Source organism: Coturnix japonica, chromosome 17, assembly GCF_054131305.1.
Source record: "Coturnix japonica strain WE chromosome 17, WE-NBRP24, whole genome shotgun sequence".
Taxonomy (NCBI): Eukaryota; Metazoa; Chordata; class Aves; order Galliformes; family Phasianidae; genus Coturnix; species Coturnix japonica.
Window position 1 is genome coordinate 2,552,393 of NC_140679.1, and position 70,397 is coordinate 2,622,789.

General features: G+C 48.4%; 3 protein-coding genes and 1 long non-coding RNA gene across 5 annotated transcripts in view; 2 read left to right on the forward strand and 2 right to left on the reverse strand.

The window, feature by feature from the left end:
* Positions 1 to 20,444: 20,444 nt before the first annotated feature.
* On the reverse strand, positions 20,445 to 21,822 carry LOC146758012 (uncharacterized). Its single transcript, XR_014935378.1, has 3 exons — positions 21,449 to 21,822; positions 21,256 to 21,357; positions 20,445 to 20,546 (listed from the first exon to the last, which is right to left on the reverse strand). It is a non-coding gene; the product is annotated as an uncharacterized LOC146758012 (long non-coding RNA).
* A 4,670-nt stretch (positions 21,823 to 26,492) lies between these two features.
* On the reverse strand, positions 26,493 to 27,223 carry LOC146758013 (uncharacterized). Of its 2 annotated transcripts, none has more exons than XM_085518676.1 (2): positions 27,177 to 27,223; positions 26,493 to 26,874 (listed from the first exon to the last, which is right to left on the reverse strand). In XM_085518676.1, exon 2 carries the CDS (start codon positions 26,869 to 26,871, stop codon positions 26,500 to 26,502), a length of 372 nt encoding a protein of 123 aa, XP_085374802.1. In that variant the 5' UTR covers positions 26,872 to 26,874; positions 27,177 to 27,223; the 3' UTR covers positions 26,493 to 26,499. The 2 variants fall into 2 exon arrangements, with proteins under 2 accessions (XP_085374802.1, XP_085374801.1); XM_085518675.1 differs by having other exon boundaries at positions 27,155 to 27,222.
* Positions 27,224 to 49,208: 21,985 nt separating this feature from the next.
* LOC146758014 (uncharacterized) lies at positions 49,209 to 51,705 on the forward strand. The gene is made up of 5 exons (XM_085518616.1): positions 49,209 to 49,357; positions 49,547 to 49,709; positions 49,801 to 49,936; positions 50,095 to 50,236; positions 50,388 to 51,705. Exons 1-5 carry the CDS (start codon positions 49,209 to 49,211, stop codon positions 51,469 to 51,471), a joined length of 1,674 nt encoding a protein of 557 aa, XP_085374742.1. The 3' UTR covers positions 51,472 to 51,705.
* An 18,156-nt stretch (positions 51,706 to 69,861) lies between these two features.
* Positions 69,862 to 70,397, forward strand: part of LOC146758015 (obscurin-like protein 1) — a 2,460-nt gene continuing 1,924 nt past the window's right edge. The window contains exon 1 of the mRNA XM_085518677.1: positions 69,862 to 70,397. This exon is cut by the window's right edge and continues 686 nt beyond it. The gene's annotated coding sequence lies outside the window, so the exon portion shown is untranslated.

Genomic DNA, 70,397 nt, shown 5'->3' on the forward strand with positions numbered 1-70,397 from the left:
TCCTTTCCCTCTTGCAGGGCTCCTTTCCCCCTTGCAGTGCTCCTTTTTCAATTCTGTAATGCTTGATTCTTTCTGGGCTGCTTTTCCTTGCTCTTTCCCCCTTGCAGGGCTCCTTTCCCCCTTACAGGGCTCCTTTTCCAATTCTGTAATGCTTGACTCTTTCAGGGCTGCTTTTCCTTGCTCTTTTCCCCCTTACAGGGCTCCTTTCCCCCTTGCAGGGCTCCTTTCCCCCTTGCAGGGCTCCTTGCCCCCTTGCAGGGCTCCTTTCCCCCTTGCAGGGCTCCTTTCCCCCTTGCAGGGCTCCTTTCCCCCTTGCAGGGCTCCTTTTCCAATTCTGTAATGCTTGACTCTTTCAGGGCTGCTTTTCCTTGCTCTTTTCCCCCTTGCAGGGCTCCTTTCCCCCTTGCAGGGCTCCTTTCTTTCTTGCAGGGCTCCTTTCTTCCTTGCAGGGCTCCTTTCCCCCTTGCAGGGCTCCTTTCCCCCTTGCAGGGCTCCTTTCCCCCTTGCAGGGCTCCTTGCCCCCTTGCAGGGCTCCTTTCCCCCTTGCAGGGCTCCTTTCCCCCTTGCAGGGCTCCTTTCCCCCTTGCACGGCTCCTTTCCCCCTTGCAGGGCTCCTTTCCCCCTTGCAGGGCTCCTTTCCCCCTTGCAGGGCTCCTTTCCCCCTTGCATGGCTCCTTTCCCCCTTGCAGGGCTCCGTTTCCAATTCTGTAATGCTTGACTCTTTCAGGGCTGCTTTTCCTTGCTCTTTTCCCCCTTGCAGGGCTCCTTTTTTCCCTTGCAGGGCTCCTTTCCCCCTTGCAGGGCTCCTTTCCCTCTTGCAGGGCTCCTTTCCCCCTTGCAGTGCTCCTTATCCAACTCTGTAATGTTTGACTCTTTCAAGGCTGCTTTTCCTTGCTCTTTCCCCCTTGCAGGGCTCCTTTTCCAATTCTGTAATGCTTGATTCTTTCAGGGCTGCTTTTCCTTGCCCTTTCCCCCTTGCAGGGCTCCTTGCCCCCTTGCAGGGCTCCTTGCCCCCTTGCAGGGCTCCTTGCCCCCTTGCAGGGCTCCTTGCCCCCTTGCAGGGCTCCTTTTCCAATTCTGTAATGCTTGATTCTTTCAGGGCTGCTTTTCCTTGCTCTTTCTCCCTTGCAGGGCTTCTTTCCCCCTTGCAGGGCTCCTTTCCCCATGCAGGGCTCCTTTTCCAATTCTGTAATGCTTGACTCTTTCAGGGCTGCTTTTCCTTGCTCCTTTCCCCCTTGCAGGGCTCCTTTCCCCCTTGCAGGGCTCCTTTCCCTCTTGCAGGGCTCCTTTCCCCCTTGCAGTGCTCCTTTTCCAATTCTGTAATGCTTGATTCTTTCAGGGCTGCTTTTCCTTGCTCTTTCCCCCTTGCAGGGCTCCTTTCCCCCTTACAGGGCTCCTTTTCCAATTCTGTAATGCTTGACTCTTTCAGAGCTGCTTTTCCTTGCTCTTTTCCCCCTTGCAGGGCTCCTTTCCCCCTTGCAGGGCTCCTTTTCCATTTCTGTAATGCTTGATTCTTTCAGGGCTGCTTTTCCTTGCTCTTTCCCCCTTGCAGGGCTTTTTTCCCCCTTGCAGGGCTCCTTTCCCCCTTGCAGGGCTCCTTTTTTAATTCTGTAATGCTTGACATTCAGGGCTGCTTTTCCTTGCTCCTTTCCCCCTTGCAGGGCTCCTTTCCCCCTTGCAGGGCTCCTTTCCCCCTTGCAGGGCTCCTTTTCCAATTCTGTAATGCTTGATTCTTTCAGGGCTGCTTTTCCTTGCTCTTTTCCCCCTTGCAGGGCTCCTTTTCCAATTCTGTAATGCTTGATTCTTTCAGGGCTGCTTTTCCTTGCTCTTTCCGCCTTGCAGGGCTCCTTTCCGCCTTGCAGGGCTCCTTTCCGCCTTGCAGGGCTCCTTTCCGCCTTGCAGGGCTCCTTGCCCCCTTGCAGGGCTCCTTTCCCCCTTGCAGGGCTCCTTGCCCCCTTGCAGGGCTCCTTTTCCAATTCTGTAATGCTTGATTCTTTCAGGGCTGCTTTTCCTTGCTCTTTCCCCCTTGCAGGGCTCCTTTCCCTCTTGCAGGGCTCCTTTCCCCCTTGCAGTGCTCCTTATCCAACTCTGTAATGTTTGACTCTTTCAAGGCTGCTTTTCCTTGCTCTTTCCCCCTTGCAGGGCTCCTTTTCCAATTCTGTAATGCTTGATTCTTTCAGGGCTGCTTTTCCTTGCCCTTTCCCCCTTGCAGGGCTCCTTGCCCCCTTGCAGGGCTCCTTGCCCCCTTGCAGGGCTCCTTGCCCCCTTGCAGGGCTCCTTGCCCCCTTGCAGGGCTCCTTTTCCAATTCTGTAATGCTTGATTCTTTCAGGGCTGCTTTTCCTTGCTCTTTCTCCCTTGCAGGGCTTCTTTCCCCCTTGCAGGGCTCCTTTCCCCCTTGCAGGGCTCCTTTTCCAATTCTGTAATGCTTGACTCTTTCAGGGCTGCTTTTCCTTGCTCCTTTCCCCCTTGCAGGGCTCCTTTCCCCCTTGCAGGGCTCCTTTCCCTCTTGCAGGGCTCCTTTCCCCCTTGCAGTGCTCCTTTTCCAATTCTGTAATGCTTGATTCTTTCAGGGCTGCTTTTCCTTGCTCTTTCCCCCTTGCAGGGCTCCTTTCCCCCTTACAGGGCTCCTTTTCCAATTCTGTAATGCTTGACTCTTTCAGGGCTGCTTTTCCTTGCTCTTTTCCCCCTTACAGGGCTCCTTTCCCCCTTGCAGGGCTCCTTTCCCCCTTGCAGGGCTCCTTTCCCCCTTGCAGGGCTCCTTTCCCCCTTGCAGGGCTCCTTTCCCCCTTGCAGGGCTCCTTTTCCAATTCTGTAATGCTTGACTCTTTCAGGGCTGCTTTTCCTTGCTCTTTTCCCCCTTGCAGGGCTCCTTTCCCCCTTGCAGGGCTCCTTTCTTTCTTGCAGGGCTCCTTTCTTCCTTGCAGGGCTCCTTTCCCCCTTGCAGGGCTCCTTTCCCCCTTGCAGGGCTCCTTTCCCCCTTGCAGGGCTCCTTGCCCCCTTGCAGGGCTCCTTGCCCCCTTGCAGGGCTCCTTTCCCCCTTGCAGGGCTCCTTTCCCCCTTGCACGGCTCCTTTCCCCCTTGCAGGGCTCCTTTCCCCCTTGCAGGGCTCCTTTCCCCCTTGCAGGGCTCCTTTCCCCCTTGCATGGCTCCTTTCCCCCTTGCAGGGCTCCGTTTCCAATTCTGTAATGCTTGACTCTTTCAGGGCTGCTTTTCCTTGCTCTTTTCCCCCTTGCAGGGCTCCTTTTTTCCCTTGCAGGGCTCCTTTCCCCCTTGCAGGGCTCCTTTCCCCCTTGCAGGGCTCCTTTCCCCCTTGCAGGGCTCCTTTCCCCCTTGCAGGGCTCCTTTTCCAATTCTGTAATGCTTGACTCTTTCAGGGCTGCTTTTCCTTGCTCTTTTCCCCCTTGCAGGGCTCCTTTCCCCCTTGCAGGGCTCCTTTCTTTCTTGCAGGGCTCCTTTCTTTCTTGCAGGGCTCCTTTCCCCCTTGCAGGGCTCCTTGCCCCCTTGCAGGGCTCCTTGCCCCCTTGCAGGGCTCCTTTACCAATTCTGTAATTCTTTTCTCTTTGTGGTCTGTTTTTCCTTGCTCTTTTCCCCATTCAAAGCCCCTTTCATATTCTGTAATGCTTTTCTCTTTCAGGGCTGCTTTTCCTTGTTCTTTTTTCCTTTCAGGGCTGCTTGTCCTTCTTGGAGCCCCTTTTTGCCCTTGCGGAGCCCCTTTTTGCCCTTGCGGAGCCCCTGTTGCATTTTCGTATTAAATATGTTTGTCCTATAAATGAATCTTGTTTAACTGTTTCCTCCTCAGTCGTTTTTCTTTGATTCTGCTCTTCTTCTAAACTGATGTGATTTCATGCTAAATGTAGGATGCAAGTCTGTCCTTGCTCAGACCCCTCAGCATTCTGGAGTAAGATCCTGCAATGTTGGTTTTTGCAGACCTACAATATTACGTAGCTCCTGGTGCAGGAAAAAAGCATTGGATGGTTCAAGCCTTGTGATACTTCACTGACAAGCTGTGCTGTTTTTTTAAGCCCTGTGCTATGCTTGTTCTTCATGCTAAATGGTGTTTTGATCATTTGTATTATAATAATTCATACTAATTAATTTGTAATTCCTAAATTAAGTGCACATGGGTTTCAAGCAGAGAGGTTACACTCAGGTTAACTATTGATTTTGGTCTTTGCTGTGAAGAAATTTAGATCTCGTGTCTTTCAGATTTAAGACAGCCATCTTGACATCTATTAAGAGAGAGATACAGTTAAGAATCAGATTTTGTGCCTGAAAATATGCTTGCCTGGTGACTTTTGGGATCTGTTCTGCACACAGTACTGCATTCCTTAAGGCACCAACTGCTATACGTGCTGCAGTGCCACTCAGCAGTAAATTGGTGCTCTTGCAGATGCTGATATTATTAATGTCTTCTCAAAGAAACTGTGATTTTAAGAAAATCCAAGTTGAGTAGAGTCTCTGTGAAATAAACAGCTGTTTTAAATACATATGATGCTTTTGCACCCTGCGGAGTAATGCTTTAAACAACCACTCCCAAACTGCAAAGGAAAATAAGGTGTTTGATTTGTTTTCGCTTCTTTCCAGCCCATTTTCTTTCAATGAATAGATAGAGATTTTAACAACTTAATCATTCTGGTGGACTTGGAAGGAATTTGGCTGGATGCTACTGGCAAACTCCTCAAACCTGAGGCTGGAGGTGCCACAGTCCGTGTGTTCTGGATCGAAGGGACAGAAGGCAGCTGCTCATAGTTATGGATAGCTGGACGTATAGAGTGCTCTGAGCATCAGAAACAGTTTCCAACCATGTAGAAAGAAGAGTTTCCTTGAACATGGTCACAATCTCATGTTGCTCTTGTGCCTATAGGAGTATGAATTCTGGAGTGGGGGGAAAGATAAGACTTTGCAGGGGAAGTAAATGTTTCCATTTGCAATAAGCACGATAGATTTTGCTTTTTTCCTTTTCCCTCTATTCGATGGAGAGGAGTTCGATTACTTTTGGATACGTTTTCTTTTGCATAACCTTTTCATGCACTGTGTTTTGAGCGATGTGACCACTAGAGAGCAGACTTAGCCTAGTAACAGGAGTTAATTAGTTCTTGGCCTCTTCATTTCCTCCTGTCCCCTTTCCCCTCCCCCTGAATACACAGGCAGAGGGGGTTTGGGTGGCTCTGAGCTTGCCTCCAACGCTGTGCAATCTTAGGCCTAATTAAAACGCCGCAGATGGCCTGAACCCCGCATTAAAATTTGATGAGGAATTGATCAGCCAAGCAAACAGGAAATTTAGCTGTGTGAGTGAAGGTAATGTTTGCTCAAATGTGTAATGAGGTCCATGGGGAATATTTATGGGGACCTCAGTGACAGTTTCAGCAGTTTCTTCTCCTTGAAGTCATCTTCCCTACTTGCCCTCTCTGTTATGAGGCTGTAGGCAGAAGGGAATCCAACACCGCGTCAGCCGGGCGGTGGAAAATGGTGTGTGTGTGGCTGCGATGGTGCCATGGAATGGTCTGCAAGAGGAGCTGTGAAACTGCAACCTGACTTCTTTAAAAACATCAGTGGCTCCATAATGTAAGGAGTTGTGTAGCACAATTGCTGGTGGAACTCCTTGCAGCGTGTTAGAAAGCAAACCTGCCCCCTAAAAGGGTCAGGTGTTGTGTTACAGCAGATGCTACCTTTATCTCCATGGACTGCAGGATAAGCTATACATGCTGTCAGCACAGGTATTTGGAGGCAAGGCGGTACGTTCACAGGGTAGGGAGCAATGCCCTCCTCAGCACATCTTATCTATTTCTAATAATCAGTAAAAGTGTAAATGCCTTCTACTTGCAGCAAACAGATAAATTTACATGCTTCTTATTTATCACTACTCTGTCAAACGTAAATCAGCATGAGAGAGTCTTAACCTAAGCTGTTACTGATGGGTAAGATCACCCTCACACCTGTATCTGCAAGTCACTGCTGTTGCCCTCAGCTCCTGGCAGAGGCTTTGCAAAGATGTAGGGCTCTGCATTCAGGGCTCACACAGGCCCCGAGCTGCAGATGTGCTAGTCCCAGCCGTAGGACTTCCTGTGGTTCCTTCTTGTACCACTCGTGGCTACTTTTGACTGGTTGCAATTAAAGTTGAAGCTGACTCTGTAAGGACTTGGAGCGAAAAGCAGAAGGATGGGCAGCCAACAGTCTGTGCCCAGTGGAACAAAGTAGGAAGGAGAGATGATGGGTGTCTTGGTGTGAGCCCTGCAGATGGGTGAGCATGGTGGTTGCAAGCCAGTGCTTTGCTTTCTAATGCAACCGAGCTGTTCAACCTTGTGGCTTATCTGGTCTGCACTGTGTGAAGATGAATTGTCTTGGGCCACATTGAAGAACAGAAAGGACCCCATAATAAATGAAAAGGGAGCACTTTGCTACTGAAAGGGAAAGGGGGCCTCATAGAAACCAAAGCAAAGGGTAGTTACAGGTAGTTTATGTTGAGGGGGCAGAGGGGGAACAAATCATCATATACAACATTATATATGGTTTATATGAGTAATACAATTTATTTAGTGTATTTTTTAAATAAAAACTGGGAAAGATATAAGATCATAAAACCGTTGGGATACCAGACCTTGTATTTCTGAAACAAATGCATCTGTCTGGTTTGGTGACAGTGGCTGCCATTCTCAGTAAGGCCATGTTTGGTTGTTGTGAGTGACGGGTGTGCACTGGGGCCAAACTGAGATTCACTGCCATGATGGCAGGGGATGGCTGCAGGATGGGGTGGGTTGTTTGTTTGCGGGTTGGGATAGGAAAGGGAAGCTGCTTACAGTGACGGTGGGAATGACTGTCACTGAATGCAGCATGAGAAGTTGGCAGAGCTGTAGGATTTCTTGTTGCCAATAAAATCCAGGAAGATTTGCTCAGTCCATAGCATGTGTAGGGTGGCACTTGCTATATACATCTTCCAGGTGTTGCATCAACAGCAGGGATGGGATTAATGCAAGAGATGGCGATTTTTTTTTTTAGATTCTGGTGGCAAAAATCGAGGGGAGCTTTATGTCCCATTTCAGGTGCACTCTAATTTCTTGACAGTGTCCCGCTCCCCGTGCACCCTGTGTGTCGCAGGAGGGCCATCCCAGCCCTATGGTCGTGGTGATGATGTTCTGTTCTTCCAGCTCTCAGCTGCAGCTCTGAGCTCTGGGTGTTGCTGTTCCCGGCTGAGGTTGGGCCGCCCGCTCACACCTGGGGCCCGTCGTGGCGCCGCGCGTGGTCTCCGGCGGCCATCCGCCGCTCCTGGGCCACCCGCCTCAGCCATTCCCCGTCCTCTTCTTCGCGGGGTGGCTCCTCGAAGCGGCTGCGCTGGTTGGGGTCCCCGTGCCAGGAGTTGCTGCGCACCAGCGGGCGGGGGGGCCTGGAGGGGCTGCGCTGCGTGCGCCGTGCTGGGACGCTGCGGGAGCGATGGGCAGATCTTGATCTCGTCTGCCGCCGCTCCCTGGTGCGCTGCAGCCTTCCCCGGGGCCGGCGGGTCGGGGGGCGACCCGAGGGGCGCCAGCTGAGGCGCAGCATGCCGGTGATTAACCCCCGGCACAGGGGGCAGTTGGGCGTGTTGGCCGTCCAGTGCTGGATGCACTCCCTGCAGAAGATGTGCCTGCAGGGCAGAGCGCGGACGGCGTCCTCCATGGGGCCCAGGCAGATGGGGCACGGCTCCTCGTGGGCCTCCGCCGGCCACGTCCATGTCTCCCTCCTCCTCCGGTTGGAAGCCGCCTCCCGGCTCATGGCTGCGGCTGCCCTGGCGCTGTGTGGCTCCAAGGATGGATTTGGATGAAGCTGCCTCTTGCAGAGCAGTCGGCAGCCCCCGGGCCTCAGCGCCTGTCAGGCGTCCTACCTGTGGCAGACACCTCGTGTGCCACCGGCAGAAGCTCTGAGCTCTGGGGATCCTCCAATGGGATCCTCAGTGACTCACAGTCCTCTCGCAGGACTCTGATGTCTCTCACACTGGCAAGGTCTCAGTGTCTCGTGCTCCCACAGGAGACGTTCACACCTCGAGAGTCGCCAGCAAGACTCAATGCGGGCTGGGCCCGCTGGCTATGGGTAGGCACCCGGCCCACTGTGAGGTCATGGGGCGACTGTGACCCTGCGCTGCCATCACAGACTGCACAGATAGGTGGAGGTTTGCTGTCCGGTGGTTGTGGCGTTGATATTTGTGGCGTTTTCCAGCCAGAGTCCACCCTAGGGCTTTAACTGGGACATTTTCACTAACAGTGAGAATAAATGATCTATTGAAGCTAGAAATGTAACAGATTTGTGGATGCTGTTGCTCAGTGCTGTGGCTGTGACTGTGCTGGTATTTGGTAGCAGTGCTAGCAAAGCAAATGCTATCATGGGTGTTTTTCAGCAGGAAGTGAAGGGGCAGTGCTTACCAAGAAGGGATCCCTGTCTTGGTTAGGAAAGCGCAGCCCAGCTTCTTGGTTTCTCTTGTCTCCTTAATCTCTCATCCCGCCCCTCCTCTGCACCCTCCTGTACTATCCCTCACATCCCAGCCTTCTCTCTTCCCTTTTTGGGTGATGTTTAACATGACTTGGATGGAGAGTTGTGAACATCAGCCTCATGTTTATAGCATGTTCTTATGGATTGTGTGATCCTACTCAGGGCTTTGCTCTTTAATATTACACTTCTGCCTCCTGCATGTCATTTGTTATCCATCAGTCCCCCTGTCTTGTTTGCTGGTGGGATGTGGGTTGAATATTTTCTGTCCTCTCCCTTTTCTGGCCAATGTACTTCGGTAGCCTCTGTTTGTCTCCGTGTCCCTTGCCAGCGTTGCTTCCCCGGGGCTTTTCTACAGGGTTGCTTTCCAGCTGGTCACTCCCCACATTCCCTGGTGCCTCACTTAGGTCCTCCCCAAGGGAGGAACTTTGCCCTTTCCCTTGGTGCAATCTTGAGATTTCCCTCAAGCTGTTTCTGGCTGCACGGCCTTCTGCTGCATCAGCCGCTGCTCCCAATTTGGGATCCTGCGTTGCCCTGTGAGGGTACGCTGTGTTCCATCACCCAGAGCATCCTTGGGGCTCTTCTATGGGTCTGGACCCACTTTTGTCCCCTGCAATGATCCTGCAGGGTGGCTGCAATTCTCCCACATTCAGGCAGAGCAGCAGAGGTGTAGAGTTATGAGGAGAAACAGGTGCCTCTGCTTTTCATTGTCTGCATGTTACCCTGAGTCATTTTCCAGGTGCAGGTGAAGTTGTTTCATGGCACAGTTACAATTGTCACCCTAACGCCTGCACTTGCTGATGGCACTGCTATCATGTAAACATCCCATACTGCCATCTGAGTGTGGTCGCTCAGCTTGCAGCCCTGTCTCTGAGCTTCGTTTCCCTTGGTCAGGATCCGGCCTCATGTCACAAACTCATGTTTCACTCCCATGGCCTGATCTTGTGAATTGCTACGTATTAACTGCTTGAGGCTTTAATATTTCCAATCCCAACAGACTTTCCTGGTAACAATTCTAAGCACAACTGCATCTCTCTGTATTCTTGGGCTCATGTCATGGCTTAGGTTGGAAAGGACCTTAAAGCCCACTCACTTCCAGCCCTTTGCCATGGCCAGGGTTTCCGTGCAGCTGCTCAGGCATCACGAGCTCCATCCAACTTGGCCTTGGAAGCCTTTGGGGTTGGGGCACCCACACTTCTCTGGGCAGCAGTGCCAGGGCCTCACCGCCCTCTGAGTAAAGAAATTTCCCTTTGTGTGGAACCTGATTGTCCCTTGTTTTGCTTAAAACTCTTTCCACTTGTCCTGACAGTGGTAAATGTTGCTCTCCCTCCTGTTAGGCTCCTTTTAAGTGCTGGTTGATTTAGAATCCAGAACCAAGAGGTGTGAGATTTGCTTGTAAGCGTATGGGCAGGTGAGCCTTACAAGCAGTAATGAGCCGCTTGTTGGGGCAGAGTCACTGCCATGATGGCAGGGGATGGCTGCAGGATGGGCTGGGCTGTGTGGCTGTGGGTTGCAATGCAAAAGGGAAGCTGTTTACAGCGATGGTGCGAATTACTGTCACTGAATTTTCCGTGTGCTGCTGCACAAAACCATGTGCACGCCAAACCCGCTCTGTCTTCAGCATGGTGCTACACTGTGCCATTTCAGTGTGTGTATTTAATTCAAGAGCAGCTGTATTTACTTCCTGTCTGCAGCAGATTAGAAAAGTTGAGGCCTGGCAAACCAATCCCACTGCAGCCTGCCTCTGCTGGGAGCTCCGGCCACCCGGCCTCATTTGGTTGCACAGGGGAAGTGTTGTAGAAACCAAAAAGTGTGCTTGAAGTTGAATCTGATCATTTGTGTTGTAGCTGGGTGTCACCTGTTGTCATCCAGCTTAATGTCCGTTACCAAACGTGCTGCTTCCAGCCTCGCTGACACTTTGGCTTATGAGATGTGGCATTGAACAAAACACTGGAATTGCTGGGAGCTGCCGACTGACTTGGGTTGGAAGGGACCCTGGGATGCCTGTTGTCTGTGGTGCCCCGTAGACTCGTGCACGTTCAGTCTTATCAGGTACCTGTGGCAGCCTCTGCTCTGGCCGTGCCAAGTTCACCTCCCTGGCAGCCCCACGCTGCCCTGCTTGCAGCAGCAGCCCCGACAGGCAACTGCAGGCAGAGAGCTGGCACCCAACACGGGGGCTCTGGGCATAGGGGAGAGATGGGCACCAGGGAAGGGTTCCTACTGGAGGAGTTGAGTCTGATGGTCTGATGGTGCTGAGAATAACTAACTCCACGCAGGCCATTTTACATAGAGTGCTGGCACCCAGTTCGGTGTTATCCATCTGAGGGCTTGGAGTCTCAGTGTTCTGGGAGTAAAGTGCTGAAAAGCTGTGGCACCTGGGTGTCTAAATCGTTTTCTTTTTGACAGTCTTAGGCTGTTCTGTTCCTAGCCGTCAAAGTCACGGTGGTGGATCTGACTGGATGGAGTTGCATCACAAAGCAGGCGTCAGCCTAAGCAGCATGAGAGACCTGTTCAATATGTTCGTTTATCATTTGCAATGAAATGTCTTTGTACCTCACAGCAGTGGCAAGTCGTCAAAGTAGGGAGGAGAGATGATGGGTGTCTTGGTGTGAGCCCTGCAGATGGGTGAACATGGTGGTTGCAAGCCAGTGCTTTGCTTTCTAGTGCAACAGAGCTGTTCAACCTTATGGCATATCTGGTTTGCACTGTGTGAAGATGAATTGTCATGGGCCACAATGAAGAGCCGAAAGGACCCCATAATAAATGTAAAGGGAGCACTTTGCTACTGAAAGGGAAAGGGAGCCTCATAGAAACCAAAGCAAAGGGTAGTTACAGGTAGTTTATGTTGAGGGGGCAGAGGGGGAACAAATCATCATATACAACATTATATATGGTTTATATGAGTAATACAATTTATTTAGTTGTTTTTTTAAATAAAAACTGGGAAAGATATAAGATCATAAAACTGTTGGGATACCAGACCTTGTATTTCTGAAAGAAATGCATTGGTCTGGTTTGGTGACAGTGGTTGCCATTCTCAGTAAGGCCATTTTTGGTTGTTGTGAGTGACAGGTGTGCACTGGGGCCAAACTGAGATTCACTGCCATAATGGCAGGGGATGGCTGCAAATTTCACTTCTGCTCCATCATCGTTCTTAGTGACGTTCTTTATGATTAGGCTGTGAGTACTTTGGGTTCTCTTGATGATGCAGGTCTCGCTTTCCTGTAAGACTTTACTATTGGGTAGTATTGGGTTTAATACTGGGTGATAAGGAGGTTATCAGGAGTACCCAGCATGGGTTCACCAAGGGGAGGTCGTGCTCGACCAACCTGGTGGCCTTTTATGAAGATGTCACTAGCTGGGTGGACAGGGGGAGGGCGGTAGATGTAGTCTACCTTGATTTCAGTAAGGCTTTGGATACTGTCCCCCATGACATCCTTATAACAAAGCTGAGGAAGTATGGGATAGATGAGCGGACAGTGAAGTGGGTTGAGAATTGGCTGACTGGCAGAGTGCAGAGGGTTGTTGTTGGCGGTGCGGTGTCTGGCTGGAGGCCTGTAACAAGCGGCGTCCCCCAGGGGTCTGTGCTGGGTCCAGTCTTGTTCAACATCTTCATCAATGACCACCCTCAGCAAGTTTGCTGATGACACGAAGTTGGGAGGATTGGCTGACACACCTGAAGGCTGTGCTGCCATTCAGCGAGACCTGGACAGGCTGGAGAGCTGGGCAGTAAGAAACCGGATGAGGTTTAACAAAAGCAAGTGTAGAGTCTTGCACCTGGGTAGAAATAATTGCATGCACCGGTACAGGCTGGGGGATGAGCTGCTGGAGAGGAGCTCTGCTGAGAGGGACCTGGGCGTCCTGGTGGACGACAGATTGACCATGAGCCAGCAGTGTGCCCTTGTAGCCAAAAAAGCCAATGGCATACTGGGGTGCATTAAAAAGAGTGTGTCCAGCAGGTCGAAGGAGGTGATCCTCCCCCTCTACTCTGCCCTGGTGAGGCCTCATCTGGAATATTGTGTCCAGTTCTGGGCTCCCCAGTACAAAAAAGACAGGGATCTCTTAGAAAGAGTCCAGCAGAGGGCCACTAAGATGGTGAAGGGCCTGGAGCATCTCCCCTATGAGGAGAGACTAAGCAAACTGGGTCTGTTTAGCCTTGAGAAAAGTAGGCTGAGAGGGGACCTGATCCAGGTCTATAAATATTTGAGGTGTGGGGGCCATAGTGGTGAGGCCAGACTCTTTTCAGCATTGTGTGGAGGAGGGACAAGGGGAAACAGACAGAAACTGGACCATAGGAAGTTCTGCACTAATGTGTGCAATAACTTCTTTATGGTGAGAGTGACAGAGCACTGGAACAGGCTGCCCAGGGTGGTTGTGGAATCTCCTTCTCTGGAGATATTCAAGACCTGCCTGGATGCCGAGCTGTGCAACGTGGTGTAGGGAACCTGCTTTGGCAGGGGGGTTGGACTCAATGGTCTCTGGAGGTCCCTTCCAACCCCTACAATTCTGTGATTCTGTGAATATCATGGGGTGGTTTGGATGGGGAAAGACTACTGTTTTGAATGACCTTTTGTCAGGTCATGTCCTGGGATTCCTAGGATCCTCAAAATGCAGCATTGCTTCTGTCACTGAAAAATGGGGCCCTGTGTGGCACGGAGGGAGGGTCCATGAGTCCCTGGCCCACCTGACTGAGTATTTCCATGGTCTTAGCAAAGACATACTTACAACTTGAGGATGACAGCTGCGTTCATGGTGGCATGGCCACTGTTGATGGCCTTGAACTGTCTGAACATAACTGAAGAGGCTCAGGCTGATGCAAATCAGCTATTGAATGACAGTGTTGAAAAACTGGAAAGACAGGTGGCAGTTTTGATGGGGAAAAAACCTAATTCAATCATTCTCCTATGGAAGATCAGGAACATCTCTGTGGAAGACCATGGGGACCCTGTACAAGGGAATCTGTATAAAATGGACTCTGTAAATGAAGGCACTAAAAGGTCAGATTTTGAGGTTTCATTTGGACTAGATCTATTTGAGATCTGACTGATTGTAACCCAAAAATGAAAAAAAAAATTTAAAAAAAATGCAGGATAGGCTGGTGGGAGTGCCCTGACCAGTGTCCAACCCCCCAAACCCTGCTGCCCATAATACAGCAGCTGAACTGATGGATATAGTACAGTGGTTTAGACAGAAACCAAGAGAGCATGCCAGCATAGCTGCTCTGGTTATGGGACATGGAGGCAGAAAGCGCTGTGGTGAACGGACTGGAAATTTCAAAACTGACATCCATTACTACTCACCCTGCCCTCAGGCAAAGACTGTATGCTCTGTCCAACATAATGAGGATAGCCATTTGATCAGTGAATGATTTATGGCTGTGTGTCATATAACATGGCCAAATAAGAATGACATACCATTAAATATCAGCCTGTGGTCCTCTATGGAGGACTAACAAAATTATATTAGAGAATTAGGCATGAAAGAGGCAATCTATGAAGATGATTTTGAGAGCCCAGTCAATAAATTTTTCATCAGGAACGAGGGATCTCATCCTACAGCCATCACCTTTACATCAGGATGGGTCTATGTTATCCATACTGAACCCCCCAGTGGCCCTCAGATGCTGTAATACAACAGGCTGCCCAATTGATGGGGAGACAAGAGTGCCTATGGCCAGATGCAGGCTCTGAATGGTGGTGGAAAGGTCAGAGAACCATCTGCTGCCATGACTTAGGCGTCCAGCCCCTATGGTAATCCAGTCTGGACCCATTAGGGTCTTGAGACAACAAATGTTTAAAGACCAGATTAGAGCAGGAGTTCAGTTTAAAAAGATCGATGGACAGCATAATCAGGAAAAAATATCTGTTAAACAGGCCCAAGCACTGAGTATTTATAGTCCAACCTTTTCAGCCAAACTAGATGTGAATGTAACTCAAGAAGGGTCTGGATGGGGGCTCTGGCAGAGCCAGAGTTCTTTGTGAACCCCTATGAGGTTTTGGTCACAGGTTTGGCATGGAGCAGAATAAAGATACATCACAGCTGAAAAACATTTATTGGCTACCTATTCTACACTACAGGTGGTAGAACCAGTAACTCAGATTTCAGAGGTTATCGTTAAACAACAAGGCCAGTCCAGGGGTGGGTAAAAGATCTAACACACATCTCTATGATGGGGGTGGCCCAATCACAAGCAGTGGTGCGCTCAGTTGTTCTGCTTGCCTGCTCCTCAAGGAGTTAGGAGAAATCTGTGCCTGCTGCGTGTTCGAGTGCATGCGCAATGCCATGTGGAGGGCTTATCACAATAAAGATTGGCGGATTTGCTGCGTAGACCGGTCAGAACTCAGATCTGCGTTGTGCTTCCTGCGGCACCAAACGCCCAACAGTGGCAGTTCCGTGTATTGGCCAGCAGGTGGCAGCAGAGACCACGGAAAGAACGTCTGCGGGACAGACCCTGGCGATCCGTTCTCTTTTGATTATAGGGGAAGAACACAAAGATGGAAGAGGAGGGAAGGGAGAAAAAAAAGAAAAAAAGAAAAAAACAAACCACAGCAAACAAATAAAAACTTCTCCAAACGTAGCAAACGTGAATCTCTGTCAATAAATAAATGAGTAATTGAATTGATGTCCCTTTCCCCCCCACCCCCCCCCACCCCCCCAACTTCTGAGATGAAAAAAAAACACCTGGTATCAATTGGACAGATGCACACAGTGAAGCCAGGGATGGTCTGAAACGCAAAGCAGCTGAGCAGCTTTTAGAAGAAAACAGAGTAGTAACAACTTCTGTACCTACATTCACCACTCTGAGATCCTGTCTGGGTCACCCAAGGCTTGTAAATAACCACTGGGTCGGTTCTGATGTCGAGTGATTTGTTGTCAGTTCTCTCATGGTTCTCCGGTCAGTTCTCCGGTGCCAGGATCTGCCACAGGGCATTCTGACCACGGGCATCATGTTTCTACGCTGCCGCCTGCATTTAACAGGCAATGGGACTGCCCAGCATGTGCAAGGCAGCACCTCTTTCACACCACCAGAATGTTTAAGGCTGTTGGGATTGTTGTTAGCGTCCCATTAACACTGAGGCTAGAGATACCCTTAGGATTGACATTACTATTAGCATTACTTTGATGGTGCCCTATCTGGGTCATTTCCAGGGGATGTCTGGAGTAAGGCATAGTGTCAGGAGAAAAAGAACAGACTCTGTTACTTTATAAAAGTGATAATAGAGAGAGTTCATTGGAAAAAATACGACTCTTAAATAATACAAAGCATGCTTCTGATTGGATGCAGGCATCATCTGGGCTCTGATTAATATTACTCTTAAGGTAAATATTATTGTTACCATAATGATTTTTTTTTTGGATTATGATCAGGGTTAAGGTTCCTTTTGCTACAAACTTCTAGCATCATTTTTGTTGTTACATTTGGAGTTAGAGATGATTTTAGAATCAGGGTAAGAGTTAGGATTAGAGTTACATTGCGGGTTAATGCTGTTATCTTTACAGCTCCTGTGAGGGTTGGGGTCTGGGTCAGTTGTTTAAAAATGAAATGAAAAAAAGAATAAAAAAAAATATATTGAAAGCTTCAGATTTCCTTAATCTTTGTGGGAATCATATAATGTGCAACTCAGATCTACCTCTTTGTGCAGTGACTGCCTGTAAATTTGCTAGAGCCTAATATAATATGGCCTTGTGCTTTCCGCTAACTCACCTTCATTTCATTTTCAGAAATGAAGGCGATGACTGAGCATGAGAGTGACTTTATTCAATAAAAGACAGGAGGGCTTGAGAGGTCAGGGGTGAAGATGGGACTCCTCTTGTCAAGATGAGAGTGGCTCAGAGCTTGTGATGCTGCCTGGTGCCTGGGACTGGCAGCCTGACTCTAAGTCCCCATCTAAGATGCTCAGCTTCACCTCACTGATGCTGACCTGCTCCTGCATGGTGGTGCTGCTGCTGGGGCACTCGGGCTGTGCTTGGGATGGGCAGCACTGCAAAGGCACTGGGTCACAATCCAGGCAGGTGACTGCTGTGACTGGCAGGCTCAGGTCAGCATCTTCAGCAGAGCCAGGAGATATGAGAGCATGAACGTGGATGAGCCCCTTGTGTCCATCACTGTTACCATGTGGAAGGCTGTCATCCGAATTGCAGCGATTCATGCTTAATAAGAACTCTCCATTGATGGAAACACACTGCACATAACTACTTGGTTTGGATCTTTGGGGTTGACAAGGGCTCGAATCACCTAGGAAGGCATAGAAACACAAGGGTTAGTGTCAAACGTTTCCAAGTTGAATCATGAAAGAGGTTGTTGATACTTGGTAATAGAGTGGCGTCAGGAAGAAGCAAATAGGCTTCAAGCAACAGAGCCACTGTCTTGAAAGTGATCCTCATGCAGGTCCAGCTCGTGTGTTGTTTCACTGTAATCTGCTTCTTTGGGTCTACCTAGTGGGCAGCAACACTCGAGCTGTTACTGATATCATTGAAAAGAACTGGAGACAATTGTTCTATTCCTAAGAGCTTCAAGGTGCCTAGAAGCACAAATAGAAACCAGCAGTATTTCATCACTTCACCAAAAGGAAGGTCAAACACCTGAGCTGTGAAGAGCAGTTACAGAACCTATGCATAAGATCACACCAGACATACTTTGTTCTAACAACAGTTATGGCACATAGTCCATTTCCTTCAATATTCCCAAAATGAAATGATGTGGAGCATTACAGGGAAAGAAACACTGCACACAGACACTATGACCCTGATTATACTCAAGCAGCAGACTTAAAACAAGTCAGTTTTAGATTCCAGGATATTTCAGGAATCTAAAACTATCATGTGTGAAATTCAGTTACACAACAGTGCCTAGGTGCCTGCGTTTCAAGCAACTTTCAGATCACAGCCATGTAAAATAAAAACAAATTCAGTGCAGAAATAGCAAGCCTGTACCTTAATACTCATGAGATTATCCATTTTTTACAGCACTCTGACTAAGTTCTAAAACTTGCTCATCCCAGTTCACTTCAACAAGTTCCACCAGTTCAAGCAACACAGTTCTGAGATCCTATGTATGTTATGCAGATAGAATTGAACAGTGCAGGAATAATCTCTGACAGCTTTAAGAGCTCCGTTCTGCTTACAAACTCTCAGTCCAAAATTATTCGCAGTTTTAAGGAAATGAACACCTGAAGCAGTTGGATCATCTGCCATTTGCTGCATTCTGCTTCTTGGCATCATGATTAGCACAAAGGGTTTTCTGCTGTCCTGCAGAGATGGACGAAGTCCTGCTTACAAATGGACCAAGTTCCAGTGTACAGCAGAGTTTGTACCAGACTAAAAAGCCACGTCATTCAATTCATGTGCTCAGGTTGTTATGCACTCCGAAAGGAAACAGAACTAACTGTTGAATTCTGAAGGTAATCTGTGGGGTCCTGTAGAGAGTGTTTTTTACAGCTAGTTAGCTGAGAAGGGTCGTAAACACGGTGTGGTTAATCAAGCAGCCATAACACCTGCAATGACAGTGAGAACATCAGGATGCCCTGTGATGGTTAGAAACTAGCCATGGTTCTGGGAACTCAGCAAAGGAGTATCTTTCAGGATGATAACAAGCTGTTAAGATACTCGGGGATGGTATGTAATTGGGAACCAATGATGAGCTCCACTTTTGCAATATGTATGAGCTAATTATCCGTATTATAAAGGTACACGCAGCCAAGGAATAAACGAGATTCGCTGATCATGTCAATGACAGGTGTGGTCGTCTGCTTTTCTCCCGCCGTTCTGCAACATCGTTGTTGTTTAGTGTCACTGGGTTCGTTAAACTGCTGTTCATTCTCAGATCGTTGGTTTTTTTTCATTTTTTCCCTCCTAGACCCACTCGCAATCTTACTTCCCTTCCCCTCTCGGCCGCGCCGCACCGCACTGTTAGAGAGGGGAGGTTCTTTGTTCCTTCTCTCCCTGGGTTTGTTCCCACTGTCACCGAGTGAGCTCTAGAGAGAACTCCGTGACACAAACTCATTGCAAAGTCTAAGCTAGAAGAAGCATCACCTCAGTGTATCCCAGAAAAAGAACAGCGTTGAGATTTTAATTGGTTTTGGTTTTTTGTTTTATTGGGGGTGGGTTGTTTTTTGTTGTTTTTTTAGGGTTTTGGGGTTTTTTTTTTGTCTTTTTTTTTGTTTTTTTGGGGGGGGAGGGGGGGGGGAGGGGTGCGAGGGGAAGGGAGAGGGAGGGGACAGTTGTTTGGTTGTTTTTAATATACAATAAAGCTCTGCAGTTCCGCTGTCAGTCGCCTCAGAGAGTTCCCGAAGGAGCTCAACCACATTCTGCTCAACATCGAGTTGTTCCATTGAGTGGAGCAATGGTAGTCTTGCAGATGGAGCAGTGCAGGAATTCTGACAGGATCTCCAGGTGTATCCAGTTCATCATCTGAAAGCTCCGCAACCAAATTGGAAGGGACCAGTCCTCTTGTGCCATCTGTCAGCTCTCCCTGAAACCAGCCATTCTCACCCACATCTCCAAAGACATGACATTTTGTCCGGCAGTCAGAGGAAGCTCGTTTTCTGGGTCCTCATTAGGACCCTCAACAGGAATGTAGCTGTGTCGAGCTAAGAATCTTCAAACTGCTGATGATACCTGTCCTGGAGTATGCAGGATGAAGGACAAAAGCTCTGCTCTCACATTCAGGGCCGTCCTCTGACAGAAGGCAGCACTCAGGACTGTTCCCAAGGATCTCTTTCATGACTTTGAGTTCAAGCTCCGAGTCTTCCAGATGACCTTGAAGACTTCGGGCCTCTTCAATGGCAGAATGGAACGGACTGGAGCTATTACGGAGATTCTTGTTTGACTGGGTCAGAGTCTGTCTCGTTGCCTTCCCCAGCTCCATCTGCTGCTTCTGCTGCTCTCTTTTCCCTCTTGCGTGCTCTGTGAGAATGAGTTTCAGAAAGCACTACTCAGTGACAGGAAATAAGGGGAAACTTGAAAGACTTTGCAACCTAAGTCCTGGCAGTGTACTGCCAGCGGCTGATTTGGCCGTCCAGGATCCTGGCACCACAAATGCTTCATTGCCAAATGCAGCAATAAGGTGTTCTGGGGAAAGGCCAACTCACAGGTAGTTTTTGAGCACCCATATCACAGTACCAACGGCCAGCACCAGCGCAGGCAGCAGCATCACTGAGACCGTCATCGGAATGCGGCGCTTCCGCACAGATCTGTGAGCAGCATCCTCTGTGCTTTTGCCTGTGTTCATCCCTGGAAGAAATGAGACAATGTCCCACGTTACCTTCAGCTGCGCTACAGATAATCTCTCAGTGTGCTTCATGGACCCAAGAGGTCATTTTGTCAGTGGGTGCCTCCATCTCTGGTGCCGAAGCACTGGAGGACAAGAAGGATTGCTTCCACCTCTCGTTGGGTACGGAGAGGCTGCACAGGCACTACCCATGTCCTCCTCTGGGCCGAGAGCTGTGGCTGTACTCTGGGGTCTGGGCTTGGTCCGTGGGGAGAGCTACAGAGCAGAATCCCTCACGCTTTTCCCGGCATGCGTGTCCTGAGCTCTCCTGTGGGACGCCCCCCAGGCTGAAGGTCAGGCTTCAGCCAGCACAGGGCACAGCCAGAGCCAGCCCAGGGGAGAAACACTCCTGCAGGCTCCTACCACGCAAGACCCTGCTCATCACCCTCAGGTGGCTTCGTTCCAAAAGGGCAAACTCTGCGATCTGGGAGCGGTGGGAGCTGAGCAGGGTCACAGAGGTCTGCAAGTACCTTCCCTGGCACATTGCTGGAACAACTCTCCACACCCCACGAAGGCCAGCCATTTTCAGAGAGCCACCCCTGGCTTCTTTTACATGTGCTCTATGCTCACACGCTCAGGTGTGGCTGCTGACCTGGTGTGCAAGAGCTGGCAGCAAGAGCCTGCAGGCACGCAGTGACTCTGGTTCGTGACACCGTATGATCATAGGACAGAAATTACCTGGCATGCCAGTTGGTGCTGCCTGTATTCCTCTGTCCGGGACCGGCAGTGTGGGATATCCACCTTCCTGGAGTGCATCCGGGACCGGCAGTGTGGGATATCCACCTTCCTGGAGTGCGTCCCGCTCACTTTGTTGGTCCGTTCCTTTAGAAAGAAAGCAGGGCAGTAGGATTGGGATGTCATGTGCCCTCATCAAAAACTGAGCTTCTCCAATCCCGAGCTCAGGTAAAGTCCAGGGCTCCCCCCCAAGTACACTGTGAGCCCCTCTGTTACCCAAGGGCATTTGGGCCCTCCCAGCTATTGGACAATGCTGACTCCCTCACACCTCTTGAGGAATCAGCTCCTGTGCAAGGCCCTCACATTCTGTGCTGTCACCAGCCCGTCACAGCCAGGTAGCTGCAGGCTGAAATCCAAGCTCTAACACACAGTCCAAGCCTTCAGAATTAGCATCTCCACCTCATTTCCAGCATTAGCAAAGGCAGCCAACCCTGCTCGGGATGCTCCTCCTGCCTTGAACTTGCTCAGCTGCACGGAGGGCTTTGGATGAACAGAAGCACAGCGCTTGCCACTTTGCCACTTGCTGCCATCTGGGTGCCAACGACTGCACAAAGCAGCTCTGACAAGTAATGGTTGTGCTGGGGGAGCAGCTGCCTCTGGGTCTTGGCTGGATGCAGACCATCTGGCAGCAGACCAGCTCTGGTGCTTGACAGCACCTGCAAGGTGATACATGGAACACGGCTGCAGCACGGCTCTGACCCATCCCTTCCTGCTGTGCAGGCTACAGCCTGCCCACACCTGTATATCACACCTCAGCTTCCCAGGTCCCACAGTGAACAGACTGAAGTATACCCACCACGCTCTGCCTTCTCCATTTCCTTCAGCAGTCGCTTCAGGAGACGGGATGAGCCCTGAGAGTATTTTCCTCGTGTGGATTCATCCTCTTCTCTTTCTGGACCTTAACAGAATGTATGAAGTTAAATATCGTGTGCATGAAGATCTGAAGATCAGCGGCGAGTCAGCCAAGTCAGTGAAGACAGAGTACTCACTGCTGGGATTCCAGCTGGGCTCCAGCACAGGAGGAAACCGATGACCGGGCAAGGCCCACACTGGGGGCACTTCTGCAACCAAAGACCCATGAAAAGTTTTAGTCACACACTACAGCATCAACTGAGTAGCAGAGCGTACAGGGGACAGGGCCTGCAGACACAAGTGTGATCAGACACAGGTGAGGAGAGCTTCCGGCACATGTGGGGGCCTCCTTTTCCCTGAGTGACCTGTAGGGTCTGGCGGTGGTTGGGGAATGCCACAGCCCGAATACAAAGGTCTGGGCTCCCTCAGCTGCAGAGGGGCAGCGGTAACCTTCCCACTGAAACGTGGCAGCTCTCCGAGAGAAAAAATACTCATGGGCTCATCTGTGCAAACCCTTCCGGGCACAAACAGGCTTGGAAGACCTGGAGAGGATCTCCAGTAAAATTGCACCCAGGTAAACCATGAGAGCATGAACGTTTCAGCCTCCAAGGAAACAGACACTCATAACTTACCCCTGGGTTGTCCCCCAGGCACAGGCATGAAGTCCGGATCCAAAGGAGCATCCGGAAAGGGAGCACGAAGCTCATCATCTAGAATCAAGAACAGATGAGAGAAGTTCCCACTTATATGCACTATATGGTGTGATCTTCTCCCTCAGTAACTGGATGTGGGGCATGGGAGAATAACTCAGGTCATGATTTCCAAAGTTGCAGGGTGGATGGGATGACCTGTAGGCTGGCACCTGGCAGCGTATGCAGTGCTCTCTCCGGGCCACGTGCCACATCTCTCACAGATTACGTGGAAGAAGATGCAGCCCCCCAGGGCTTTCTTACTGGGAAGCCTCTGATGGACAGCAAGGTCACACTGAGGCACTGGAGGAAAGCACACCTGTCTCTTCCCCTGGGCTGTGGACTGGGGCTCTGGCTTGGAAACTGGGGAGTGCCATGAGCCTGAAGCAGAAATGCTCATGCACGCCCAGCACGCCTCTTCTGAACTCTCCCCGGGCATCTCCCAGGACGAAGGCTGTGCTGCAGCCAGCAATTAGCAGAGCTACAGCCTGGCATGGCTGGAGCCAGCCCTGGGGAGCAGCGCAGCCACGGGCTCTTGCCCGGCTCCTGCAGTGCTGCCCATCACCCCCTACCCAGCAACACCCCCATGGAAGGCAGGCCCCAGGCAAGTGTACTACAGGGCCATGGGGACACAGCCTGACTTCTTGCTCCCAGCGCTGCTCAGTTTGGGTCCCATCTCTACCCACTCACCTGCTCCCCGTGCTCGCCACGGAGCAGCACAGCTCTCCTGAAAACTCATGGCCACCAATAGGAGGAAGAGGACAAGGCGGGCAGGGTCCATGGCCACCCCCACACTTGCACCACGCTTCCAACACCACCGCTGCAGCCACAGTGAGTGTCGCACTGAGCCAAGACTGTGGCCAGGCCTTGTGAGCTCATGACGCAGCTCAGCACAGTCATAGGATGGGGCATTGTGACCTCACATCTCTGTGATTCCGGGTGGTGGCTCCCCGCAGGTTGCTGCTCTTGTGATGCACTGCACCAGGGCTGTGGGGCTGGTGCTTACATCATAGAAATGCAGAATCATAGAATGGCTTGGCTTGCAAGGGACAGTGAAGAACTCAGAACCCCAGCCCCACTGCCTTGGGCAGAGATGCCACCCACAGAGTCTTGCTGCCCAGAGCTCCATCCAGCCTGGCCTTGAACACCTCCAGGGATGGAGCATCCACAACTTTGCTTGGCAAACTTTTGCAGAGCTTCAACAACCCCAAGAAGGCATTATTTCCAGCCTGGTGCACCACCTCAGGCCACAGGGGTAGTGACGCAATATGCACAGGTTATCCACGTGTGTGAAACGTGCTGCAATTAAGCAAGCCAAGCGGATAAATCCTCTCCAGTGTGGAGGATGATGGCTGAAATACAAACACGGAGAAGCTGACCTTCCCACAGACCCGCCAAGTCAAGTGTCACGTGCTTACATTTTTGTTGATAGATCTGCAGTTTCATCTTTTTTTGATGGCTAAGGAAATCCCCTTTCCTGCACCAAGTGTATTTCCCATGTGTAACGTGCTTCCAAGCCTGATTTTAGTAGCAGATATTGAAGGCTTGCTAGTTGGCACCTCCCATCCCCAAAGTCCCAGTGAACTCACCCACTGCTGGCAACTGGATGCTTGGTGGCGAGAGAACCATCACCTATAGGATCCCACCCGGGTCTCCAGAAACTGTTGCACCTTTGGATACATGGCGATAAATACTGCGTCCATACAACACCCTCATTGAATCAGAGCCTGCCACCTTTCCTACAACCAGGCAAAGGGTGCAAAGGAAGCTGAACTGCTGAACCAGGCACCAATGGGGCTCACGTGTTTGCATCAAAAGACAAAATACCAAGCAGAGAGTGTGGGAATCAGATGTTGTTTCTGAAGCAGAATTAAGATTAAAAAAATTGATTTCACAGTCTGACATCAACCCTCCTCCACCCCTCCCATTCCCCCCCCAGAGCACCCCTCCCTTCCTTCCCTCTTTGTTTAAAGGAAACAAGGGGCCTGGGAGAGCAGGAAGGATGCAGATAAGGAGTGAGACCTCACGGAAGACATCAGGCAAGGAGGAGAATAGATGTTGTAAATACCAGAAGAGGAGTTGCATCCCCCTGATAAGAACAAGAGGGGGTCTGCATGCTAAACAACTATTGAATATGTATCAGAATTCTGAGAAATCATTGACTATGTATGAGATGTACCTATATCTGTGTCACGATTTTACAAGTCCATGTGCAAGTTTGGTGGAGCTATCCCCCTTGCTCCCAGCGCTGGAATAAACATACCTGCTTTATAACCCATCTATGTGTTATACAGTTTGATTCCGCAAGTCACTTACACCCCATATTTTCCCTAACAGCCACACTGGGTTATCTGGATTTGTTACACTTATCCATAGTTGCTGGCAGATGTTTCTCTCTCTCTCTCTGTCTTTAATCCCCACACAGCCCATCTTCCCAACTGTGGGTTTCGGTTAGGAGGTATGCACCCATAGGGTCCATGCCCTGCTTGTAGGTATTTATCCTGCCCAGCCCCAGGTGCCCAATCTGAGGCAATAGTTTCACATCCCTAATAGGCACAGTAATATGAGCCTGGGTGGTTACAGTATCCCCTCCCTGGGTTTGAGCTTAGGCAAAAATAGTAACCCTTTTGGTTTAGACTGGGCTGTATAGGTACCAGGTCACACAGGGATGTAAGGAAGCTTGGTGTGGGTGGCGCTGTGCTGCTATACAAAATGTGATCACTGTGAGAATCCCCAAGTACCAATGGATACCCCTAAGGCCCATCTTTCCCCACAGTTCACTCCTCTGCCTCACTCGTCAACTGGGTTGCAACCAGCTACGAGGGGTTTTTTTAGTTCTTCTCAGCAGCAGTAGTGTTCTTCAGGGGAAGCCTTTACCTGGAATACCCATTGGGCTTGTCGCAGTGTGAGTTTCAAGTCGTCACTCCCGGGAGCTACCTCCCACTTCTCGTCACCGATGGGTCCTTTAACACGGCTGGCATGAGTCCATCCTCTCTCTGCGGTTCGAATAGCTGTTTCTGCAGTAAATAAAACAACATAGGGACCTTCCCCTTGTGGTGTTAGTGTAGCTTCTTTCCAAGTTTTTATTAGGACCCCATCCCCTGCCTCTATCCTATGGATTGCTATCTCCAATGGGGACTGCTGTGCAATCAGATCCTTCTTGTAGTTCCTTGCACCCATTCATTAATTGTATAAGATTTTAATTGATCATCTTGTAAATGGGGGTGACCAAGAGGTATTTCAAGATTATAGGGCATACCATACAGCATTTCAAAAGGTGAAATTCCCAGATCAGTTCTGGGCTTCACACATATATTTAACAGAGCTAACAGCAAGCATTTTATCCAAGATGTCTTAGTTCCTATCATTAATTTTCTAAGTTGTTTTTTAATTTCCCCATTCATTCGTTCTACTTTACCAGAGCTCTGAGGGTGCCAAGGAGTATGATATTCCCATTTAATCCTTAGAATTTTCATTGTGTCATGTGTAACCTTTGACACAAAATGAGGTCCCCTGTCAGAATCTATTGCTTCTCTAATTCCATATCGAGGAATTATATTTTCTAATAGTACCTTCACTACTGTTTGTGCTTTAGGGAATGCCTCAACATAGTTTGTAAGATGGTCTACAATCACTAATAAATATTTATATCTCCCAGTTTTAGGGAGTTCAGTAAAGTCCAACTGGATCCTTGCGAAGGGTTGATAAGCCAATTCTCGCCCTCCTGGGATTCTTTTTCTCATATTCTTTGCATTCACCCTCCAGCAAGTCATATATCCATTAACAATCCCCTTTGCTATGTTATATAGCCCTGTACACATATAATTATTGGCAAACTGATCCACTAAGGCCTGAGTACCCCAATGTAACATGGAACCTCCGTAACACCCTCATAGCTACTGATTTTGGTAAAACCACCCATCCATCAGGTAATGTCCATTTTCCCATTTCATTTTCCCAAATTCCCATTTGTATCATCTTTTCTTTTTCCATAGTCATGCACACACACGCACATGCGCGCACACACTCACGCACACACACACGCACACACGCACGCACACGCGCACATGCACGCACATGCACGCACACGCGCACATGCACGCACATGCACGCACACACGCACACACGCACACACACTTACGCACACATGAACACGCACACACACTTACGCACACACACGCACAAAAGCAAACGCACACGCACACACACACGCGCACACACACACACACACTCACACACACACATACGCACACACACACACGCACAGACACACACACGCACACACACACGCGCGCGCACACACACACGCACACAAACACATGAACACACACACACGCACACACACACACGTGCACACACACACGCGCACACACGCACATGCACGCACACACGCACACGCATACACACACACACACTCTCACACACACACACACGCACACACACACACACTCTCACACACACACACACACACGCACACACGCACACACACGCGCACACACTCACGCGCACACACTCACGCGCACACACTCACGCACGCACACACACACACACGCTTCCCCCTTTTTGTGGCCTTCCAGCAGCCGCGCAGCCCCACTGAATCCGCGTCCCAGCGCCTCAGCCATCGCACCCCGCAGCCGCCCCTCTCCCGCCCCCAGCCGCTGCTGCAGCAGTGAGGTGCCCCCCCGGGACACCCCCGGCAGTGGCACTCGGGACACGCTGTCCTCTTCCTCCTCCTCCTCAGTCTCCGACGCCTCCCCAGGAACCTTCAGCCCCACCGCACGGGTCCCGGCTGTGGTCCCCCACGGCTCTGGCTCCGAGTCGCTCTCCGAGGCCTCGCCCAGCACCACCGTGGGGGACAGAGGGGCAGCCATGGTCTGCAAGAGCAGAACGAAAGGGAGGAGGGGGAATCGCGGGGAGAACAGCCCCGTCGGGCACGGAGACCCCCGGCCCCTTTTCCCGAGTCTCAGGGGAATACCCCGCATAACAGCCCCGCATAACAGCCCCGCGCTCCCCCGGCCTCACGAGACCCCCCGCTTCCCCGCCCCCCTCCCGGCCCCACGCGGACCCCAAACACGTCCAGGCACCCGCAGCTCCATCGGAACGCCTCGCAGTCCCTTCCCAGCCCTATGGGACCCCCCACGCCCCGTAACGCACCGCCAGCCCCGCAACCACTCACTCCCCTCAGCCCCGCACCGCCGCGGCCCCGGGTCACGTGACGCTCACCCCCAGCCACCGCGCGGCGCATCATATCGAGTGATGTCACGCCTCCACGCGCCGGATGAAGGGCGCACCAATAATAGGCAGCAGTGAAAACCAATCAGATGGCCGAACGGGGAAGGGCTGGCCAATAGGAGGGGCGGAGGGGAGGGGCGTGCAGGAGGCCGTGCAGGGCCGGAGCCTGTGCCTGCCGTGCGTTCGTGTGGTCCGGCGGTGCCGCCCGGTGTCCGCTGCTGCTCGGGGTGGCGTGTGCCAGGGCCCTCGTCGAGAAACACTGCGTCCTTCTATGGAAGCCGCCGAGCGCCTCAGCCTGCACTCTGTACATAAGGACGCGGCGATGACCGACTTGGTGTGCGCAGGGCGACGAGTCCGCTGCTGGGACACTGTCAGGGCGCGTAAGAAGTCGCGGTCCCTCCGTGTGTGAGCTCCCTCCGAGGACGAGAAGGCCGCCATCAGGTCTCCCCAGAGCCTTCTCCGGGCCGCACGAGCACAGCCATCTCAGCCCTTCCTGTCGGGAGAGGCTGTTCCTGGGCAATGGGGCGCAAAGCCAGGAGTCGGATGCAACGGGGGCATCCCCTGATGTTCTCATCCATTGCCCTGTGCTACCCAGAAGCGAGCAGGGACGAGGGAAGGGGAGAGCCTCCACTTCTTGTCTGAGGAGAAGAGGTGCACCGAGAGGCCTGAGAGAAGGGGGAGAATGTGAGGTGCGGGAGTTGCACCACCACAGTTGACGCAGGCACTCCAGGCTTTAGGTGACGACTGCCCAAGAAATCCAAACACCAAACCTTCCTTCCAAATGAGCCCCACGCTGAGTTTTACCAAGCAGAGCGAGGAAGGAAGAAGCATGACATTTGGGCCTTGCAGGTGGGCATCTTTCTGTGCCAGAAGTTCTTTGTCCTCTTAATAGTGAAGGGAGTGACATGCGGAATCAAACTCTATAACCCATGTAAGCTTATAAAGCAGCTATGCTCGTCATGGCGCCAGATGCGAGGGGGATATCTCCTCCTCCAAGAGGACTCGCACTCCAAGAAAAGGTCTAGGTACATATTTACAGACAGAACATTTACATATTCATTACGTTTCACAGAAATGGCCTGGAATTCTGAGAAATTATTAGCATACTGTCCGACTCTCTTGAACATGCGTCCTAAAAATGGGGTGGGGGTCTCCGGTGGTCATTGGATGAAGGCTAGTAGTCTACCCCGCTGTGAACTTCCAACCTTTTAGTGTGGGGTAGTCCAAACCAGCTCGTACTGGTGTTTTGTTGAGCTGAGGCATCTGTTTCACTCTCCCATCTTCTACAACAGGAGTCCATTCTTCTTTCTTATTGTTGATGGGCGGCAAGTTTCCGTGGACTCTGCATTCTGTTCTTCAGCTTACGTGCCTGCAAGCGCCTTGTCCTTCACCGTGGACCTTCAGCTGACCTACAAGGAAGATAACCACGCACTCCTGCTATCAGGTACTCCCACAGCCCGGATGGTAGAAGTCTATACAGTCTGGATAAATGTTCCCATGTAACCAATGAATCACCTAGGAATGAAGCTCAACTCACACGATGGAATTTCTGAAGTTTCAGTTTGCTTTTACAAAAACAAACAAACAAACAAAAAACCACAAAAAAGCAAAAAAAAACCAACAAAAAAAACCAACAAAAAAAAAAAAACAATGAATTTATGCACATATACGTGTACAAGCATACATAAGAGAAGCAAAGCCCTGAAGAAATTGCTGATACTGAAATGTCATGTATTTAGAAGGCAGGAAATAGCAGGTGCAAATGTAACATGAAGACCTAGCAAATCCAGCTCCTTTGCACATATTTCTAGCGATCTGGTCCCTTCCTGTTCTATCACATACTATTTGCAGGCAGAAGCCTGATTCACACATTGCACATGGCAGACCTATGCTTCAGAAGAGCAAGATGTTTGACTGAGAGTGGATGTTTTCCATAGGATCTCTACTTGTCTATTGCAGGGATGAAGAGGTACAGCAAATACCAGGAACTGCAAAGAAAGAAGAGGAAGGTCTCAAGGCTGATGTTGCTGAATGTCTACATTTCATGTCTACAATCCATGCCTGAATGTCTAGAGGGATGGATTTTCCCAGTACTAAGCAAAATGATTAAACCAAGCACCAGGAGAGATCACCCACCCATTGGGTTGGCCCTGTGTTCTCGGTCCCTGACTCCAACCAAAACTAATGGATAAAATAAATGGTTAAAATGAGAGATGCTTCATAACGCTAAGTCGGACCTAAAAATTAGACATAGGGGATTTAAATTGAGCAGCACAAAACTAGGAAATTCCCTACTGTAACATCCCTGCCTCCCAAACAGAAACCCAAACCCATCATCTGCCCGCACCAACCTGAGATGCTGTGCAACTAAGTTAGTTGGCAGCTTGCTGCTATGACCCCCCCAAAAAGCCCACTCTGACAAAATTAATGATCTTCTCTCCAGAGTATGGTTTGAATTGTGTCCAGCAAGCAAAGCCTGCAGCCATATGCCAAACAATGAGAAGGAAATAAAATACTGACTAGCTGTTTGTTCATAAAGCTCCACCTATTCTGTGCACCACCTCAAACATTGCTGCTTTGTAACGGTTGGGTTTAAAGATGGCACTGGATACCCAAGAGAAGACTCAGGTTTGTGTTTGCTAACTTTGCATTTGGTGTTTGCTGAGTTATGGAGCTTCCCTTGCAGTTTTGGAAATGTCTGTATAACAGCAATTGTCTGCATGGAGTTGTTACCCTGAGCAGTATCACAGTCAGGACTGGGTCCAGAATTCCTCTGGATATCAGCTATATTGGAAGCTATTAACAGTAGCAAACTACTGAAATATGATTAGAGGCAAGCTGATAACTCACTTTAAATCATAGCTGGCTTCTGCAGCCAGGGAGAAATAGCCAGACTCGCTGACAAGGCAGATGAAAGCCTCCAAGGGCTCTCTGTACCTCTCTGCCTCCCTCTGCTCCTGAGCAGAGATCCATGTGTATTCCTTGGGAACGCTGTCTGTGCCAGAGAGGTTTTAGCCAACCAGCTGTGATCTGCAGGACAAGAGGTCAGGGTCTCAGCAGGGAATTCAGAGCGGCTCTGAGCATCTCTGGGGAAAGCAATGGCAAGACCTGCGCGCTGCTTCTGAGCTCCTGACTTTAATGAGCTTTGCCAGCCCTCATGCTTCCACTCCACTGCCCCCAAACACAGACAAAGCAGTGCGGTTAAAGGAATTTACCTGCTGCCTCGATCAGAGAAACAGGCAAACAAAAACTGCAGCCTCGAAACAGGGAGAGGAAGAAACAATTGGTTGTCAGCTTCTAATGAATAAATTCTCCTTGGACTGTTTCTAGTTCGCCTAAGCCTGATCAATATCCATTGGGGAGCCTTCCAAGGGGACCAACTTTTAATTTATCTCCCAATTTCCTCTCTAGAGCCAGGACATCAGATCTAATTACCGCATCTGTTTACTGGTTTTACTTTTCTTCCTTGGCTGGACCCAAGGAAGGTATTATGCTCCTTGATGGGGAAATAAAGATGTAACAATGCAAAGGAAGCACTCAGTGTGAGCGCCCTGGGTGCCATGTGCAGAGAAACATTTCTGGCCTTCCTACATAAAGGTGGGGGTGCAGGGAGAGAGCCAGAGAGAATTGGTCGCTGGAGAGACTGTGCCAAGCACACGGAGACAAATGTGACCAGACACAAGGATGCTGTAGGCAGCCGTATGGAAGGAGATGCAGACAGAGTGAGGACAGAGAATACAGTTCCCAGGACTGGTAGACTCAGAGACAAAAACATAATGAGAATGAGTCACATTAAATATGATTACCTACGGAATCCACCAATCATTCCTCAATCGCTTTGTCTTGAGTTTTAAAAAGTACCTAAGCCACAGAAATTCAAGGGTATTTGAGTACCTAATCCCCTTAGTTCCCTTTGAAAATCCTGGCTACGAATCTTTACTCCCCCACATCTGCATGTAATGTACAATAGGGACATTTTCCCTCTGAATGCCAATAGAAGGGCCAACCCTCTGAAATGTAATGAAGAAAATGAATAGCTGACTGGATTCCATTGTTCAGCAATGATTATTAACGATGTGGCACGGCATACTGGCTGTTACTTCAGAAATGCAGATAACTGCTGCTGGTAGGGCTTGGCTAAATCTGGGATGCACCAGCTTATAACCAAGTGACCGGTTTTATTTTGATACAGCCAAACTGCAGCCCTTACCAAAAGGCTGAAGCTGCCCAGACATCACATTGGCAGGAACGCTGCCACTCTTAGCTGGGGATTTCCAACAAGGAAATCAAAATAAATGTCTTTTAGGTCAGGTATCAAGAGAGTGTGGGAACAAAGAAAAGCAGCCACAGTGCTCCTGAGGGCCACTGATGCATAGTGCTTTAGTCTTAGTAATGCCAAGGGCTTGCTATTTGCGGCACTGTAACCCTTCACTTAAGCTGTTAAAATGGTGCTTTTCCAGAATGCCACCAGCAGTCTTTTCCCATATTGTTGCCATGCTGCTATTGTTGTACTTATCTACTTGTTGTTCTCATGCTGTTATTCTTATACTGTTTCTTTTGTGGCCTCCTACTTGCTACGAGAGCTTCAGATCCCTTCATGCCTTTTCCTGTTGGCCATTGGAGGGTTTTCCCCTTCCCTTTTGCTCTCTCTGGCTTTCACTTTATTCCTAACATAGAGTTGTTAGGAATCTTGTGACTTTTTTCAGATCATTTATTCCACATGGGGGAGAGTTAAAAGGACTTGGGAAAGGCACTCCTTGGCCTATGTCAATGTAGTCATGTGTGTGCTGGCACAGTGTCCTTTGCATGTTTTCCTACAGGAGCTAAAGCCCATGGTGCAAGAAAAAACACACTGCTCAACTTCTGGTGCTGGCAGTAAGGAGACTCAAAGCCTCAGGACAGAATGGAGAATAGGGGTGCAGTTGGTGAGGGTGAGACAGACCTCCAAACAGCAGCAGACAAAAGCTCAACTGACAAACAGCAGCCTAAAAGAGATGGGAAGTGTGAGACAAGAGGTTTGTTTTCTCCTGAGCGAGGAAGAGATGCATTGAGAGGAGCAGAGATCAAGAAATTAGCATGCAGATCAGTCAAGAACCCCAGTCCATATCCTTTCTCTTGAAATGCTGATATGGTCTACACTTCAACTCGATGGAAAAACATCCTACGTGTCTGAACGCCAAGCAGAGCAAGAAGAGCCTTGGCCAAGGAGCCTTGGATAGAGCTTAGGTAAAGCCTCTTCACTTACAAACTTTGTTCTGCAGATCCTGCTGTCCTGATCACAAACTTTTGCCCCTCTGTGTCTACATGCATGAGTTAGAGATGATGTCAATGGTGCAAACAGAAAGAAAAACCCACAAAGGAAAGAAACAGAAGCATGGCTATCTGTCCAGAACCGAAACACCGTGGAAACTCTTTGTGAAACTCCGCATCACCAATGGCACCATCTGTTTAATTGGCAATACTGTTAACTTCCTGAAAAGTACTTCTTTACATTCATGTGTGAAAATGAGGAGAAAAAGACCCCATGGAAGGGGGTTCAGAACCTGGCAGAGAGGATTAGAGGTTCTGTTAACCCTAAATGATTGGCACTTGTTACCAGTGGCAGCTCGTTTTGCTCAGCGCTTCTATCTATGTCACCCAAATCACTCATTTGGGTAAACATGATCTGAGATTTCTTCAGCACCTTTCAAGGATCTGAGAGAATTTTATAAGCACCAATTAATTAAGACTCACAGCCCTCTCATGTGAGACAGGCAACTACTGTTATTCCTCATTTACAAACAGGATTTAAGGATTTTTCCAAAGCATTGCTGGGGATGGACTCAAGCATTCTGCATTGATTTTAAGGAAAATAAACCCATAACTACCCAACCAGCTAGGGGCTTTAAGAAGTGCCTTGGCCAGTTGTATGTGTCTCAGCCATGACATGGAAAGCAGTGTGCAAAATGAGGCTGCCCAGTATTCCCTCCGGCTCCAGAACGGTCTCTCCCCCTGGTGTGAGGGCAGAGGAGGAAATGGAACCTTCTTTCTATGGGAATTTCAAGATAATTCTTCACCGCAAACTTGAATAGAAAGTCCAAAACCTGAGATAAAGTCTCAGTGTTAAGATCCAGGCATCTTACAGCAAAACAGAATGATCCAATGTGTCGTTCAGTTATGACATTATTAATTTTGAGTCAACAGCAACAAAAAGCCATTTTATGTTGAAATGTCAACTCTAAACAAAATATTTGGTTACGTTTCTCATAGCTTGAAAACCTCTGTTTCTTTTTCTATTTTTTTTTTTTTTCCAGAACTGACATTTTCTCGTTGCAAATTTCAGTTTAAGTGAAACCAAATTGTCTGATGGGAAAACACTCCTGTGAAAAATGTTAATCAGCTCTGAAATTACCATGCTTTCTGTCAAGAGAAAAACATAAAAGGTTGACTTTAAAACTCTGTTGAACCAAACAATAAAGAGCTGGCAGTGCTCTGAACCAGGCTGAAGTGCCAGTTGGGAAGGATGAGAAAATGGTCCTAAAAAGGAAGTTCTGACTGAAGCAGAAGTGTCTTCTGTACGAAGCTGTGGGTATCAGAAGATATTACCTTTTGTGAGGGAACTAGAGAGAAGAAACTTTTCTTGTGCCCTGAAAACCAAAGTGTAACAAAACATGTGCAGAGTAAATCTACCAGCTCCTCTTGATCTTGCAGAAGTCGGTCTGCCTTGTGCTGTAAAGCACGAGGGTTAAAACCTGTTATGTATCAGTTATATCTGACTGGTCAAGAGCAGAGATCCCCAGGGGTCAGTGCTGGAGCCTGTCCTGTTCAACATCATCATTGATGACCTGGATAAGGGCATTGAGTGCATCCTCAGTAAGTCTGCAAGTTGGGAGGGAGTGTTGACCTGCCTGGGAAAAGAAAGGTCCTGCAGAGAGATCTGGAGAGCCTGACTGCTGGGCTGAGACCAATGGGATGAAGTTCAGCAAGACCAGTGCTGGGTTCTGCACTATAACTGCCACAACCCCAGGCAACACTACAGGCTTGGGGCAGGGTGGCTGGAAGACTGTGTGGAAGAAATGGATCTGGGGGTGTTGGCTGAGGCTGGGCTGAACATGAGCCAGCAATGTGTGTCATCATCCCTTCAGCTCTTCAAGAAATGTGTAGGTGCTGTGTTGAGGGATGTGGTTTAGTGGGAATTACTGGTGATCATTTGACTGAATGATCTTGGAGGTCTTTTCCAACCTCAATGATTCTACGACTCTTTATACAGCACAGCTCTTACTCAATGGAATTTAGCAATAATCCAGTATTACAGTAAATTTGTGTTATACTCAGCATGGTAAACAGCAGTATATGTCAGGAACCTTCATCATTCATTGCCCAGAAACATCTTTTTAGGTAAATTTCAGCCACTGTTGAGCTGCTCCTGTATTTGTTTATTTACACTTTCCTTTTTATCTTCTGTGATCTCTTCAATCATTTTCTTCATATTTGGACTCTCTATCCTGTGGCTCTCCAGGAAACACTGAATATTGCTGCACCTATTATGCAGTTCAGCCTCTCCCTGCTTCTGGAAACCTCTTTTTATGTGTATGCATTTTATGCTGAAGCCCCAGTTTCCTACGACTTAGTGGTTTTTTTTTTAAGTACACCAGTAAATTTTGTTACTTCGTTTTCCCTTGTCTCTTTTTTGCAGACAGGAAAAACAAAATGCTGCTGGTTAGTGAAGCACAGTTTTTCTTTGCATGGTAAAGTTGCCTCATCTCTGTCAAACTGTTCTCCTCTATGAAATTTATAATGCTGCTTTCACTTGTTGCTTCAGACAGTCTTCTCGGTTCTCAACTAAGGCAGAATGCAATAACACAGAGTTATATAAAAATAACTTGGGATGCTCTTATAACACAGGCTGCTGACTTTGTGTCCTTTCCCTGTGTATGCTGGACACCAGACCAGAGATGGGAGTTATTTGGCCCTTTGAGTCTAGTTCCCACTGTTTTGCCTGTAACTAGAGCAAAATTCCCTTCCATAAGCTTCCTTTTAAAAACGACCATCTTAAATATAGTTCAGTTGTCTGCCTGTTGGTTATATGGTCCTTCCCCAGTCTTTCTCTCCAACTCTTTTAGTTACTAGTTTAGACGTATCCATATCAAGGTTACCCCATTTCTTCTGGTGTTTCCATGAATCTTCCCTTGCAAGCATTTACCACAGTGCATTTAAAACCTTTTTTTTCCTGTCTTCTTGACTGTTATTATTATCATAGAATCACCTGGGGATTCACGCAATATCAAGAAGCCTCCAGGCTAGGAATAATCCTTTTCCTGAAAGGTTTACAGTCTAAGTAGGCAGGACTGTAAGTGGCAATGAATTGAAGCAGAAGGTCAAATAAATAATCTAACAGATCAATAGCAAATGTAAACAAGTTCCTATTTGCATTTTCCTGATTTGCCCACCACAAACCACACAAACATCTATGGATGCACCTATTGGTCACATCTGCTGCCTTGTCCATGCCACAGAACACCTGCTTTGCCCTGCACACACTAAAATTGCCCTGCCATTCCCTGGGCTTGATATAGAACTAAGGTTGGCTCTGCTGCTCATTGCCAAGTGTGTGTGGCCAGCAGTATCACCATGAGACTCATGAGATGGCTTCACTGATATGGAGTCATCTCAGATATCAAAACATCTTTGTGTCTCTTATTCATTTTGCTGAAAGAATGCTTTTTTTTTTTTTCTTTTTTTTTTCCTGTTAGAAAAGAATCACAGAACTATTTTTAAAAGAAGAAATCAAAGAAGCCAGGTTGCTTACAGGTCCTGAAAATTTCTGCGCTTCCATACTTGCACAATCCTCCAATGGAGACACGTAAATACAAAACCCATCAAGTGGAAACACATGCAGTCAGGTAGAGACAAGCAATTTCCATTTTTCACACAACGTGCAGAGCCAGGCACAGGCTGTGCAATCCTGACCTCTGGTCTCAGCCATCACCAGGGCTGTGTCTGCACCACGTCCAGCTGCCGCCCTTCACCTACACTGGGGGAGATTCCCTCTCCACCTCCTCAGTAACAATAGGGTCTGAATCATGATAGTAGAATTGGCAACGTACCTGAGTGCATGGACACATATCCACCCTGTATCACAGTGATAGCAGATCCTGCTGCAGGGCCAAGGACTTAAACTCAAGGAAATCAATCCATGCCTCTTGAGCTTGTTCTTGACATGAGCTCTGCTGCTTCCTGATCTCTGCATCCTTTCCTGCCCCTTTGGATTGGCAAAGCAAGAAAAACATACAGTTTTAGGCCTATCCCCTGGCAAAATGGCTGGCTCAACAGAAAGAATACACAATCCTCTGCAGGGGCACAGATCCTATCTCCTACTGTAGATCACATCAGATAACCCTATAAAAGGGCTTTTGTTCTAAGCTTCTATTTTGTTTGATTAAGAATTTAATATAATTTCTGCTTACTGAGTGTTTGTCTTCAAGATAAATCATCTAAAATGATTAATAAGTGCGGTTAATTATTTTATACATTTATCTATGTCTCCTGAGTGATAACAAAATTGTTCTGGTAAAAACAAAAACATATAACTTAATTCTTAAGTTTCTAAGCTTTGATTTAACATAGGAAATGTAAAACTGACCCACTACTGAGGAATTTTGAGTTCATCAGCCCTTAATGAAGCTGGTCTCATTCAGGGAAATCCCTTCTGCATGTAGTGGAAATGCTCAGTCATGGCCTGAAACAGTGATGGAGCAGGTGGGAAGGCAGGGCCAACCCAGGAGAGCTCAGGTGCAAGCACTGCAGCTGAATAACTGGAAGGGGTGGAGGCAGGATTCACCCCTTCCCAGACCTCATTTAAGGGTTGGCAGTGGAGCTGAGGGCATCTCTTGCTGGTGATCCCTGCCTACCTGAGGCTCTACAGAGGTAGGCAATTCTTGTCTTTCACTTCTCCATCTGTGGCTGCTGCATTTGGGTTTGTTCTCATTTGCTGTATCCAAAGACTTTGCTGCCCTGCTATTACCATCTCAGCATAGCATTGCAACAAGCATAGGCTGCATAAGGGCTGCCATTGTGAAGTGGTTTCTTAGTTAAAAATTTAGCAAGTATTACCCTGCTCTAATACCATTTCATTTTCTTTTTCTAACAGTAAGAGGAAATCAAGAAATCACTTCAGAAGCACATGCAAATACACAATGTGAATGGATGGTCTCTCATGGAAAAGAGTGTTCCAATGGTGTCTGCCCAAATAGTGCTGTGATAATGTTTTTTCTCCTTTCTTACATCACACCTCTCCCAAACTCCAAGCCATGCAGTAGGCAGGAAATGCCATTAAAATCTGCACATAAGATTATTATGAAGAATGCACAGCTGAACATCTGAGGCTCTCAGATTAAGTTTGAATTCTTTGTGTCAGCTCTGACTCAAGGGTTTAAATCGTGACATGGCCTTGCTCCTTTTTTACAGGACGCACAGTATTACCAGGTCGTTTTTCTCTATAAATCTTGGGTGTACACATAGAATCTGGTGCTGTATCACCAAGTCCAGTCTGCTGGAGTAATTGATTTGAAAAATACAAAAAGTGTTTGCCATCCTTACTCAGATCACATATTATTCTATTCTGCAAGAAACCCCGAGAGGAATTTATAGGATTATTCAATGAGTGAGGTACTATTCATGGTGAGTAAAGGTGGCAGAATGAACTTGCTGCTGATTATGAGCAGCTTTTCCTCACTTACGCTACTGTAAATTTAAATTAACTCCACTCAATCAATGGCGAATAATTGATATAAAATCAGAGTAAGAGGAGAATTAGTCTGTAAGTATGTCTAGAATGAATAAACAGCAAAAATTTGCTGGCATGTAGAACTCCCCCTTGAAGCTTAGCGGCAAGGTTACTTTTATAACTGATTGCTTCATTCTCAGAAGCTCTGCACTGCTGCTCGAAAAGGAGGTCTATACTGAGTTGCTACATGCTAAAAACACACACGGTTTGCAAAATCCCATTGAGTCTGGGACAGCCTTTGGGCACAGCCTTAGCAAGCAGCTCCTGTGCAGTGCCCTGCTGTGCGCTGCCAGCTTGCAGCTGGTTTTGCACTGGAGGACACTGGGCTGACACAGGAGAGGAGTGATTTGAGCACTGCATCCCCTTCCTCACAAGCAATTCAGCAGATGCTTTATAAGAGCAAACAGAAGCTCTTGCCTTCAGCTGGGAGGTGTCTGCTCCTTCCTGCCTCCCCAGAGCAAGCATTGCACTCAGTTATGTTTGTATGGCAGTTCCCACTGTGGGGTTTGGAGCTGGCCAATGCCTCTAATTACTAACACAAAGCTATTATTATTTAATCTGTGGAGACCTCAGGATGCCTTTTGGGGGGCATATTTTTAACGCTCATGACTGTATTGCCTGGATATCGTTTAATTTTAGCTCTGCTTATTAGATTTAGAGAACAAAAAAACCTGCCTTCCTCCCTCTGTGATGCTGACCCTGCTCTGACCTGAACTCTGGCCATGGCTTTTCCTGCCCCACTTCCCTCTCCTTCCCCTCCCCCAAGCAGTGGGTTGAGGAGGGTGCCATCACCTCTGGAACTTGAAGATTAAAAGGCAAAAAATTGACAGTAAACCGCCAATGGCTCATTTACTGTTGACGGTGAGTCAATCAAAATCCTGCTTTCCCTCTGCTTCCTGGCTTTCCCATCTGTGTGAACTCATGACCTGATTTCTGATGTGTTCCACGCTGTTACTTTTTTCCCCTCGGAGTTTAATTGCTTCTGTTTCACATTTGGGTGCTGAAAAGTTGTCAGAAGCTGTACAATCCCCTCCAGCAACAGATCCTATTTATAATGCTGTAAACTATGTTTTGCAGTGATATGATTAGTAACAAAAGGGAGAAAATTACACAGAAATGTGCATCTCTTTGTATAAAACCCTGTTATCTGCCAAGTTTTACTATGAGGATCACCAGAAATGTTAGCACAGCGTAAGGAAGCCACCAAGTCTGCCTGCACAGGGCATTCTGAGAGCAGCACCACAGCGACTTGCCCTACACCAGGGACAGCATTTACCCAAACAGAGGTCAGAGTCAGGACTGAGCATCCTCAGGCACAGTGCACAGAGGAGGAGGGAGAGCAGGGGGAGGAAGGCTGGAATTTAGAGATTGTGGCAGCAAGGTGGTTGTGCTGTGATCATCTAAGGATGTCAATAAGGCTAATATCTTTTAAAAGACTGATCATTATAGCTGGAGGGAAAGAAAAAAATGAGGAAAGCTTTTGGGCACATAAACCCATCTTGAATGACATTTCAAGTCTCCTTCCATTTTCACAGGGTCTGAAATAGACCCATTTCTTCTTTGTCAGGAGCCCATGACGTTTTTGTCGATATTTTTCTACCTCTTTTTTGTCTTGAAAACACATCTGAACTTTTATTTGCTGGAAACCACATATGCAGTAAATAAAAAGGGATACCTAAAGTTACCAAGTGTTTTATTTACTAAAAGATATTCTCGTGCAGGGAATGCTTGATGACTGTTTTGGTATTACTTTAGTATTTTAATTTTTAAGAATTGAAATGATCCAGAAACACTCCTAAGAACCAGGAAACTGAGGAAAGCTGGATGCACCAATGTTTTGCATAGGGTTTCTCTTTTCGCATATGCCTTTTGGGGTGGGAGACCTTTGCCTGAGATATGCCTGACCCACTCCACTGCAATAAGATGACTGTGAGAGCAACTGTTGGAGCCTGACTTGGCCTCAGCCATGGGCCAGTGCTCACTGATGGATGTTTTTAACCTTTATGAGGTTCTTTCCTAACTCTGGGCTCTGCTGAGCTGCCTTGTAGGACTGGAGCACAGGGAGGCCTCTGACAGTGATTCAGTCCTCCAACCCTTTTGATGTCATTAGACTTTCCCAGACGGGTGGGGACTTCTACGAGTAAAGCAAACACCCACCTTTTTTGCAGTCAGACATTTGTTTCATCATGCTGTAGATCATTATGTGTAGCCAGACATTAGGCAGCATGTCAAGGCCTTCAATAGAGACCTGCTGCTCAGAGAGGTAACAGACTTCAGCCCAAGCGAGGACATCTTCATTACGGCCAAGGTAGCCCAAAGTTTTTAAGGCAGAAAACACAGGACTCCGAGCAACAGTGAGCACTGAGGAGACAAGGTTTGGCTGAGAACAGACTCCAAGCAACTGCTAGCTCTAGTCTGAGTGTACCAGAGGGATGCTATCAGCTTCTCCATACTAACAAGCACCAGTTTAGAGATACACTGGCAGATAAGCAGCAGAGTGATCCTTCCCACCTTCCCTGAGGCTGTAACACATTAAGTAAGGAATAAATCCCTTAAGCTGCAAGCAACAAATGTTCCTTGTGGACCAACTGGAATGCAGCTTCCTATCCTTTTCCCTCCCATGGCTAAAGTCTGTCTCTTAGCTGCTTCCTCTTCCACCAAGTCTCCATGAACAAGGAACAGCAGCTCCTCAGCTTTCAGCACTGGAATGGCTCTTTTATCGCTCTGACCCGTTTATTAAGAAACTCTTCTAATAAACTGCAATGCTAAGCTAGTACACTGCCTGGTTCTCTCCAGCAGGCAGCTGTTCCTAGAGGGGAAGAAATAGATTTATCCTGCCACCCACAGCACACCCTGGCAGGAAGTTTGGATGCTGCTATCATTCCATCAGTCTTTTTTAGCTCTCTCTTCTTGCAGGCACTTTTTGCTGTGTCACAGTGTTTGTGCTTGTTTATGTGGCCATGCACACATTTTCATGTTCCTGTAACAGGCAGACATGTGGAGATGCATAGGAGCTGCTGCATCTCATGATGCTGACATATGAGAACTTATTTGTTCAGCCTAGATCTGCTTTGCTCCCCCCTGTTTCAGCCACGATTACCTTAATATATGGAGGCACAATAGCAGTCTCCTCACTTCATTACCCCCTAACATCACACATCTCTCCAACATCCTGAATACTATTTCATTCGCAAATGTAAAGGTGGGCATCCTCGTTTACCTCTGACAGATGGCATCTGAGCTATCTTCAAAGATATGTGCTTTTACCCCAGAAAAGAAGCAAAGTCAGCCACGTTGATCTGATCAGAGATGGATGGGATGGAAGTAGGAATGGCAAGAAGAGTCTTATACTCTTTGGTAGAAAATCAACACAGAGCAGCGTGACAGTAATTACTGCACCTGGTTTATGATTCAAAGAACTGGCAGTACCAGTCCAGCTACTAATAGAGAAATCTGTCCATTAAACTTACCTTAAATGTTCTGTGAAAGACAGCAAAGTCAGGTCCTGTACAGGGACGTGAGCCTGTCAGTACATTATCTGGTCTTCAGTTCCAGCAAAGCCTTCTGCTCTTAGACAAGAGAGTCCAGTTTCTCTCCCTTCAGATGATGAACTGGCTGGAGAGTGTCACCACAAAAATGCCACAAGGAGCAGATCCCAAATGTGACTCCCGTGGCAATATGGTTTGGAAAGCTTGCAGCGCTGTCACCTGAGGAACACCACCTCAAAACACCGAGGCAGGACTTCAGCCTTCACCACTTTCAACCCAGCACCAGCTCTACAGAGAAAAGGGTATTTAGTCTATCAGATTTTGCGACAGGACCAGTGGGAAGCAGATTGAAAACCAGCAATTCGGGCAGCTTATAGTTATAGCCCAGGAAATAAAAAAATCAGAGGTGTAGGGGTTTAGAAATGAAGGGTAGGAATGAAGACCTAGCGCTGTCTTTCAAGAGGTTCAGAATTCCCCTCAGCCCCTTTTTAAAGGCAAATCCCTGCAGCTAAGGCCAAGGCAATGCAATGGCTGTGCATCTCATTGCACAGAACTTCTTGTCCTTTTACAAGGGCATCTAGTGCCATCTTCTCCAGAAAAGCCCTTTCTCTAGAGACATAGGTGTGCTGGTGCAGCATTTCTGTTACCACATTACCTGCCTTCCTTCACATATCCTGGTGCACACTTACATGGACAGCACAGTTTTGCAGAGGCACTGCACCCACGTCGAGTTGTCAAGAGGTAATGTTACCTTTCCAAAGGATTGCTGCCAGAGTGACAACAGCTTTAGAAATGTGAATCTTCCAAATTCAAGGCTGAGGTCCTGGAAGCTCCTCACTCATTTGTCCAGGAGCTCCCTTTTTTTTCAGCACCCAGGCAGAGATGTGCAGTGCAGTCTAACAGAGAGGAGACCAAAGCTCTGTCCAAGATTGCCTCTGTGGATTTGGACAAATAACTTCATTCACTCTGTTTATATTTCCTTATCCCTATGGAGATGATGCTTCACAGGGTTGTTCTAAAGGTAACATCAGTTTACTACAACTGAGCTGCTGAGCACTGGCTGAGGACGCAGTGTGCATTCTGTTAATTAATCTGATCCAGTCTGTGTCAGTGCAAGGCTTCCTCATACATGACGTTGGCTTTTTTTTGTTATAATTCTGTATGAAAAAGCAAGCAGACAGATAGCCTTTAACCACCCAACAGCCTGGAAGGCAGGGGAAGCCGACTGGACTGCTTGTTGGAGGCATGGAGCAGGAACAAGGAATGTCAGTTCTGCCACTTATTCACTATTTGACTCTGGACGAAGCATCTACCCTCTGCACACCTAATTTCATTAAAAACAAATCAGGAGGGTATGCCAAGGTTATTGTTTTTCTGATTACCCCAGAGCCCTTCCTTGCATGGAAGGCCTTTCAGAGAAGGGATTCGCTCAGAAAATAGTAATCCATCATTCAGGTGCCAAGAAATCTCAAAAATGCAGGCTGAGCCATGAACAAGCTGTGTCACCAAAGCATATTTCTGCTTCAGTGTGACAAACACCTGAGCAAACAAGCTGTGGGAATAAACATAATCAAAGGTTATTAGTTAATAGGGACTAATCTCCCACAAACACTTGTGTACTGAAGCAGGCTCTTTCAAAAACACAGGTTCGGTCACAGAAGGAATTCAGCTAATCTGGAGTTTGTTTTCTCCTGCCTGCTGTGTGGTATGTGGTAGAAATCACACACCGGGTCTTCCTGGCAAACCAGAATTGCTTTTGTTGATGTCCATTTCTCCATCTCTGCTCAGAAGCAATCGTGGGTTTGGATGTGCTTAGACAGCATCACTCGTATGGTAAGCTCTGCTCAGCCTGCTGTCATATGGGGAAGTGTATTGCTAATAGGGCCATGTGAAGAACAAAACTCTTCAAAGAGGTGAATATGCATCTTTTGAGTGATGTGTTTTACACTATGAACCTTTGAAAAACTGCTCTGGTGAAGCAGAGGGGATTGTGAACTGCAGCATATGAGAGCTGACAAAGCTATCGTGTTGGCCACAGCTATGCAGGAGAGAGAACAACAGGTTCTGCTCCCTAGGAGAAGACACAGCCCCTGCCTCCTCCTCAGTATCTGTGCAGCAGGCTCTAAGGCTGCTCCCCAAACCAGGTAAGATGCTCAAGTGCTTACAAAGGAAAGGCTTTATGTGTTATTTCTGTCTGTCCCTAACTGTTCCAACGTGAGCCCCACAGCAGCAGCACGGAAGGACCTGCCTTTCTTACTGAAGCCCACAGGACTGTCTATGAGCCTCAAGTCAAACCCATGCTTAAGTAGCTGTTACATGAAGTCCCACCACAGCTGGGGACTGTGTCAGTGATGAAGTCACCCCCGACCTCTGCATCACAGCCTGAAACACTTTGTTGCCCAAAAATGCAGCTTTTTTTAAGAATTAACTCATCTAACATCAAATGGATTTCATTATCTTTCCACAGAATGAATCAATAATAGCGGGCAGAGATCCTAATGCCATTTACCAGCATTAGTTTACACTCTTTGTGGAAATCTCCTTTCTCGTGGATTACAGTAAAGCAGAATTTATCAGGACTGCAGAGAAGCTGGGGGCATCGCTTTTGGTTTCTGATCACAGCTCTACCTTCCTCCACCAAGAAAACAGCAAATGATTAGTCATATAGTGCTTATTGATTTAGTAGTCTTCATTTTTAAAATTATGTTTTCCAGGATTGTTTTTTTTTTTTTTTTTATTATTATTACTGAAGCAAATTGTAACACACTGAATTGGAAGCTGGTAAACTCCTCCCTATCTCTGCTTTTATAGCTCATTTTCTCTCTGATTGAACAAAAGCCATTAAGTGAGAACTGTTTTTTCTAAACACAGGAAATAAAAGTCAGGCTTCATAAGGATGTATCATGCTCAGATCGTTTGTGCTTCCTTCTTTCTCACCACCTGCTGCAATTCCTACCCTTCTATCCCAACCGTTTTACCCTAATTTTTATGTGAGAATATCTATTAACAGAATCATACAGCAGATAACTGATGATAACAAGTACATTTGAATAAACAGTCACACAAAACACATTTTCTATTCCTACGACCAGGAGGGAGATAACAGATCCTAACCTCCAGATCAGAGCAGGACCAGATAATCTCAAAGCCTTGCTCCCTCTGCTCTACAGGTACACTCCTGCTTTTCAAGGAGTACTCGGATGAAGTACAATAGGAAGCTCCAGTCTGCCTTCCATGCAGATGATTTCCAGAGACTCAGGAAGAGGAAAGAACATCACTGGAACAAGGGATGGATTCAGATGACATTGGATAGGAAGGGGAGATCGTTCACGGCTGCTCCTATGACATCAGTAGGGCCAGCTGGTGATGTTAACTGATATACAGGAACAGCTGAAACATTGCTAACTGTCTGTCACAGAGTGCTTTTTGCCATGGGTTTTGCTTATCGCACACAGTGTGCAGCAGCGCCTGGAGCAGCCCCGGCCTTTACACTGCACGGTACTATTGACATTGCGAGTGATTTATAACAAAGCCAAACATGACACAGAAATAGGGTGGGGAAATTTATTAAGGGATATAATAAACATATGTATAATAATAATAAATAAATAAATAATATTATATAATATCATAAAATAAACTATATAAATAATACTCCCGAGGCATCACTAGGGCTGGCTGGTGATGTGCCGGGCCCGACGTGTTACCCGGGAGCGGCTCCGGCCCTGGGTTGGCCCTCGCCGCCTGGACTGGCTCGTGCGGCGTCTTCGGGGCTGGCTGCCGGTCTCTGCAGCCCGACGATGGAGAGGCGAGCGGCTTCGAGTCCGGGCCCGCGCTGGATGTCTGGATGGGCTTCCGTCGGCTGTTCTGGAAGCCCTGGAGGACCCTGGTGCTGCCGGTGTGGTGTAGCTGCAGCTCTGAGCACCTGGGCTTGCTGTCTGCCTGCTCCCAAGGTGTCTCTGGGGCCGGCTCAGAGATTCTGGGGCCCAGTGCCGCAATGGAGAGCGGCTTCTTGTCTGGGCCCGCAGTCCCTGCCTGCACCTGAGGTTGTATCCCAGTGCAGGGCAGCCCCTCGAGGACCGAGAGGTCCCCTGGCTGGCAGAGTCTGAGCTGCTGCTCTCAGCAATTGGGGCAGCATTATGGATTCTTCTACGGTGTCTTCTGGACTCATTAAAGGTGTTTTCATCCCTCTGTAGATGTGGCATGCCTCTCCTGCAGTCCGTCCTGTGCTGGATGGACAGGCTGCTGCTCGCAGGCACACAAGACTGGATAGCTGGCTCCGAGGGTGCCTGGCTGGTGGTGATGGAGCTGCTGCTCTCTGTTGTCAAAGAGCTTTCGGTTGCCTGCAGTCCGTGCTCGCTGGTGGTGTCGGAGCTGCTGCTCTCGGGTGTCAGGGAGCTCTGAGATGGCTGCAGTCCCTGCTGGCTGGTGGTGCTGAGGCCAGCAAGAGCTGAGCTGGTGCTGGAGGCTGTAAGGGAAGGCAGGAAGGTGAGCAGGATGGAATTCCAGCCATGGGGTGGAACTGGCTCCCGTTTATCCCGGGATGGAGGGATTTGAGCAGGGCCGCTCTGAGCAGCCGCTGCCAGGCCTGGCCTGGCCCCAGCCCAGCAGCACACGGCTGTTTGCCTCTTACCGGTGTCCTCTCCAGCACAGGCATTGCACTCCCATTTGGTTCTGCTATCACTCAGGTAGGAGCAACGGCGGTGTGTGCCTCGTGCAGCACAGTAGCTGCAGAGGAGCAGCTGCCAGGGCCTGTGGAAAGCAACAGGTTGTGGCCGTGAGGACAAAGTGCCGTGAGCCAGGGAGTGCCCGGCACAGCTCTGGTGCTCAGTCTGCGCTCCCCCAGCCCGTGGTGAGGCTGCAATGCCACGTGGAGCCCCAGAGGGCAGCTGAGAACACTCACCCCTCTCCTGACCGCAATCTGCCATAGGGGTAAAGGCAGTTTCTGGCATGGCACCGTCGATACCAAACTGCCAGTGCTTCATAGGCGTTGTTGTCGTCCCATTCTTCAACACTGCCAGAGAAGGGAGGGAATGTGATGAGCGCTCACTGACCCAGAACTAAAACTAATCCATAAAATCCATCCCCATCCACCTTATCCTTGCTTCCAGCTTCCGAATGACACTGAGGCCCATGTTAATGGCTGCCAAGGGCCAGGCCTTGCAGGGCAGTCCTTGGGCAGGCACAGCTCTTGTGCCCTCACATCTCAAGAGCTGGATGAAAGACACCAACCTGTCTGGGATATGGATCCCCACAGTCAGCAAGTCTCGAAGAAACATCATTATGTCTCTGCAGTGGGGGCACTGGAAGTTGAGAATCCCAGAGCTCAGGGCCATTCTCTGCAGCAGAAACACAAGCAGTGTGGGTGTGAGCCAGGCCTGGTGCTGCTGAGCGCCTGTGATGCCCGCGGGGAGAGGGGAGGGCTCCTACCTGGATGCAGGCCCGGTGGAACCAGGCGTGCTGGCAAGCTGGGCATGACATGGTGCTGTACGACCTGCTGTCACCTACAGGCTCCATGCAGATGACACAGGTCGTGTCCGGCTCCGGTGCTGCCTGCACTGCCTGCTGTGGGCTGTGCTCCCTGCAGAAGGACCTGGGGGAAGATGGAAGGGATGGGCGAGGTGAGAAGGGCTGCCAGGAGGGCAGAGGAATGGGAAGGAGCCCCAGGCCTTGGCTCTGGCTCTGTCAGGCTGCTGGGAGGTGTCACAGCGCGTTCCTTGCTGCTTTGGCTGGTGCTGACAGCAGGGTTGGAGGCCCACAGGACACACCTGGCAGCTCTTACCTAAACTCCCCCAAGTATTGGGTGACACACTGGCCCTCGTAGGCGCAGGGGAGATGGAAGCTCCTCTCACATCCCGGCTCTGCGCAGGTGATGCTGGCCCCCAAACTGCCACAGACGAAGCAGAACTGGAAAGAGCAGAGCAGCCCCATCAGCTGCAGGCTCAGGGCCTACGCAGTGGGCCCCTCACCTCTGGGCAGGGCTTAGGATGCGGGCAGGGCTGGGTGGCACTCTGCAGAGCTGCCTTGTGAACAGGGCTGGTCTGCAAGAGCAGGGATTTCTCCTGGAGCTGGGAGGAGGGGCTGGGATTGCTTTCTGGGGACCAGGCTGAGCTCTACTGGCACCAAGCTCCCTGTTCCGGTCCAGTGCTCACCGTCTGCTTTGCCTCCCACACTGTGCGTATCAGGTCTTCAAAGCAAAAACGTGCCTCATGATTATCTTGCGCGTTTTCACAAAGACCGCTGGCAAATCTCTGTACAGGAGGAAAGAGCACGGTCGAGTTAGGGCAGAAAGGAGGGAATCACTGATGGGAGGAAGGTGGCAGGAGACTCAAGGGAACTCACCGCACAAAATTCATGGTAATACAGTCTACGAATCCTCTTTCTGCGGCCAAGGATGTCCGAGTCTTCATCCTGTAGGCCACAGAGCACGCATGCTGGAGAGGAGAGAGTAACAGCAGTGAGCGCCTTGCAGGGCCAGGTGCCCCCGGGGGCTGTCCCAGGGGCTGCTCTGTGCTGGCTGTGCCAGCTGAGGGGTAGGGCCGCAGGCCGTGGATGCAGGGATACTTGACTCTCACCTGGCTCTCCCAAGCCGCGCGTCGACCTCAACCAAGTGCAGAGTGTCTGTCCCATCACTGCTGGGCTTCGTCCTCTGCGTGCCAACCTATGGAGAAGCGGGACGAGGCTGAGCCCCTTCCTCCCTGCTCACCTCACCGGTTCGCACTGAGCTCAGCCTGTGCCCCACAGCCTCAGCTCTGATCCACAGCCAATGTGTCACAATGGCTGTTCCGTGCCACCCTCTGTGATGCCATCACACCTCACGGGGCTGAGGTCATCCAAGAATGGCGTCAGAATGGAACGGCCATTGTGACATGTTGGCTGTGGAGCAGAGCTGAGGCTGTGGGGCTCAGGCCGAGCTCAGTGCGAACCGGTGAGGTGAGCAGGGAGGAAGGGGCTCAGCCTCGTCCCGCTTCTCCATAGGTTGGCACGCAGAGGACGAAGCCCAGCAGTGATGGGACAGACACTCTGCACTTGGTTGCGGTCGACACGCACACAGGAGGCTGCTGGCTCGGGAGAGCCAGGTGAGAGCCAAGTATCCCTGCATCCACAGCCTGCGGCCCTGCCCCTCAGCTGGCACAGCCGGCACAGAGCAGCCCCTGGGACAGCCCCCGGGGGCACCTGGCCTTGCAAGGCGCTCACTGCTGTTACTCTCTCCTCTCCAGCATGCGTGCTCTGTGGCCTACAGGATGAAGACTCAGACATCCTTGGCCGCAGAAAGAGGATTCGTAGACTGTATTACCATGAATTTTGTGCGGTGAGTTCCCTTGAGTCTCCTGCCACCTTCCTCCCATCAGTGATTCCCTCCTTTCTGCCCTAACTCGACCGTGCTCTTTCCTCCTGTACAGAGATTTGCCAGCGGTCTTTGTGAAAACGCGCAAGATAATCATGAGGCACGTTTTTGCTTTGAAGACCTGATACGCACAGTGTGGGAGGCAAAGCAGACGGTGAGCACTGGACCGGAACAGGGAGCTTGGTGCCAGTAGAGCTCAGCCTGGTCCCCAGAAAGCAATCCCAGCCCCTCCTCCCAGCTCCAGGAGAAATCCCTGCTCTTGCAGACCAGCCCTGTTCACAAGGCAGCTCTGCAGAGTGCCACCCAGCCCTGCCCGCATCCTAAGCCCTGCCCAGAGGTGCGGGGCCCACTGCATAGGCCCTGAGCCTGCAGCTGATGGGGCTGCTCTGCTCTTTCCAGTTCTGCTTCGTCTGTGGCAGTTTGGGGGCCAGCATCACTTGCGCAGAGCCGGGATGTGAGAGGAGCTTCCATCTCCCCTGCGCCCACGAGGGCCAGTGTGTCACCCAGTACTTTGGAGTGTTCAGGTAAGGGCTGCCAGGTGTGTCCTGTGGGCCTCCAACCCTGCTGTCAGCACCAGCCAAAGCAGCAAGGAACGCGCTGTGACACCTCCCAGCAGCCTGACAGAGCCAGAGCCAAGGCCTGGGGCTCCTTCCCATTCCTCTGCCCTCCTGGCAGCCCTTCTCACCTCGCCCATCCCTTCCATCTTCCTCCAGGTCCTTCTGCAGGGTGCACCGCCCACAGCAGGCAGTGCAGGCAGCACCGGAGCCGGACACAACCTGTGTCATCTGCATGGAGCCTGTAGGTGACAGCAGGTCGTACAGCACCATGGTGTGCGCAGCCTGCCAACACGCCTGGTTCCACCGGGCCTGCATCCAGGTAGGAGCCCTCCCCTCACCCTGCGGGCATCGCAGGCGCTCAGCAGCACCAGGCCCGGCTCACACCCACACTGCTTGTGTTTCTGCTGCAGAGAATGGCCCTGAGCTCTGGGTATCTCAGCATCCAGTGCCCCCACTGCAGAGAGAGACGGACATTTCTTCGAGACTTGCTGAATGTGGGGATCCATATCCCAGACAGGTTGGTGTCTTTCATCCAGCTCTTGAGATGTGAGGGCACATGAGCTGTGCCTGCCCAAGGACTGCCCCGCAAGGCCTGGCCCTTGGCAGCCATTAACATGGGCCTCAGTGTCATTGGGAAGCTGGAAGCAGGGATAAGGTGGATGGGGATGGATTTCATGGGTTAGTTTTAGTTCTGGGTCAGTGAGCGCTCATCACATTCCCTCCCTTCTCTGGCAGATTTCCAGAATGGTACGACAACAACGCCTATGAAGCACTGGCAGTTTGGTATCGACGGTGCCATGCCAGAAACTGCCTTTACCCCTATGGCAGATTGCGGTCAGGAGAGGGGTGAGTGTTCTCAGCTGCCCTCTGGGGTTCTACGTGGCATCGCAGCCTCACCACGGGCTGGGGGAGCACAGACTGAGCACCAGAGCTGTGCCAGGCACTCCCTGGCTCACGGCACTTTGTCCTCACGGCCACAACCTGTTGCTTTCCACAGGCCCTGGCAGCTGCTCCTCTGCAGCTACTGTGCTGCACGAGGCACACACCGCCGTTGCTCCTACCTGAGTAATAGCAGAACCGAATGGGAGTGCAACGTCTGTGCTGGAGAGGGCACCTGTAAGAGGCAAACAGCCGCGTGCTGCTGGGCTGGGGCCAGGCCAGGCCTGGCAGCGGCTGCTCAGAGCGGCCCTGCTCAAATCCCTCCATCCCGGGATAAACGGGAGCCAGTTCCACCCCATGGCTGGAATTCCATCCTGCTCACCTTCCTGCCTTCCCTTACAGCCTCCAGCACCAGCTCAGCTCTTGCTGGCCTCAGCACCACCAGCCAGCAGGGACTGCAGCCATCTCAGAGCTCCCTGACACCCGAGAGCAGCAGCTCCGACACCACCAGCGAGCACGGACTGCAGGCAACCGAAAGCTCTTTGACAACAGAGAGTAGCAGCTCCATCACCACCAGCCAGGCACCATCGGAGCCAGCTATCCAGTCTTGTGTGCCTGCGAGCAGCAGCCTGTCCATCCAGCACAGGACGGACTGCAGGAGAGGCATGCCACATCTACAGAGGGATGAAAACACCTTTAATGAGTCCAGAAGACACCGTAGAAGAATCCATAATGCTGCCCCAATTGCTGAGAGCAGCAGCTCAGACTCTGCCAGCCAGGGGACCTCTCGGTCCTCGAGGGGCTGCCCTGCACTGGGATACAACCTCAGGTGCAGGCAGGGACTGCGGGCCCAGACAAGAAGCCGCTCTCCATTGCGGCACTGGGCCCCAGAATCTCTGAGCCGGCCCCAGAGACACCTTGGGAGCAGGCAGACAGCAAGCCCAGGTGCTCAGAGCTGCAGCTACACCACACCGGCAGCACCAGGGTCCTCCAGGGCTTCCAGAACAGCCGACGGAAGCCCATCCAGACATCCAGCGCGGGCCCGGACTCGAAGCCGCTCGCCTCTCCATCGTCGGGCTGCAGAGACCGGCAGCCAGCCCCGAAGACGCCGCACGAGCCGGTCCAGGCGGCGAGGGCCAACCCAGGGCCGGAGCCGCTCCCGGGTAACACGTCGGGCCCGGCACATCACCAGCCAGCCCTAGTGATGCCTCGGGAGTATTATTTATATAGTTTATTTTATGATATTATATAATATTATTTATTTATTTATTATTATTATACATATGTTTATTATATCCCTTAATAAATTTCCCCACCCTATTTCTGTGTCATGTTTGGCTTTGTTATAAATCACTCGCAATGTCAATAGTACCGTGCAGTGTAAAGGCCGGGGCTGCTCCAGGCGCTGCTGCACACTGTGTGCGATAAGCAAAACCCATGGCAAAAAGCACTCTGTGACAGACAGTTAGCAATGTTTCAGCTGTTCCTGTATATCAGTTAACATCACCAGCCGGCCCTACTGATGCCGTAGAAGCAGTCATGTACAATTTCTCCTTCCTATCCAATGTCATCTGAATCCATCCCAATAAAACTTAATTCCAGGTGCCAATTAAATCACTATGTGGCAAAAAAACCCTGGATTTCCTGCAATTCCACCAGCCTCTCATCCACATATTTATGAGATGGGTTTTCCTGTTCCTCTTACAAGGCAAGAGGATGCAATTGCCAGTCTGCCCTGGATTGAAGCGATAGCTGATGCTGCACAGAAGAAAGGAATGCTCTCTCATAGAATGTCACATCATAATTTTGAGTAATCCCTGCAGAGATGAACTACGTTAGTCTAAGTGAAAAAGAGCTTCCAGGCAACTTACAAGAGTGGGAAAATGGTTGTTTGGGTCAGAGAGGTCGAATTCTGAGAATCTGAGAGGTGAACTCTTATGAATGGTAAAGTCTGGGAGAGGAAGATTAAAATTAAGCAAGGGTGGGGCTTTTGTTGTGTTCATGTGCTGAGCTTCCAATATAACCATGCTCCAAGAAGAATGATAGAATAAACCAAGGGAATGGGTGTTGTGATCTTTCAGTGCACCATGCAGTAGTCAGAACAGTCCACCGATAAGTATTAAATTGCAGTCATTGTCCTGGATATTTGTTCAAAGCTTTGCTAAGCTCTTTTCCTTCTCAGTCTTTGCCCAGTGACCTTCATTTAGCCTCCTTAACAGGCATGGCTGGGACAGCCAGGCATACATCCCCTAACTGGCAAAGATAAATAGATTCATAGAATTGTTGGGTCTCAATTGCATCCACAGCATGTGTGCTCTGAGGATATACTCTTTAGCTCAGGCAGAAGTTATGGGCTTGAATTTTTGGGTGAAATTCTTTGGCCTAAGCCATGTGACGAGCCAGCCTCAGCTATCTAATAGACACTTCTGGCTTTAAAATCCACGAATCCATGAAAGAAAAGCCATCTGTTTTATGCTTTGTTTTGTTTTGTTTTTTTCCTGCAAGCCTGCTATCTCTCCAGGCTACCTATACTCAGCTTTCAGCGTCTTCAAGCTTAAAGAGTCTTAGTGATTACCATTCTACCATTTTGCACCTCCCAGGCTTTTGCATGGAGGCCTCCAGAGACTGGAGCGAAACAAAGTTTAGTTGTCATTCCAGTTCACCAGTCAAACTGTAGGCTGGCTGACTGCAATGGTATCGTCATCAGCACAGAATGACAGAGCTGGTTCTTGAGAATGAGCTGGAGACTGGTGACACTGCTCAGTAGAAATGGCATCGGAAAGCTGAGAGGTCTTAACAGCAGTCTTACCCTTCAGCTTCTTCCATTTTCATTCCTATACTGTGCTTTCAATTAATCAGGCTTCTGGTCCATCAGCACCTTAAGAATAATCCTGCTATCCATGCTCTGTATCTCCTTCTCAATAACTTAAAGATGGATTCTTACTTAAACTGGTGCCATTTCATTGCCTGCAGTGGGGTCACTTGGAATTGCCATAGGTCCATGGGGAGGAACACTGTCCACTTTACATAGTCCCCATTTCACCCTCACAAAAGCTCATTTGTTTTTATTTTTCCAGGCTCTAATTGAACCAAGCCATAGTTTCCGCTACCTCTGGAATCAATATTTTCTCTGTCTTCTGACACTTCTTTTTTTTATTTTATTTTTACATGCGGTCTCCAAAAGGGTATAATTTACTGTTAATACCATGCAATCAAAGACACTGGCAGGATCCCTGCGAGCAGAGCAATCCTGGCTTCCTAATCACAGCCCTCAGGCTCCACAGAAGAATTACAATCCTGCTCAAGGAACAGAGAATGCTTTCTCTTGTGAGCACAGCTTAGTATTTTAAAGCAGGAAAATCTACGCCTCTCTTTGCTCAGAAAGACATGGCTTCAAGTTGAATCACCCCTTGGGAAGTAAGAAATGAAGATTCTCTGGTTGGGAAAAACAGGATGAGTGCAAAATAGCCCATACTGCATTACTACATGTCCTTTGTGTTAGAAAGGGTACCTGTAAGCATGCAAGGCCACTTCCAGCCCTGTTTGGTGACTGCACTGAGGTTCTGCCTTGCTGGGAGCTGATGCAGCAGGCTAAATTCTTGGCTCTGTCTGCTGAATAATTGCTATTCCCCGCAGAGTAATAATGCCAAAGGGGCTTCCTGCTGCATTTCCACACTCAGGAGATCAGTGCCATGTAACACCTCTGACTTCAGGGGAACAATAGTGCTGCCCTAGGACCTAAATAAACAGAGCTCATAGTTACAAACTCATGCATTAAGATGTCCCTAAAACACACAGGTATTCATGTGGGGCTGTTACTGGCTGTGGAAAGCTTTCAGTTTTGGTGAAAGGAATCTGGATATGCTGTAGCAGTGATGCATTTCTTTCTGAACTGTTCTCTCTTGAACCCTGTCATCCCCTGCTCGCTATGGCTTTGCTGGAAGACAATTGCCTTCACTAAATAAAATAAAAATGACCAGAACGTGTCAAGTGAGAAGCAATAAGCAAAGCAGCCAGAAACAAAAGACTATAGAGAAAGGGTAGGAAGTATTCCTTACTTTCTACAAGCATAAAGAGATGTAACCTGCTGCTGCAGCAACAGTTATCCCACCAGTTATGGAGAGTACCAATGATGGTTCTTTTAAAGGTTGAGACCAAGTGGAACAACACTATGGCACAGCATCGGGGTGGTCTGCACCCAGAAATGATGGCAGCCATGTCAAAGGGCTCCTCCTCTCGAGCTGCCTGTAATTATCCCTCTGCCAGGGGAGGCCAGTTTGGGTGGGATGACCAGTGAAAGCTACTATGTGCTCCAGAGCAAGGCTCTGAGCTCTGCACACATCAAGCAGCCCTTACACATCTCACCCAATAACTAGCAGGAATCTATGATCTGTCCCCCCTTGCCAATGGCTGTCAATGAAGATGAGAGAGTTACTTTCCCTCATCTTTCTGTTCCCATCCCAAGCTCCATCTCAAGAATTCCTTTTGCAATGGATTCTTGAGAATCAGGGGAATATAGCAATAGAAAGGTCACTCAGCACATGCTCTGTTTATGGCATGATTCCCTATAGATTTGCTGCAGACTGTCCAAGAAGAGCTGGTATCGTGCACGCTGGTATTGAGAACACGAGAGAGATGTAAATAAATTGCAGAGAATCCAGTAAAGGTGCAGCATAAGTCCATGCAAAAAATCAGAGCTATTGGCTTTGGTCTGACTCCCAGGGAATGGAAGAATGTGTCTCTGAGAAGGGCAACCCAGGGAGAGAGGATAATGGTAAGTATAAAATGCATTCAGGAGGAACTGAAGGGGAACAAAGGCATGTCCAACAGTGTGTCCATGTGCTGCAGACAGGCAATTACTCTATAAATCACAGTTGAAGGAGACTTCTGCTAGCCAGCACTAACCACAGTCCCTTACCTTCTGCGAGGATTAGCCACTGTGATTGCAGGCAAAGACAGAGTGCTGGTAAGGCAAACCCAACTATTCAGACAGATAGACAGGCATCAGCACAAACCCTCAGACCACAGGTCCCTGACTGCAGTCGCCTTGAAGGGACAAGTTCTGAAAGTGGCACAGATGAGATGATGGGATACCTGACCTGAAGAGGGTGGCCACAAGGGCATGATGAGGAGCGCTGGCTAAACCACTTATCATGATGGCTTCACTGCTGGGAACAGTCATGCACTATTAGTGCTGAAAGATTTTCCTGCCCTAACGGCTAGGATTTTAAGAATCTATTTAAGTTTGATAGTCTATAGCCCATCACTGGGAGTCTGCTTAAAGATGTGATTGCTCTTCTTTGTATTGGAATTGCTGACAGATCCTTAACTATTATGGTGCTTACCAGCAGTAACCATTTAAATAGAAAGAAGGAGCAGAGCATAGACTTGTGCTGTTTGAATTTGATTTACCCAGCAGCAGAAAGAAAGTTCAGTGTACAGATCCTTGCTACACTATCTAGCCTACGAGTCTGCCCTGCTCTTTGTATATCCGTATACTAAAGTTAGAAGGTACATTATCCTGGAGGAAGGATGCTGCATTGATAGGAATTCTGGGGCTGGTTGTTTTTTGAACTGCAATATGTGGCATTGTAATTCTGTCAGTGATTTAAATGCACGGATAGAGTTGGTGACAGCTTAAATGGCTCCAGCCCCCAGCCTTCCCTCACCCCTCCTCCCTGCCTGCAGCTCATCTCTCCCAGGGATGGAAGGCTGACAAGTTCTGTGCAGGAACAAAGGAGAGTGGGAGAATAGGTGGAGAGACCGGTAATTGTTTCGGGTGGGGTTTTTCTAGCGTTGTTTTAAAATACGGACATAAATGGAGAGATTCCACCTTCTTTTCTTGTGCTCAGGCACAAGAATACTGTGAGAGGCTGACTGCAGGACCGTTTATTGCCCCTGCCCTCTGAAGGAGGAGACTGAAGAGAAGGAGAGGCTGCTAGGACTCTTCTGAAGGCTGAAGGACTAAGCGGGCAGCTCCAAGTGGAGGTGATGAAAATGACCATTGTTTCTCTTCAGATGTTTACAATGAAGGTTGTCATGTCACAAACACCAGAGGGGCAAAAAGACAAGTTAAGGGCTGGAAAAATGCAGACACTGTGTAGGACAGAGCCCCACTGGGAAATAAGGCATCACAGCATCTTGTTATCACTGCCACCCCTATTAATAACGTCAGTGACTTCAGGTACAACCTCAGCAACTCCAGAACGGTCTAAAAATATCGAGTGATGGACGGAGCAGCATCACACCACTGATTTACATTTGGTAGAAGCAAACATCCACAACTCACTGCCAGTAAATATGTGACGCTGTCATCCCTAACTGGTGGGAATAAAAAATGTATTACCCTGCTCTTTATCATGTGCCCTGACTCTATTTACACTTTCTCTCTCTCATGCATGCTGATATAGATATAATGGAAATGGAAAGGGTAAGGAAAGCATATCCATCAGAGAGAGGAAAAGCCATGTGAAGCAGGTTACATTTGTATGCTGAAGGAGTGGGTTGTAGGTGTGCTTACTGTGGATATTTAGACCTCGGTGCTTCACAAGGTCAGCGTGGTCTACTCCTAGCAGCAGTCAAACACTCAGCTTCTTTGCCTTAGACACACACACTGTATGGAAATATGATGCCTTCTACAAGACAGATAGAAGAGGTCCTTAAGCCTCCCACTGAAAGCAGCGGTGGATTTCCAAAGCCCAGTTTCGTCACATTCAACTTCACCCACTTAAATTCAGCATCTGAAATAGAAACCTTCCCATGCTAGGCTCCCGCTCCAGTAAGTGGAGAAAGAAACACCACCAGAGCATAAAAGCCATTCCTTGACAGCCTCTTGCTTTTACAAGGAACTCAGGGCAATTACATTTCCAGTTGAAATGTCTTAAGTGCCTAACGTTAGGTAGGACCAATCTAGATCAGCATCCTCTGATCTCTACATACAGGTTGCCCTCTCCCCATCACTTCAGGAAGGTTCTCCGCTGTGGTTAGCCCACAGCATCCAAGCCCACTGCTCATTTGCTGTATATACAAGCAAGTTACTTAACTGCAGGAGCAGTTCTCCATAAACATTCCATAAGGCACATGACAGTTTTCCATCATGGTTCTTCTAAAACACAGGTTCTCGGGTAGGTTAGCTCTCTGGAAGGGGTTACTACTGTTGAACAGCTCTGTGTGGGGAAGGGTTGGTAGCTTAAGGACTTGTGCCCTTATTGCAGGGACAGCAAATGGTGGGAGGAAGCCTTCCAAAGCTCAGCTGCATGCCTGCAGTGGCTGGAGACACTTGGCAGTAGCAGATCATATGAGGAGGCTCAAGATTGGAGCACAGAGCTGCTGCTATATTCCACTTCAGCATGGCCAGGCCTGAATTACAGACTGCTGCATGGAGCCATGACTATGGGGCAAGAATAGAATAGAGAAGATGATCTGCCTAACCACCTTAATGAAAAGACTGGAATCGCTGCCACTCCCAGCTGCTCATTTCAAATGACAATGTTTTCATTAGAGCTAAGAAAGAATGGGAAGGAGAAGGAGTGTTGTGTGAAGCCTGTGCTGGCCTTTGCACCTGATGCTGGGGGTTGTGATCAACAACACCAGCTGGTGGCTCTTTGGATAAGAAAAGAAATAGAGCGGTCCTGGGGAATGCAATGTGAACAAGAGCAAGCAGAGCATTCAGTGCAGGAAAAACAGCTGGCGAGGGACACAGGCTGTCAAGGCACAAATTGCAGTCAAAGCCAATTAGAATTTCCTCCTAATTCCCAGGAAGTTCACTCCATCACTCCAGCTTCCCTCAATGCTCCTTCATGGCCTCCCACCATCCTGCTTTTGGTGATGCAAGATTTGGCACCTTTGGCACTGAGATCCTGGGGGACAAGCTGTCCCTTGCTCTGGAATGGGCTGAGGAGAGATGAGTGGACTCTGTCATGCATTGCAAGTTTTCAAACTTGGAGCTTCATGCAAGTTTTGGAACTTAGGAACTTGTATGCTGAGAAACCAGCCCACAGAGCAGAGAACTGTGGATGGTCCTGTCCTGCAGACCCATCCTGCAGACCCATCCTGCCATGGCAGCCCCAGGCTCCCAACCAGCTCATTAAAACATTTCACACGTTCACAGCTCCACCTGCCGTGTCACAGGAGGGTCCCGTGATCCAGCAGAGCTCAGATGACTTCAGTCAGCCCTGCCTTGAGGTTTCCTGCCTTTCAGTCCTGCACCACACAGATGATGCAAATCTAGTTCTTCCCTGCACACCCTCAGGTGTCCTAGAAGTCACTTTATGTTGATAAAAGTCAGTCCTCTGCAGCCAAACCCCATGGTGTGCTGTTTGCTGCACACCCATACCAGTGTATTCACAGTGTATTCATTCACATGAGCAGAGACAATGAGATTTTATTCTCCCTTTGATTTGAGATACTAATTAAACTTATTTTGTACAGATACGAGTTGCATTCCAAGCCTTCTGTCATTCTCTCCTAAAGACCATTTTGTTTCTTGAGGGCAACAAGGTGAGACAGAAGCAGGCAGTGAGAAAAGATCATTAGCTCGGGAACGAACCCTGGCTCTGACACTGACCTACTCCCTGTGACTCTGAGCATCTTACTTTGCCATGCGTGACAAACACCAATTAATTTGCTGCATACGCCACTAAGAAGTTGTTAACATATAATGTGATGAGAAATGGGATGCAAGAACTTGGGAAAAAATAAGCTGGGAGGTCAGACCTGGGCTGGAGTGCCTACGTGTAGCCATAGGAGTGTATCTAACTGAGTGATAACTCAGACTTTGAAAGAAAAAAAAGGTGAGTTTAAAAATTTAAATCAAGAAATAATTGTGCAGCCTTTAGCTCTAGATAATGGCAGCGTGAGAAGAGGGATAATTAAATGATTGATATGATTTCAGAAAGAAAGCACACTTTCCCTGGGCATGCACAAGGTTATCTGTGTCATTTAATTAACCTGCATGCAGGAGAGGAATTCTCCGCTGTTATCTCTTGATCCCAGTCCTGTGATGTCTGCTGCGGGTTAGTTTTTGTTTTTGTTTTTAGAGCTAGGGTTTTTTTTTCTTCCATAGGGATTGCTAAGAGCTGAAGAGGCTGCCAAAGAAGTGAAGACAAATATCTTTGCAGGTTCTTTAGAATGGTGCTAACTGGAGAAGGTTTTGTACCGGTTGTTTTGTGCAGGGTGTGCTGATGAGGCTGCTGCCGTGGTTCCTTTCCTGCCGTGGGGAAGCAATGTTTTGCTATTTCAGCATTGCAGTGAATCCAATCTCCATGACACAAGTGAACGTATGCCCTTCTCCTGCCTAATAACACTGCTTCAGCCATTGCTATACTTCTTACTCTTACTTCTTTACTCTTTACTTTTCCTCTTTTCCTGGTCCCCATCCCTGAAGAGTGATCTGTGCTCCCCTCTGGAAACAAGCTCCACTCCTTCCTGCAGTTGCACTTCACTTCCTGTTTTCCTTCTGTCTGGTTTTCATTTGATTTTTTCTGGACTCCCAATACTTAGGCAGCTCTCCCCGTTTACAGTAGTCTCTGAGGAGAGAAGTGGCCACACAGAGAGCTGAGGAAAGGGCTCTAACATGCAGGGCCAGGACCATGGCAAAGGCAGCAGCCTTCCAGTGAGGTACATCAGTATTCTGAATAGTCCCAGCCAGGTCAGAACGGCTTCCTTGCTGCCAGTCTCAGCAGCCATGCCAGTGGATACCTCAGCCATGAAGATGCAGCTCTCTTCTGTCTCCCCTGTGCATCCTCTCTGCTGTAGGGTGGCATGGAGTGATAGAAACCTGCCCTAATAGTATCTGCTTTATCCGAAATTCCCACTAGCCTATATTTAAACATAGGGGAGATAGGTTGCTCAGGAGAGCTGCAAAAGTGGAAGTCTCTGCTCTATCCTTGATTGCAAGTTCAGTCTTTCTAAAGCACATCTCAAGCTGTGCATGCTACAAGTCTGCACTTCTACTGAAGATGTCAAGTAGCAATATAAATCACGAGAGCGATGAGTCTATATGTAGTAGACAGGCATGTATAGGGGAAAACAGCATGAAAGAAAGAAAGAAGATAGATAGATGTGTGCTTTAGAAATGTTTCTCAGAAGCCTTTGACGGTGCTCTTCTATCCTTGTCAAGAAAAACAAGAAAAAGTCTGAAAGCTCATATATAAAATACTCCATCTTCATCTTAAAACTCATCTCTGTATCTTTCAATTAGGTCTCATACAAGACTCAAAGGCGCTGTTTATTTTTGTACCAGCTGACACTGATGCTCCAGCCATTGAAACAAGGCTCAGAAACCAAAGGTTACTTTGGCAAAGCCTCATTCACACTAAAGGGAGCTGGAGATCTGTCTCAAAGCAACAATCTTCATAAGCTGGTCCAAATATCAAGGCAGTTCTGGACTCAGAAGTAGCATGGAACAGGGTTGTTCAGCTCAAGTTGTCAATCTGTTCTCTTTTTGAAAAGGTTTTTTGACGTCAAATCTTGTTCACAACAATCTTATGCCAATAGAGCAACAATAATTCAGTTCTGCTGGACCTGGACACTAAGGCTTTGAAGAATGGCAGTACCAGAAGCAATACTCAACATCAGAAGAATAGATGTGATGCTATATGGCACGCGTTCATTCTGGAAGCTCTCCCTTCAGTCATCAAATGACTGTGTTTGGTGACAAATTTCAGTCAGGTTACTGTACTGGTTATCATCCTCACCTGGCTGCAGCCACTCTACCTTAACACGTTATGCTGAAAGCTGCAGTGGCTCAGAAGCTGATTCACAAGCACATCAAGCACTCATGCCTTGGAGGCAGCAATGTCAGAAGAATGGAGGGAAGCCAAGGGAGATAACCACTTAGAACTGTCTGATCTTAATCTAGCAACACAATTCTGTCACAGCCTTCAGGAAAACTTCCTTGCTGACTTCCTTCAGGCCTGGGACAACCTCCCTTACACCAGAAGACAGCTGAGATGTCTCAGAACTATAGAATGGTTTAGGTTGGAAGGGACCTTGAAGATCATCTGCTTCCAACCCCTCTGTTGTGGGCTGGGTTGCAAGCTCTCAAAAGACCTTGCATATGCAGAACTGCTAAGAAATATTTAATGAAGAGTGGGGCAGCCCCAGTGCACTGGACTTGGTATCTGCAGCAAGACTGTGCTTTTCTCTAGAAAGGAATAACCTTAATGACTGAATAATGAAAGAAAAACAGTCACACAGTGGTTTTAGCAAAGGCACGTGGCAAGCCAGTAGCAGAGATGGAGTTAAAATTCAAGCCTCCTAAGTGCAAGTTCTATCCATTAGAACACTCTGCCTGTAATCTAAGTGTAGTGCAAACATCCCGCTGATAAGCTTTTTACAACAGCGTTGACAAAGTGGAAAAAAATAATCTCTTGGATATGCTGCTTTGTGGCCGGGAGAGGATTCTGTTGTAGTTTTGTTTTTTTAGCCAGTAAGATTAGGCTGCCTCCTCTGGAATAAGAAAATAGAAAAAGAGGGCAAATCATGCAGTCTGTCCACATACCAGACACTGCATTTGACATCCCTGCCCCATTTCTGAGCCTATGACAATCAGGATGCGCATGGGATGCATGACGAGAGGCAGGCATGGGAGTGTGCATCATGATGGGGACTCTTCATGACTTAGCACTGCAGCTCAGGCTCTTGATGGAGAACAGTACAAGTCTGAGGGGCAATGATTCTGGCAAAGCAGTCCCAGTGTAAATTTGACAGAGAAGTCCTACAGGGCTATAAAAGAAATGTCAGTGGGGAGCCTTCCCCCATCCCAGCAATCCTGACAAGAGATCAGTGGCTACCCCTTCCCTTTCCACTCTGAAAGCATGAAATGACAGACCAAGGTCAAGTATTTTGCAGAGTGAAACGAGCTTGTGGGATTATTTTGAAAATTCACCCAAGAACACAATTTGTGAACATTCCAGGGGTGACATCTGCAGATAAAATCATCATCTGCCCTGAAGAACAGCAGTCAAGACAAGGATTTTAAAGGAAGCATATATAAGCTACACAGGCACATTTCACTGCCGTGAGATCCTGGTTTCCAGTCCACATGTTCCCAAGGGCTATTTATTTTTTTTAAAAGAACAGTTAGTCAAAGCTGGGAGCCCGCAGAAAAGGGGGGGAAATGGGAAATACAATCATCTCTCTCTCTTTAGCAATTGCTTGTAGTCACGAGGATAAACAAAGTCCTGAACACTGAAGGACAGGAAGACCCAGAAAAACAACACTGCAAAAAGTCGTCACCCCCAGCTGAGATGAGGGATTTCAGCAGAGGGTTTGGAAAAGCAGAGCAACATTCAAGTGTGCACCCCAAAATCAGCACAACACCTGATCCTCTCTCCTTGCAGACTCTGGTGAAAAGCTTGAGCTCTATGGCAAGTCACAGACATGCCACCAAGCAGCAGATCCGCAGAGGCGGTGCACTGCAAGTGGCAGGAAATGAAGGTTTGACGGCAGCAGCATCACGGGGAGCCCAGGCGAGTCGCACACACAACACGTGCCACCCGGCCTTTGTTCAGCACAGAGCTTTAGAGACAACACACAGGCGGGTTCGGCCTAAAGAGCCCCAGTGGGATGAGTGCATCACAGACAAGGCTCCTGGAGGAGGCTGAGGTGCTCACCACAGAGCATGGCGTCTTGCTGCTTCACAGCACGTTTCTGAGTCACCAAGATGCTGAAGGAAGGGAAAGGAGAAACAGCAAAATATTTTGTGCAAATCTGGAGATGGAGAGGCTGTAAACATGTCTCAGCTCCAGCCCAGCTTCTTCTGCTCCCTTCTCTGGCGTGCCCGTGACACACATCTCCATGCCATTGGCAAGCTGAGGGAGGCTGCGACCACCCCCCCACTGCCAGCACTTACTCACTGAGGCTTGCAGAGTCAGCAGCGCTAAGCAAGCAGCTAGAGAAGAGCATGTGACACTGAAATGAAAGTTAATTTGCTGCAATGTTATATTTTACCAGTAGAAAATAACAGAGCAAGGCCCCAGCTTTGGGACTATTACCCACAGCCCCCTGCACGTCACAGCCGTGACAAAGTGTCAGCTTCCATGGGCTGTATGAAAGTGACACTTGCTGTGCTAAATGCTGATTAGAATTAAAATGGAAACGACATCCTGTGTGCATTACTCTGCCATTAATCTTGATGCCCTGCGTTCCACATTGACAGCGGGCTCCTGCGGGGGGAGCCTGAAGGGACACGGGGTGGTGGGGGTTCTTTTTTACACTTGTTATAGACAGAAATGTGCTTCTGAACAGAAGTGTAGCACAGTGAATTACAAGGCTCTTCCTATCTCAGGGGGAAGACAAGATCTTTGTACTGCCACCAGGACACTGAGAGCCTTCACAAAGCACTCCCACGGCCGTGTGTGTGTGTAGTACATTGTTATGGAGCTCGATGTGATGTTACTGTGAGTTTATTCAAATATTTGATGTGGGTGCCTGCAGATCATGTACCTATCTTATGCTGCTGCTGGCTGTACCATAATTGTTTGCACAAGTGATGTTCACAAACACGGCACGGTTAATTAGAATCTGAGACCCGAGAGATCTGATCCTTCCTAACTTCAGTGGAGTGGCTGCCAGGAGGAGTTCATCTTCAGGAGAAGGTATGCATTAAATAGAGCGTTGTTCCAAGCCTATGGGAGGGCTGACTCATATTAAGCATCCTTGGGTCCCTGGGGAATGCAACACCAATTACATGAGCCTTTTTGACAGTGCTCACCCACTGACTTAAAGCTAAGCCCCAAGAGCAAGCCAAGGGCGGATCCTCTCTCCTCTGGTCTACTTCCTTGTTGAACACGGCTGGAAGTCCCTTTCCTGTGACAACATCATACAAAAATCATCTGTAGAGGGACAGATATTTTAAAAGCTTACTAACTCTTTAGTGAGGAGGTTACCTGTCACCCACTACTAAACTGGAGTATCTAGAATTCATTCTGACTTAGACGAAAGCCTTTGTGTGATCTGTCTTGAAAAGTCAAATACCCTTTCTCTTCCTGCAGAACCTCAGTGCAGGATGAAGAGTGGAAAACACTGAAGCTATTTCTGATTCTCTTGACATCACTGAATCTTCCAGTCTTACACTGCTGACAAAACCTTACTCTTCAAAAACAAAGAAAAAAACCAACTCCCCCCCCAAAGAACACAGCAAGGGCTTAAACAAACAGAAAACTCAGCCATTCTTTCCCCCTTTCCTCAGCACAAGAGCTGCTTATGCAGCAAAAGGCAATGACAAACCTAATGCACTGCTAATGCATGAAGGAGAACTACAGCTGTAGTGTGAAGAGCTGTGCCCCTATGGCTGTGCAGAAATGTGCTGCAGAACTTTGCACTCATGTAAGCAGAATCCACGTGGGAGGGCTCCTCCAGCCCTGAGGTGCTGTGTCACACCCCAATAGCTCTACTGCACCCCAGCAGAACATGCTGAGGTGGCTGTGGAAACCCCAATTCCCCTTGCCAGCACATCAGATTTAGGAATATATTTGGACCATGCTCTACTTTGCTTACTCCTGTACATGCAGATGGTTGAGATGCTTAGGTAGAAACTCACCCAATCATGACTGAATTCAAGAATTAAGTGTATAAAATTATCAGAGGAAGCTCTATTAAAACTCCCAGGACTCGCCTTGGCTCAGCCCTATGCCCCTGGTCTCTCTTCCATCCATAGAAATATTCCCACCTCGGCTCCAGGCATGATGGATTGCTCCCCTCCCCCTTATCTCATTGCTACAACACTAAGACATAACGTGGGGCTCGGAGGGGAGGGAAGAAGATGCCTGTAGTGCCTGTAAAGTTGAAGATAATGTTTAAGCTTTGTTACACCGATGAGGCTGCATTAAGCTCCCATGACCTTGAGCGAGAGCTGCAGCTTGGGTTCCTCTCCTTAAGACTTTAATAAAGTGAAAAATTGTTTCAATACAAAATGTGATATTGGAACGTTGTTCGTGAATATATTGAGCTTAAGTCAAATATTCTGTGTCCTCAAATCCGACTGATTAATAATTAGAACCAGAAATTCTGTCTTAACTCTAATGTGTTTAGGAAAACTGATGGATTTAATTTTTTTATCAGCCGAAAGTAAGAAAATGTAGTCTTTCTTAGAGTATCTAATACAACAATGCAGAATAATTAGTTTCTATGAAAACAGGCATAATAGGACAGAATAATAAATTACTTTCTGTTTTGTATCTGTCTGTCTGATGGAGGAGAGATTTACTATATCATAGTGCATGATGCTGTAGGAAATATCAGGCAAGAAAAGAAAACTATAAGGGGATAAGGTATTTCCAACTGTGTATTATAAGGTAGTGTTTCATCTTGTGACAAGGCTTCAGAGATAGGTCCAAGGAATTATCATGCAAAAAACCAGCCCCCTCTTTGGGTTACAAGTTGTCAAAATATGTTGGCCCTTAAAGCTCTGATTCTGGGCATCCCATGGCAGCATTCCCACTCATGTCAATAGACCTGTGCACTTACTGGCATTATACCTTTCCCCTTTCTTCTAAGACCCCAACAGATGCCTTAGAAACAGTAATGAACTGGAAGGGGCTGTTATGTGCCTCTCTCATTCAGGCAGTGTTAATCCCTATTTTGCACCAGGATAAGCCAAGGCACAGTGAGACACACTGTGATGGCCATGCCCATGGGACAGGCAGCTGCCGAGCTAACAGACTGAACCCCAAACCCTCTTAATTGAATTTCAAGGATTGATTCACGGATCTCAGGAGGAAGTGGGATCCTCCAGTTGCTACAGCTCTGCTTTACTTGTTTTAAGTTGCAGCTTTACTCTTTTCTCTTCAGCTCCCTTCTATGGAAAGAAACAGAATGAAACCATGGAGGCTGATATCTTCACTGTTCTCCAGGCCTGTCCAAAACAGGCTTGTTGCTGGGCGTTATCATCCTGCACTCACTGTCTGCTGCTAGCAGAAAATCTCTGCTGCTTCCATTTGCTCTTGGCTTCAAGGGCATAACTTAGTCTGACAACTTTTAGTGCAAGAGAGTTATTCCTGATTTACCTTGCCAAACCACACCAGAATCTGTCCCTCTGGGTTTAATCAATACTCGCACAGAGACCATTTTTAGATCCTAGATTCCTCTCCTCTTCTTCAGAGTTCTTTTGAGGTCAAGAGATGGTGGAAAACACAAGAAATTGCAGAAGTGCCTTCAAGTGGATCCTGTTTGAAGGTGCTGCAGTGGGCTGATGACCTGAAGTACAGTCAGATGAAGGGACCGACCCATTACATTCAAATGCAATACTTCCTGTAACCAATCTGACTCAATTCTTATGGAAGCTCTGAGGGTATCTGCTATTCTGGCTGACTTCTCATGAGCATGGGTCAAGGTATGTTTATTTTTTTCTCGTTGACAGTAGATTGTCTCCAGTTCTTTCTCCTTAGAGCATCTGGGAGCCCTATATGCAGTCAGTGGTGATGCTCAGGAGGTTCTAAAACCAAAGAAGAACAACAGCATCTGTATATCCTTGCTTTCAGACCACAGCACTCCTGCTGTTTTATTTAGAAACAATATGCAAGTAAGAAGAACTTTACCTAGAACAGATATGAAACTGTAGTGGAGCATGGTATCTGTTTTGCAGCACACCAGAGAAAGACAGAAGAGTTTAGGAATAGAAAGAGGAAGCAATGAGCCACCTGATCAAAAACACAGTATGAATCTAAGTAGGCAGATATAAATATTCGAAGCATACCCGTGTATACGCTGCTAAAAGAATTATTACAGATGATTTATTTCTTAGCTGTAAGACATCTACCCTGTAACAGATCACCCTCTACAGATCTGATTTGGCTTCTATTCAGTACAACACAGAATCACTCTGGCATATGACTAATCCTACATTATCACCTCCAGTTATCCCATATTGCACCTTTTCCCCTCAGTCTTGGTATGCTCCAGACCATTTTCCAGGTCGCCTGGGATTTGCAGTTGAAAGGGATGCAGTCACCGTAAGCAGCACCAGTAATCAACATCAACAGCATGTTACCTCTGCAAGTAGCCTGCACAGTGATCTAATCACAAGACCTATGTCAAAAAAAGCTATCAATTGCTTTAGAATACCACAAAGAAAAAACAGAATGGGAACTGTGCACCTTACACTACCACCTAAGAGCGATTACCAGTGCCAGGTTAGGGTACAATATGCCCACAGATTGGATAAAACTGAGTGAAGAAATATGTGCCAAGAAGTGCTGTGCAGTCTGGACCCCAAGGAAGATCTCAGACACGCTGCTTCAAACCTAGAACAAGGTTGTTCTACCAAGAAAGTAAAATACCAAGTAGCAAGTGGCAAATAGAGGAAAGACAATACTAGGCTGGGACACTGGAAGCCCAAGTTAAGTTCTCAACTCACTCACAGCTTTACTGTAGATGTTAAGGGAGACATTTAGTTCCTGTATACATCAGCTACTCATCGGCAAATTGAGGATGAAGAATCATTTCTTTGCCCTTGCTTTCTGTTTACAGTGTAAGCTCCCAGGGGCTGAGGCTTCCACTTATTGCTGACAACTCTACAGCAGACATGAAATCTTTGCAGAAAACTGTATATAAATGCAGAATATCTTTTTTTTCTGCAAACAATCTAGCTTGGGCCCAGAACTGCCACATGCTCTGAGCACAGCCCAACAAACGCTTCCGGACTCAGCCACAGGCTCAGTAGCTGAGGCACAGCTTTTTATTAAGACATTTCAGCAGCAGATTGTTCCTGTATATTTGCATAGAGCTGTGCACAGCTAAATGGGACCCCCTTGATACGGATGCACTTGAGAGCGCAGCAGAGCAATTCTGGTGCCAGCTCTGTGAAAGCCAGCTAATATCTGGAAGCAGAAGTATTATTTAAGGATTTTCAGATGTCTGGAGTGTTCTAGCCCACTCTCTCCACAACAGAGATGTGATTACATACATGTAGACTGCTAGCCCTGATCCCAACCAGGGTACCCAGGAAATGTCAAAGTATGGCAGTGTGGAGTCAGGTGTCAGCCCCATGCCCTGCTCTCGCCCCCCTTCTTTTCCAGGAGGCTCCTTTCCAGATCCCTCTCCTTTGGCAGGAGTTGGGAATGGTGCTCAAGTAAGACGTGTTTGCTAAGGACCGTGGAGGAGGAAGGAGCTCTGTCTGCACAGAGGATCCAAGAAGACTTGGCCCACCTTCTTCATTACAATGGGCTGCACGAAAAGAAAGGAACCGAAGCTTGAAACACATCTCATGTGAGCACAGGGTTGATCATAAGCATCAAGCCCTCTTTATTCCTCTGCCATGGGAGATGCAAAAACAAAGAAGTGGCTTCTGTGGGTGGGCCTAATTTTTTAACAAGTTACCACGTGGTTCTTGCTCCAAATTTTAGGTGTTTGTCTTTGTAATGTCTATTGCAAACACTGTAATTTTCTAGCAGCCAGGTACATAGGAGGCAAAAGCACTAATAACGTGACATCACTATTTTTCTTCCATAGCAACACCCCCCTACACCCTTTACACAACAGGTTATAAGTCTGTAAAACTCTGCATTTTACAGTGCCATAAAACTCCTCCAGCTGTTATAAATATATCGTTTTAACCACCCGCATTTAAAAAATGAAACAAAAATACCACTGAAAAGTTCAATGCTTTTTCTTCTCCACATTCAATTGCATTAACTTTTCCCCTGCTGGCCTCCCAGACCCACTGCTGGGCTGGCAGACTTCCATGGCAAGCAGGGGAACATTCAGGATGCACGCAGGCTGTGTGTTGGTACAAAAACATCCATTTTGCTGTGAGAGATGTCCAGTGGTGGTGAACTTTTACTAAAAGGATGCATCTGGCTTGTTTGCCAACACTGCAGGTGTGAACTGTCTGGTTGGATCCAGGGCCATTGGCCAAGGATCTGTGGGGACTGAATCCCTGTGAGTGCAGGAAGGAGGGAGGAGATTGTCACTGGTGTATCTGCATCCTAATTGCAGGCGTAAGGACTGGTGCTGCGACAGCTGGGTATGACTCCACCTCAAGGCCATTCTAAACTTCTCATTGATGCATTATGTCCTTTGGGGGATATTTCCTTTAGTCAGCTACTTGGGCAGCTGGAAGTGGGCAAGACTCCACTGAAGCACAAGGTAAGGGCTGGGGAAGAGGCAGAAGCTCTGCACTCTCAGGATGGAAACGTGATGGTCTTTGAGGTTCTTTTCAACCCAGGCCATTTAATGATTTGGGAGAGCTTGTCCTGGGACAGAGCTGTCACTTGGCACTCCTCAGTGATGCTTGCATCAAAAGGGTTCTGTATTTCTGTTCTGAATTATGTTGGTTCAAGCAGTGCCTATAAAATAGCAAATCAGAGCTGCTCTATGTGAAAGCAGTGGAAGTTTTGCTACCAGTTTGAATTTGGTACAGATACTTCAACAGATGTCCATGGATTTTCTTTCCTGAACCAAAAAAGGGAGCATCTCACCCTAAGCTTGTGCATTCAGTGGAAAGAGATGCTAATCATAGTCCTCAATCACCAGTACCTGCCATACTGAATAAAATACAGTCCCTGTTGTTGCTTCTGCTGAAGCTGAAACACGCCAGAGCAGGGATTGTCTCTCGTATTGCACAGAGATGAGTGTAACAAGAGCCCTGACCTCAGCTTAGACTTGATGGAGCCCTACTTTGCTGGACTGCACACTTAACAGGCACTGGGAAGGCTTCTGATTTGTTCCTTTTCATGCACATTATTATTATTTATATTTTTCTTGCCAGTGCTTGAAGCCATCGTGACAGCATATTGGGCAATGACAGGATAATTGTTTGTTTTATTGATTATAAATCATTCTGCATCTCTCTGTGATTTATAGCATTTAAAATACTTTCTCCTTTCCTCTCTTTCTCCTGCCATGAGGGCAGTGTCACTTTAACCGGTGAAGTGAGCCATGCCAAAGGGAAGGTGGTGTGGCGCAGGAAAGCAGTTGAGATCAAACCCAGCAAACATTTCCAGATTCATGAGGAAGGGGTCAGAAGAACCATGACAATAACAGGGATCTGGGCTGAGGATGAGGGAGAGTACTTCTGTGAGTCCAGAGATGAGAAGAGCAGCATTACCATCACCCCCAAAGGTATGTCTCTGGAAATGAAGGCTGACAGTGTGGAAAGATCCATGGCTTCCCTCATCAGCCATTA

What these genes read in the sequence shown, in the direction of transcription:
- LOC146758013 (XM_085518676.1), bottom strand. Translation starts at nt 26,871, where the DNA reads ATGGCTGCCCCTCTGTCCCCCACGGTGGTGCTGGGCGAGGCCTCGGAG.
- LOC146758014 (XM_085518616.1), top strand. Translation starts at nt 49,209, where the DNA reads ATGGGGCTGCTCTGCTCTTTCCAGTTCTGCTTCGTCTGTGGCAGTTTG. An exon ending in CAGTACTTTGGAGTGTTCAG is followed by an intron (nt 49,358 to 49,546) that starts GTAAGGGCTGCC and finishes ATCTTCCTCCAG; the next exon opens with GTCCTTCTGCAGGGTGCACC. An exon ending in AGATTGCGGTCAGGAGAGGG is followed by an intron (nt 50,237 to 50,387) that starts GTGAGTGTTCTC and finishes TGCTTTCCACAG; the next exon opens with GCCCTGGCAGCTGCTCCTCT.